The sequence below is a fragment of the Cherax quadricarinatus genome, chromosome 24 (assembly GCF_038502225.1).
Source record: "Cherax quadricarinatus isolate ZL_2023a chromosome 24, ASM3850222v1, whole genome shotgun sequence".
Taxonomy (NCBI): domain Eukaryota; kingdom Metazoa; phylum Arthropoda; class Malacostraca; order Decapoda; family Parastacidae; genus Cherax; species Cherax quadricarinatus.
In genome coordinates this window covers 43,776,396-43,848,484 of record NC_091315.1, presented here as the reverse complement: position 1 = coordinate 43,848,484, position 72,089 = coordinate 43,776,396, and the positions used below count along the sequence as shown (strand labels likewise).

Sequence of the window (72,089 nt, the reverse complement as noted above, 5' to 3'; positions counted from 1 at the left end):
TCCTGCCATAGTCATCCTGCCACAGTCATCCTGCCACAGTCATCCTGCCACAGTCATCCTGCCACAGTCATCCTGCCGCAGTCATACTGCCACAGTCATCCTGCCACAGTCATCCTGCCACAGTCATACTGCCACAGTCATCCTGCCACAGTCATCCTGCCACAGTCATACTGCCACAGTCATCCTGTCACAGTCATACTGCCACAGTCATACTGCAACAGTCATCCTGCCACAGTCATCCTGCCACAGTCATACTGCCACAGTCATCCTGCCACAGTCATCCTGCCACAGTCATACTGCCACAGTCATCCTGCCACAGTCATACTGCCACAGTCATCCTGCCACAGTCATCCTACCACAGTCATCCTACCACAGTCATCCCCCACAGTCATCCTACCACAGTCATCCTGCCACAGTCATCCTACCACAGTCATCTTGCCACAGTCATCCTGCCACAGTCACCCTACCAGAGTCATCCTGCCACAGTCATCCTGCCACAATCATCCTGCCACAGTCATCCTGCCACAGTCATCATACCACAGTCACCCTACCACAGTCACCTTACCACAGTCACCTTACCACAGTCACCTTACCACAGTCACCTTACCACAGTCACCTTACCACAGTCACCTTACCACAGTCACCTTACCACAGTCACCTTACCACAGTCACCCTACCACAGTCACCTTACCACAGTCACCTTACCACAGTCATCCTACCACGGTCATCCTTCCACGGTCATCCTACCACAGTCATCCTACCACAGTCATCCTGCCACAGTCATCCTGCCACAGTCATCCTACAACAGTCATCCCACCACAGTCATCCTACCATAGTCATCCTACCACAATCATCCTACCACAGTCATCCTGCCACAGTCATCCTACCACAGTCACCCTACAACGGTCATCCTACCACAGTCACCCTACCAGAGTTATCCTGCCACAGTCATCCTGCCACAGTCATCCTGCCACAGTCATCCTGCCACAGTCATCCTGCCACAGTCATCCTACCACAGTCACCCTACCACGGTCATCCTACCACAGTCATCCTGCCACAGTCATCCTGCCACAGTCATCCTGCCACAGTCATCCTACCAAAGTCATCCTACCACAGTCATCCTGCCACAGTCATCCTATCACAGTCATCCTTCCACGGTCATCCTTCCACGGTCATCCTACCACAGTCACCCTACCACGGTCATCCTACCACAGTCATCCTGCCACAGTCATCCTGCCACAGTCATCCTGCCACAGTCATCCTACCACAGTCATCCTGCCACAGTCATCCTATCACAGTCATCCTTCCACGGTCATCCTACCACAGTCATCCTACCACAGTCATCCTGCCACAGTCATCCTGCCACAGTCATCCTACCACAGTCATCCCACCACAGTCATCCTGCCACAGTCATCCTACCACAGTCATCCTACCACAGTCATCCTGCCACAGTCATCCTACCACAGTCACCCTACCACGGTCATCCTACCACAGTCATCCTACCACAGTCATCCTACCACGGTCATCCTTCCACGGTCATCCTACCACAGTCATCCTACCACAGTCATCCTGCCACAGTCATCCTACCACAGTCATCCCACCACAGTCATCCTACCTTAGTCATCCTACCACAGTCACCTTACCACAGTCACCTTACCACAGTCACCTTACCACAGTCACCCTACCACAGTCACCTTACCACAGTCACCCTACCACAGTCATCCTACCACGGTCATCCTTCCTTGGTCATCCTACCACAGTCATCCTACCACAGTCATCCTGCCACAGTCATCCTACCACAGTCATCCTACCACAGTCATCCCACCACAGTCATCCTACCATAGTCATCCTACCACAGTCATCCTGCCATAGTCATCCTACCACAGTCATCCTACCACAGTCATCCTGCCACAGTCATCCTGCCACAGTCATCCTACCACAGTCATCCCACCACAGTCATCCTACCACAGTCATCCTACCACAGTCATCCTGCCACAGTCATCCTACCACAGTCATCCCACCACAGTCATCCTACCATAGTCATCCTGCCACAGTCATCCTACCACGGTCATCCTTCCACGGTCATCCTACCACAGTCATCCTACCACGGTCATCCTACCACAGCCATCCTACCACAATCATCCTACCACAGTCATCCTATCACAGTCATCCTACCACAGTCATCCTACCACAGAAATCCTACCACGGTCATCCTTCCACGGTCGTCCTACCACAGTCATCCTACCACGGTCATCCTTCCACGGCCATAGTACCACAATCATTCTACCACAGTCATCCTACCACGGTCATCCTTCCACGGTCATCCTTCCACAGTCACCCTACCACTGTCATCCTGCCACAGTCGTCCTACCACAGTCATCCTACCACAGTCATCCTACCATGGTCATCCTACCACAGTCATCCTATCACGGTCATCCTACCACAGTCATCCTACCACGGTCATCCTACCACAGTCATCCTGCCACAGTCATCCTACCACAGTCGTCCTACCACAGTCATCCTACCACAGCCATCCTGCCATTCATCCTACCACAGTCATCCTGCCACATTTATCCTCCAGTTCACATAAATTAGTGGTCTAAAACTTATTATTATTATTATTATTATTATTATTATTATTATTATTATTATTATTATTATTATTATTATTATTATTATTATTATTGTTAGTATTATTATTAACATTATTATTATTATTATTATTATTATTATTATTATTATTATTATTATTATTATTATTATATTCCCGAAAAAACGCTGCACGCATGTGCGTCATGTAGTTGTCAGGTAGTGCGTCGTGCAATGCGTCATGTAGTGCGTCATGCAAGGCGTCGTACAGTGCATTATGCAGTGTGTCAAGCAGGGCGTCGTATAGAGGGTCATGCAGTGTATCGTGCAATGCGTCATGTAGTACGTCCGTCATGTAGTGTGTCGTGCGATGCGTTATGCAGTGCGTCATGCAGTACCTGGGGAATGAGAGGTAATCAGGTTTCATCTAAGGAATGGGAAGGGTAGCTCCAGTGTCTTGGATCAAGAACCCTTCACATGCATCACAGTATCCACCATGATGCTAGTTTTCTTATTGACGACCTACACTGAGAGTGTCCTTGATGGTGACCTGCACAGTGAGTGTCCTTGATGGTGACCTGCACAGCGAGTGTCCTTGATGGTGACCTGCACGGTGAGTGTCCTTGATGGTGATCTGTACTGTGAGTGTTCTTGTTGGTGACCTGCACTGTGAGTGTCCTTGTTGGAGATCTGCACTATGAGTGTCCTTGATGGTGACCTGTACTGTGAGTGTCCTTGATGGTGACCTGCACTGAGTGTCCTTGTTGGTGATCTGCACTATGAGTGTCCTTGATGGTGACCTGTACTGTGAGTGTCGTTGATGGTGATCTGTACTGTGAGTGTTCTTGTTGGTGACCTGCACTGTGAGTGTCCTTGTTGGTGATCTGCACTATGAGTGTCCTTGATGGTGACCTGTACTGTGAGTGTCCTTGATGGTGACCTGCACTGAGTGTCCTTGTTGGTGATCTGCACTGTGAGTGTCCTTGATGGTGACCTGCACTGTGAGTGTCCTTGTTGGTGATCTGCACTATGAGTGTTATTGATGGTGACCTACACTGTGAGTGTCCTTGATGATGAACTGCACTGTCAGTGTCCTTGATGATAGCCTACACTGTCAGTGTCCTTGATGGTGACCTACACTGTCAGTGTCCTTGATGATGACCTGCACTGTCAGTGTCCTTGATGGTGACCTGTACTGTGAGTGTCCTTGCTGGTGACCTGTACTGTGAGTGTCCTTGCTGGTGACCTGTACTGTGAGTGTCCTTGCTGGTGACCTGTACTGTGTGTCCTTGCTGGTGACCTGTATTGTGAGTGTCCTTGCTGGTGACCTGTACTGTGAGTGTCCATGCTGGTGACCTGTACTGTGAGTGTCCTTGCTGGTGACCTGTACTGTGAGTGTCCTTGCTGGTGACCTGTACTGTGAGTGTCCTTGCTGGTGACCTGTACTGTGAGTGTCCTTGCTGGTTTCCTGTACTGTGAGTGTCCTTGCTGGTGACCTGTACTGTGAGTGTCCTTGCTGGTGACCTGTACTGTGAGTGTCCTTGCTGGTGACCTGTACCGTGAGTGTCCTTGCTGGTGACCTGTACTGTGAGTGTCCTTGCTGGTGACCTGTACTGTGAGTGTCCTTGCTGGTGACCTGTACTGTGAGTGTCCTTGCTGGTGACCTGTACTGTGAGTGTCCTTGCTGGTGACCTGTGCTGTGAGTGTCCTTGCTGGTGACCTGTACTGTGAGTGTCCTTGCTGGTGACCTGTACTGTGAGTGTCCTTGCTGGTGACCTGTACTGTGAGTCTCCTTGCTGGTGACCTGTACTGTGAGTGTCCTTGCTGGTGACCTGTACTGTGAGTGTCCTTGCTGGTGACCTGTACTGTGAGTGTCCTTGCTGGTGACCTGTACTGTGAGTGTCCTTGCTGGTGACCTGTACTGTGAGTGTCCTTGCTGGTGACCTGTACTGTGAGTGTCCTTGCTGGTTTCCTGTACTGTGAGTGTCCTTGCTGGTGACCTGTACTGTGAGTGTCCTTGCTGGTGACCTGTACTGTGAGTGTCCTTGCTGGTGACCTGTACCGTGAGTGTCCTTGCTGGTGACCTGTACTGTGAGTGTCCTTGCTGGTGACCTGTACTGTGAGTGTCCTTGCTGGTGACCTGTACTGTGAGTGTCCTTGCTGGTGACCTGTACTGTGAGTGTCCTTGCTGGTGACCTGTGCTGTGAGTGTCCTTGCTGGTGACCTGTACTGTGAGTGTCCTTGCTGGTGACCTGTACTGTGAGTGTCCTTGCTGGTGACCTGTACTGTGAGTGTCCTTGCTGGTGACCTGTACTGTGAGTGTCCTTGCTGGTGACCTGTACTGTGAGTGTCCTTGCTGGTGACCTGTACTGTGAGTGTCCTTGCTGGTGACCTGTACTGTGAGTGTCCTTGCTGGTGACCTGTACTGTGAGTGTCCTTGCTGGTGACCTGTACTGTGAGTGTCCTTGCTGGTGACCTGTACTGTGAGTGTCCTTGCTGGTGACCTGTACTGTGAGTGTCCTTGCTGGTGACCTGTACTGTGAGTGTCCTTGCTGGTGACCTGTACTGTGAGTGTCCTTGCTGGTGACCTGTACTGTGAGTGTCCTTGCTGGTGACCTGTACTGTGAGTGTCCTTGCTGGTGACCTGTACTGTGAGTGTCCTTGCTGGTGACCTGTACTGTGAGTGTCCTTGCTGGTGACCTACACTGTGAGTGTCCTTGATGATGAACTGCACTGTCAGTGTCCTTGATGCTAGCCTACACTGTCAGTGTCCTTGATGGTGACCTACACTGTCAGTGTCCTTGATGATGACCTGCACTGTCAGTGTCCTTGATGGTGACCTGTACTGTGAGTGTCCTTGCTGGTGACCTGTACTGTGAGTGTCCTTGCTGGTGACCTGTACTGTGAGTGTCCTTGCTGGTGACCTGTACTGTGTGTCCTTGCTGGTGACCTGTACTGTGAGTGTCCTTGCTGGTGACCTGTACTGTGAGTGTCCTTGCTGGTGACCTGTACTGTGAGTGTCCTTGCTGGTGACCTGTACTGTGAGTGTCCTTGCTGGTGACCTGTACTGTGAGTGTCCTTGCTGGTGACCTGTACTGTGAGTGTCCTTGCTGGTGACCTGTACTGTGAGTGTCCTTGCTGGTGACCTGTACTGTGAGTGTCCTTGCTGGTGACCTGTACTGTGAGTGTCCTTGCTGGTGACCTGTACTGTGAGTGTCCTTGCTGGTGACCTGTACTGTGAGTGTCCTTGCTGGTGACCTGTACTGTGAGTGTCCTTGCTGGTGACCTGTACTGTGAGTGTCCTTGCTGGTGACCTGTACTGTGAGTGTCCTTGCTGGTGACCTGTACTGTGAGTGTCCTTGCTGGTGACCTGTACTGTGAGTGTCCTTGCTGGTGACCTGTACTGTGAGTGTCCTTGCTGGTGACCTGTACTGTGAGTGTCCTTGCTGGTGACCTGTACTGTGAGTGTCCTTGCTGGTGACCTGTACTGTGAGTGTCCTTGCTGGTGACCTGTACTGTGAGTGTCCTTGCTGGTGACCTGTACTGTGAGTGTCCTTGCTGGTGACCTGTACTGTGAGTGTCCTTGCTGGTGACCTGTACTGTGAGTGTCCTTGCTGGTGACCTGTACTGTGAGTGTCCTTGCTGGTGACCTGTACTGTGAGTGTCCTTGCTGGTGACCTGTACTGTGAGTGTCCTTGCTGGTGACCTGTACTGTGAGTGTCCTTGCTGGTGACCTGTACTGTGAGTGTCCTTGCTGGTGACCTGTACTGTGAGTGTCCTTGCTGGTGACCTGTACTGTGAGTGTCCTTGCTGGTGACCTGTACTGTGAGTGTCCTTGCTGGTGACCTGTACTGTGAGTGTCCTTGCTGGTGACCTGTACTGTGAGTGTCCTTGTGTGACCTGTACTGTGAGTGTCCTTGCTGGTGACCTGTACTGTGAGTGTCCTTGCTGGTGACCTGTACTGTGAGTGTCCTTGCTGGTGACCTGTACTGTGAGTGTCCTTGCTGGTGACCTGTACTGTGAGTGTCCTTGCTGGTGACCTGTACTGTGAGTGTCCTTGCTGGTAACCTGTACTGTGAGTGTCCTTGCTGGTGACCTGTACTGTGAGTGTCCTTGCTGGTGACCTGTACTGTGAGTGTCCTTGCTGGTGACCTGTACTGTGAGTGTCCTTGCTGGTGACCTGTACTGTGAGTGTCCTTGCTGGTGACCTGTACTGTGAGTGTCCTTGCTGGTGACCTGTACTGTGAGTGTCCTTGCTGGTGACCTGTACTGTGAGTGTCCTTGCTGGTGACCTGTACTGTGAGTGTCCTTGCTGGTGACCTGTACTGTGAGTGTCCTTGCTTGGAACATAGTCTAGCAAGTGGCTAATGTTTCGATCAGGATAAGTAGACATGTTTACTTCATGTAAGGTGTAGAACCATTCCTCTCATCCCTGGTCCATTCACTCCCTCTCTCCCTGTTACCTGTTTTATGTCTCCCAATTTCCTATCCCGTTTTCCCTACTATCCCATCTGCAATCCAGTTCTTGTTTTCTTTGTCTATATTATTTCTACTTCCATGTTCCCTAATTTTTTTTTTTTTTTTGGTGTGTGTGTGTGTGTGTGTACTCACCTAATTGTACTCACCTAATTGTGGTTGCAGGGGTCGAGACTCAGCTCCTGGCCCCGCCTCTTCACTGATCGCTACTGGATCCTCTCTCTCTCTGCTTCCTGAGCTTTGTCATACCTCTTCTTAAAACTATGTATGGTTCCTGCCTCCACTACTTCACTTGCTAGGCTATTCCACTTGCTGACAACTCTATGACTGAAGAAATACTTCCTAACGTCCCTGTGACTCGTCTGAGTCTTCAGCTTCCAGTTGTGACCCCTTGTCCCTGTGTCCCCTCTCTGGAACATCCTATCTCTGTGTGTGTGTGTGTGTATGTGTGTGTGTGTGTGTTTAGAGCGAGCATCCTCAGTCTTATACAACAATGAACGTAATAACCTTGACAGTGAAACTTAAGGTTGTGGCTGGAACTCGGTTTCTTACATTTCTCCTTCTTTGTACCTTCTTTCCCTGCCCTGCAAGTCTTTCTTTTGGTGCAAAAAAAAAAATTATATACAATATTAAGAGTTTTGGTGCTGGTTGACTGTTTATCTGCAGGCTGTAAGCAAGTGAGTTTCTGCTGAGAATGTGCAGCCAGACTGCCAAGGCACGCTGGTAAACAAGGTTATGGTCACAACGTGACACTCTACATGCTCTCAGTTTTTCCTCTTTCTTTCTATTCGTTCTCTTATTTTTCCTGATGAATTTTCATAATAAATATAACAAAATCGCAACAGTAATTCTCCTTCGTAACAATCGGTTCCTGAAACTGTATGAACGAATGATACGCTATCGAAATTCTGGCGAGAATTACGCATCCCAGGAGGGTAAATGTAAGAGGAATGGAGCAGCTCAGAGGAGGTATTAAACCTCTGGCGAGGAGGCTGGCGGTGCACTGGCTATAACCAGAGGCGTGTCTAGAGCTCCTCTTGGCGCAACTAATTGTTCCTGAGAGCGTCATCAAGTGTCTGCACGCACGGGTCCTGAGACGTCTCCAGGGACCATTTCCAGCCACCACCCGGCAATTCCAGGTGCCACCCTCTCGTTCCAGACACCTACGAGCCATGCCGGTAAATGGCCAGTCGTTCCAGCGACCACTCTTTCGTTTGAGACACTTTCGAATGGTTCAAAGTTATTTTTTTCATCTGGACAATTGATGATCAGTTGTTCCAGCTATCACTTCCTCTTGTTTTACACCTTTCAGTCAACTCTAGCAACTGTTCTAATTCCAGATACCTCTCTGACAATCCAGCTACCTTTCTCTCTCTCATTCCAGACACTTTCCAGTCAGCCACTCCGGATAACATCCATTAATCTCGGGAAAATCCCATTCAGTACACAGCGATAATACTCTTGAAACCAGCACACAATTCTTATAGTACTTGCTAATTCACCATCAACAGGAAATAATCTACCCATAAAACTTTCCTGCTATTGCAGCTTCTGTACTTCCCTGTCATTCAAATCATTATACTCCTCCAGCTACCTATCCATTTAGCAACTACCCTACCATTCTATCATCTACCCAACTATTTCAACCGGAAACATACTCATGTTTTCAAACATTGCCTAATTGTTTCTTTCTCGACTTTTTATCCCAAAGAACACGTTACACTCAAAACTCTTATTCTTTTTTTACTTTTTTTGCCATTTAATCCACTCTCATGCCATCTAGAAACCTTTCGTATCTCCAGTTACACAGGCTTACCATTCAAAAAAAAAAATAATCATTCCAGATGCACGCATCTTGTTATTCCTGAGACCTTTTATTATGTCAGTTATTTATGCTTACCATTCCAGAGACCCCTCCTGTCATTATCTCCTAATTGTTTAAGGATTTTTTTTTTGTCATTCAAGGAGTTCCTTAAATATTATAAAAGTTCACATTGTATTCAACAAATTTTCTTCAATGACTCTTACAATATCGAAGTCTTAATATCTTAACCTCTACCTCATCATTCTAGACATTCGACCACCAGTGTCTGCCCCATTCTAACATTCCAAAAATCTTCGCCATTCCTGAGGCGCCCACGCCATTCCAGAGACATTTCCTCACCCTCCAGCCTTTCCTCTAGTCATGGTTGAGTCATTCCAAGCGACAACACTGACTATAATGACGGCTGGAATGACAATTTAAGAGCAGCTCCTGGAAGCGCTGGAGGCTGGATGTTGTCTGGTCCAACCCGCTGTGATGGGGAGATCACCAGTCAGGTGTTTGTCCTGGAGTGTGTTTGCTGCTGCAGGTAGCTGTCACTGCAAATACGTATATGTTTCTGCAGGTGTTGACGGAAGCAGGTATTAGATGTTGCAAGCGTTTGCTGTTGAGGGGGGCCCCTCAAGGGAGATTCCTTGACGCTGGTGAGGGGCTCTTGATCTAGGGATTTGGATCTGTGCTCTGGTTCCCTGAATTGATTATTATTATTATAATTAAGGGGGAAGCGCTAAACCCGGAGGATTATAGTGCCTGGGGGGGATGTGGAAGCCATTCAGGCTTAATTCGGGGAACTGGAGCACAGATCCAATTCCCTAAATCAAGAGCCCCTCACCAACATCAAGGAACCTTCCTTGAGGGGTCCCTGAATTGAGCCTGAATACCTTCCATCCCTCCCCCCCACATGCGCTGTATAATCCTACGGGTTTAGCGCTCCCCATGATACTAATGTTGAGGGAGCATGACTGTTGTTGCTGGCATTTATTGTTACAGGTGTTTGTTCTTGCAGGTGTTTGTTGAGTCAGGTAATTGTTATTGCAAATATTTTTAAAGCAGGTATTTGTTGAAAGCAATTTTATGCAGGTATCTTAATGCATGTGTTTGTTGCTGCATGATTGTTATTACAGCCTTTACTACAGAAGTTTGTTGTTGCATGTAATTGTTATTGCAAATGTTTTGGATGCAGATGTGTTGCAGGTGTTTTTTTATAGATTTTATATTGCAGGTGTTTGTTATTTTAGGTGTTTATTGTTGTAGGCTTTTGTTGTTCATTATTTGTTGTTACAGACATTGATCCCCACAGTTGTTTGTTGTTACAGGTGTTGATTGCTGTATTGATTGCTGATTGCAGGTATTCATTGATGCAATTGTTGATCAATGCAAATGTTGAACATTGTAGGTGGTAATCACTGTATGTGCTGATGACTGCAGGTGTTTATCACTGCAGGAGTTAATTACTGCAGGTGCTTGTGTTGTTATTCAGTGCATTGAATGCTTCAAATTTATTAGTTCTACTGAACTGTTTCGGGAGGTCAATGCCCCAGAAGCCTGATCCCAGAATGTTTTGTATTGCCTGTTATTATTATTAATAGTAGCAGTAGTACTAGTACTAGTACATCTATTAGTAGTAAAATATTCACATAAAGCGCCAATCATGTGCGAGTTCTTCAGCTCTAATCATTAGTTTTTTATTCAAAATACAGGCTGTCTCCCACCGATGTATTATTATTTTTTTTTTCAACAAGTCAGCCGTCTCCCATCGAGGCAGGGTGACCCAAAAAGAAAGAAAATCCCCAAAAAGAAAATACTTTCATCATCATTCAACACTGTCACTTAACTCATACATACGTAATCACTGTTTTTGCAGAGGTGCCCAGAACACAACAGTTTAGAAGCATATACATATAAAGATACACAACACATCCCTCCAAACTGTCAATATCGTAAAACCCCTCCTTTAAAGTGCAGGCATTGTACAGTGGACCCCCGCATAACGATTACCTCCGAATGTGACCAATTATGTAAGTGTATTTATGTAAGTGCGTTTGTACGTGTATGTTTGGGGGTCTGAAATGGACTAATCTACTTCACAATATTTCTTATGGGAACAAATTCGGTCAGTACTGGCACCTGAACATACTTCTGGAGTGAAAAAATATCGTTAACCGGGGGTCCACTGTACTTCCCATTTCCAGTACTCAAGTCCGGTTATATAAAACTAACCAGTTTCCCTGAATTCCTTCACTAAATATTACCCTGCTCACACTCCAACAGCTCGTCAGGTTCCAAATACCATTTGTCTCCATTCACTCCTAACACGCTCACGCATGCTTGCTGGAAGTCTAAGCCCCTCGCCCACAAAACCTCCTTTATCCCCTCCTTCCAACCTTTTCGAGGACGATCCCTACCCCTCCTTCCTTCCCCTACAGATTTATACACTCTCCATGTCATTCTACTTTGATCCATTCTCTCTAAATGACCAAACCATCTCAACAACCCCTCTTAGCCCTCTAATACTTTTATTAACTCCACACCTTCTCCTAATTTCCACACTCCGAATTCTCTGCATAATACAGTGGACCCCCGGTTAACGATTTTAATCCGTGCAAGAGGGCTCATCGTTATGCGAAATAATCGTTATGCGAATGAATTTTCCCCATAAGAAATAATGGAAATAAAATTAATCCGTGCAAGACGCCCAAAAGTATGAAAAAAATTTTTTTTTACCACATGAAATGTTAATTTTAATACACACAAACTGAAAAAGGCATGCACAATTACATGACACTTACTTTTATTGAAGATCTGGTGATGATTGATGGGATGGGAGGAGGGGAGAGCATTATCTTCTTACTGTTTAGAAGGGGAATCCCCTTCCATTAGGACTTGAGGTAGCAAGTCCTTTTCTGGGGTTACTTCCCTTCTTCTTTTAATGCCACTAGGACCAGCTTGAGAGTCACTGGACCTCTGTCGCACAACAAATCTGTCCATAGAGCTCTGTACCTCCCGTTCCTTCAAGACTTTCCTAAAATGGGCCATAACATTGTCATTGAAATAGTCACCAGCACGGCTTGCAACAGCTGTGTCAGGGTGATTTTCATCTATAAAGGTTTGCAGTTCAACCCACTGTGCACACATTTCCTTAATCTTTGAAGTAGGCACAATGGATTCCACAACTGGCATAGGCTTCTCAGGGTTAGCCCCAAACCCTTCAAAATCTTTCTTAATTTCCATACTAATTCTCACCCTTTTTACCACAGGGTTGGCACTAGAAGCTTTCTTGGGGCCCATGGTCACTTATTTTCCAGAAACAGCACCGAAAACACTGTAATAATACGAAATATTCCGAGTGTATGCTTGGATGTTACCGCGGAGGCTGGCTGGTAAACAATGGGACGGCCGGCACATGTGAGGGCACATTGGACGCGTCTCGGACGAAAATCGGTAAGCGGGTTTTTAATCGGTATGCGCGGCAAAAATTTTGCGATAAAAGTAATCGTTATGCGGAAAAATCGCTATGTGATGCCATCGTTATGCGGGGGTCCACTGTATTTACACCACACATTACCCTTAGACAGGACATCTCCACCGCCTCCAACCGCCTCCTAGCTGCAGCATTTACAACCCAAGCTTTACACCCATATAAGAGTTTTGGTACTGTACCACTGTACTTTCATACATTCCCTTCTTTGCCTCCACTGATAAAGCTTTTTGTCTCCACATATACCTCAGTGCACCACTCGCCTTTTTTCCTTCATCAATTCTATGGTTAACGTCATCCTTCATAAATCCATCCGCTGACACGTCAACTCCCAAATATCTGAAAACATTCACTTCTTCCATACTACTACTCTCCAATCTGATATCTAATTTTCCTTTATTTAAATCATTTGATACCCTCATCACCTTACTCTTTTCTATGTTCACTTAAAACTTTCTACCTTTACACATTATTATTATTATTATTATTATTATTATTATTATTATTATTATTATTATTATTATTATTATCAAAAAGAAGTGCTAAACCTACAAAGGTCATACAGCACAACCCACCAATATAGAATAACTTATAAAACAAGTTAACACATTCATCACCATTCATTCTGTCTTGCCAGAAATGAAAATGACCCTCTGAACTGCAATATCTCATCTCTTGTTGATAGTGCAGGCAGTATGCCTCCCACCTAGTCAGAGGTACACCGCATACAGAGTATACCTCTACTGATATGTATGCACATACAATAGCTGTAATGTAACAAAATATACATATATCAGTATAGCCAGCTGGCCCAGTGGCTTATGGAGAAACCAAAATCTAAATTTGGTTAATAAAACTGGCACATTGGCACTTACACAATCCAAACTTTCCTGTACATACTATACAGCAGTGTTGAATAATGCTAGTCAGAAAAGGCATTCTCAACTCATTGCGCAGAGAATTTGGAGGAAGAAAGTAAAAATATATATATTCTTATTATATTAGTTCAAAGTAAGTGACATATCCTTTTATGAATTACACAAGTGATGTAAAATATCAGATATTCAAGCTAACCAGTCTTACACTTAAGTACAATTTATTTTATTATCGAAATACGCAATCCATATTTTTACTATGCAGCATAAACTTCTTCATCCTATATCCATACCTTCCACTTCACAATAGCTTTAGGATTTAATACTTAGTAATAACAATAGCTTTAAGACAACATAACTGGTATGGTGTGAACTGTGACACAATTTATACCAATACACAAAGCAAATCTCTCTCCAATAGTAGAAACTTTTAACATCACAGATTCTATCATGGTGGCCCCAATCTCCGATAGTCCATTCTCTCTAATTGTACAAGTGGTTTGAGCTGGTCAGCCAGGGCTCTCAGATCATCAGCAACTGACATGTCTGTCTTGGTGGTCAATACACTTAGTTCCACCATGTGTGACATTGTCAGTGGTTCCAGGTTGTCTTTTGACATTCCAGCACCAACCTGTAAGGAAATATTTAAGTCAATTACTGTTAATGCAAAGAATATGTTTAACATGAAGAAACCTTGGGAATTGAAAGAGATGTGTCTTAACTGCAGCATACAACAATGCTTTTACAGTAAATATATAAAACAGCCTAAATTAAAAACATCAGAATAAAAAAATACATTAATTACAAATGCCTTAAAAGAAACTAATGCAAAAATTTGACCACAAGTTGGTAGTGTCTTAGTACATTTCCAAGTGATTAATGATCCTACAGAGGTGTTAAGAACACAAGGATCACTTTAATAGATCTACTGACCTCTCCAACGAAAATACTGTTTGTGCCTAACTACTTTCACTCATGTATTTCTCGGCAATTTGTTCCACCAATCTCTGACTGTAAAGTACTTCCAAACTAAGGCATTCCTATATCCTCTTAAAACCCAAATTAATTTGATTTTAATCCATTATTGAATATTCTGTCTTGGTTAGATATTCTCAACATCTAATTCATATTTCCTTCATTAATGCATTCCATTCATTGGTGCACTTTAAATAGCCACTCTCAGGGGAATATAAGGTCAGTGCTCTTAACTTATCTTCATTGGAAAGGTTACTAATACTGACAACTGACTATTATCATTGTTTATATGTTTTCCAGGACATTTAATTTCCTTCCTGTAACAAGTCCAGAACTGCTTGACATAATCAAAGAGATCTCAACAATCATAAGCAAAATTATAAAACCTTCAGACTTCTCTTACTTATACTTCATAATATAAACCTGAGTTTTCATACGAACAGTATTTCTTTGTCTTAGGATTTCTATTAGTTATGACTAATAAACTTTTTTCACATGTAATCTGCTTACATTCTATATTATTTAGTTGTACACAGATACTGAGGTTATTTTAAGAAAGTGTCTGTTTCTGCTTATGCAAAAAAATTTTATCTCATTATTAAAAGTTTCCTTATTTCCTTGAATCTCTAAAGCTTTTGCTAATAAATGCATCCTTTTTCAACACAGGCCACTTCCAACCACATTCACTGTCACTCTCACTGTGTATTTTCAGAAGTGCATCATCTAATACAGTAATGAAGTATCTTACATAGCTTACCTTATACATCTTAAATACAGTTACTTTTATTCTTCCTTTCTTCATGATATATCCTTTTGCCATAAACTCATGATCAAGCTGGAAGGAGATAAAACATATCTGTTTTAAATAGTTTAACAATAAGTTAATATGGAATAACAATAGCCAACAGATGATGAGGGTATCAAATGAGTTAGGTAAGGAAAAATTGGATATCAGATTAGAGGGAGAGAGTATGGAAGAAGTGAATGTGTTCAGATATTTGGGAGTCGACATGTTGGCAGATGGGTTTATGAAAGATGACGTAAATCATGGAGGGCAATGTTTGGCATAAATATCATGCAGAGAATTCATAGTTTCAAAATTAGGAGGAGGTGCGGAGTTACTAAAAATATTATTCAGAGGCTGAGTAGGGGTTGTTGAGGTGGTTTGGTCATTTAGAGAGGACGGAGCAAAATAGGATGACTTGGAGGGTGTATAAATCTATAGTGGAGGGAAGGTGGTGTAGGGGTCATCCTAGGAAAGAATGGAGGGAGAGAGGGGATAAAGGAGGCTATGTCTGCAAGGGGCATGGATATATAGCAAGTATGTGTGAGCATGTTAGATAGGAGTGGAGACGAATGGTTTTTGGGGACTTTACGAGCTGTTGGAGCATGAGAATGGTAATGTGTATTTTTGTGAAGGAATTCAGGGAAACCGATTAGCTGGACCGGAGTCCTGGAGGTGGGAAGTAGTGCCTGCACTTTAAAGGAGGAGTTTGGGATATTTGCTGGTTAGAGTGACATCTAAACTGTGGTATCTGCATAATTCTGGCAAGTCAGTGATAATGTGAATGATGGTGAAAGTATTCTTTTTCGGGTTACCCTACCTCAGTGGGGAAGGGCCATCATGTTAAAAAAAAACAAGGGGAATATTTTCCCTTGAAAATACTAAGGCTTAGGTTGTGAGAGCTCTGTTTACATTTTATATTCTTAATGTACAGAGAATAAACATGAAATTATTTGGAAAACAAGAAATATGTGCAAAAATAATACTGAAACTAAAAAATAACTAACATTCTGAGTGGAATAAAATTTTATATTTAAGCAAAATCATTAGCAATGTATTAAGTAGAAAAATGCCAATGTGGCCACAGTTATGAATATTTAAGTTCATAGTTTTATTTGGTAAACAATGTGGAGTAAGAAACAAGACATACATCTTAAAAGTATACCTACTGTTTTTATAGTTTATTTTTGGATAAGAGCACCCTACTGAAATGAAATTTATTAACTACAGTAATTGTAGGCCTAGAAATTTACTTTATATTTGGCTTACTTTATACTTTATATTTGGTTATTAATTTATCCAACAGTCTACCTGGAATGGATTTATTCTAGATGCAGTAGTAAAAAATACAATAGGTCTTTACAAGAGGATTCAGGGAAACCAGTTATCCAGACTTGAATCCTGGAGGGTAGAAGTTTAATGCCTACACTCTGAAGGAGAACTGGGGATGTTGCAGTTTGAAGGATTGTTTGAATTGTGATGTCTGTGCACTTCTGGCAAGACAGTTCTTGAATGAATGATGATGAAGGTATTTTCTTTCTTATGGATTACCCAGTGTTAAATAAAAAATAGAGTTTGTCATCATTTAATTCTTAACTTTATTAAGTTCACACTGTTTTCTGTCATGAATAGCACAAGAGTCAGTGTTCGAAAAGAGAAAGTTTGTGTCACCAAGAAAGGTTTCAATATGTCACAATATTTCTCAACACCATAAACAAATAAGTTACCTTTTAAAGTTCTAAGTAGAGCATTAATTTCAACTCATCACAATTTTTACCAATAACTAGAAAAGATTAGGTTTTAAAGTTCTAAGAATCATACTCTTACCTTTGCTCCAAGTTCTTGAAGAAATTCACACACATTACTACTGACAGGAACATCCAGGCAATTACGTAGCAGTGCTGGATAATTACCTTTAAACAAAGTCAATAAGAAATAAGAAATCAATATGTAACTTTGTGGTATTAGGACGAAAAACATTTACCTTAAAGACAACTATCCTATCTATAAATAGACATCAAAATTAATGAATCTGAAACAGAGAAAAAGGATGAAGGTAGTTCTTAGGTCTGATTGTACATTTATTTATATTATTATCACACTGGTCGATTCCCACCAAGGCAGGGTGGCCCGAAAAAGAAAAACTTTCACCATCATTCACTCCATCACTGTCTTGCCAGAAGGGTGCTTTACACTACAGTTTTTAACTGCAACATTAACACCCCTCCTTCAGAGTGCAGGCACTGTACTTCCCATCTCCAGGACTCAAGTCCGGCCTGCCGGTTTCCCTGAATCCCTTCATAAATGTTACTTTGCTCACACTCCAACAGCACGTCAAGTATTAAAAACTATTTGTCTCCATTCACTCCTATCAAACACGCTCACGCATGCCTGCTGGAAGTCCAAGTCCCTCGCACACAAAACCTCCTTTACCCCCTCCCTCCAACCTTTCCTAAGCCGACCCCTACCCCGCCTTCCTTCCACTACAGACTGATACACTCTTGAAGTCATTCTGTTTCGCTCCATTCTCTCTACATGTCCGAACCACCTCAACAACCCTTCCTCAGCCCTCTGGACAACAGTTTTGGTAATCCCGCACCTCCTCCTAACTTCCAAACTACGAATTCTCTGCACACCACACATTGCCCTCAGACATGACATCTCCACTGCCTCCAGCCTTCTCCTCGCTGCAACATTCATCACCCACGCTTCACACCCATATAAGAGCGTTGGTAAAACTATACTCTCATACATTCCCCTCTTTGCCTCCAAGGACAAAGTTCTGTCTCCACAGACTCCTAAGTGCACCACTCACTCTTTTTCCCTCATCAATTCTATGATTCACCTCATCTTTCATAGACCCATCCGCTGACACGTCCACTCTCAAATATCTGAATACGTTCACCTCCTCCATACTCTCTCCCTCCAATCTGATATCCAATCTTTCATCACCTAATCTTTTTGTTATCCTCATAACCTTACTCTTTCCTGTATTCACCTTTAATTTTCTTCTTTTGCACACCCTACCAAATTCATCCACCAATCTCTGCAACTTCTCTTCAGAATCTCCCAAGAGCACAGTGTCATCAGCAAAGAGCAGCTGTGACAACTCTCACTTTGTGTGTGATTCTTTATCTTTTAACTCCACGCCTCTTGCCAAGACCCTCGCATTTACTTCTCTTACAACCCCATCTATAAATATATTAAACAACCACGGTGACATCACACATCCTTGTCTAAGGCCTACTTTTACTGGGAAAAAATTTCCCTCTTTCCTACATACTCTAACTTGAGCCTCACTATCCTCGTAAAAATTCTTCACTGCTTTCAGTAACCTACCTCCTACACCATACACTTGCAACATCTGCCACATTGCCCCCCTATCCACCCTGTCATACGCCTTTTCCAAATCCATAAATGCCACAAAGACCTCTTTAGCCTTATCTAAATACTGTTCACTTATATGTTTCACTGTAAACACCTGGTCCACACACCCCCTACCTTTCCTAAAGCCTCCTTGTTCATCTGCTATCCTATTCTCCGTCTTACTCTTAATTCTTTCAATTATAACTCTACCATACACTTTACCAGGTATACTCAACAGACTTATCCCCCTATAATTTTTGCACTCTCTTTTATCCCCTTTGCCTTTATACAAAGGAACTATGCATGCTCTCTGCCAATCCCTAGGTACCTTACCCTCTTCTATACATTTATTAAATAATTGCACCAACCACTCCAAAACTATATCCCCACCTGCTTTTAACATTTCTATCTTTATCCCATCAATCCCGGCTGCCTTACCCCCTTTCATTTTACCTACTGCCTCATGAACTTCTCCCACACTCACAACTGGCTCTTCCTCACTCCTACAAGATGTTATTCCTCCTTGCCCTATACACAAAATCACAGCTTCCCTATCTTCATCAACATTTAACAATTCCTCAAAATATTCCCTCCATCTTCCCAATACCTCTAACTCTCCATTTAATAACTCTCCTCTCCTATTTTTAACTGACAAATCCATTTGTTCTCTAGGCTTTCTTAACTTGTTAATCTCACTCCAAAACTTTTTCTTATTTTCAACAAAATTTGTTGATAACATCTCACCCACTCTCTCATTTGCTCTCTTTTTACATTGCTTCACCACTCTCTTAACCTCTCTCTTTTTCTCCATATACTCTTCCCTCCTTGCATCACTTCTACTTTGTAAAAACTTCTCATATGCTAACTTTTTCTCCCTTATTATGATTGTACATAATACTGTAAATTAAAATTTAATGTTCATCTCCTGCTCACTTTAATAAAATTTAAAACACTGTAGGTATATGTGTACTCTTCAAAATTTGCTATGTTCCTCCATCTATACTACTAACACACTACTACTCTCTCATTTACCCATACCTTACCTATGAAGAAGAATAAAAGTCACAATACCATGGCTGGAACAATTCACCACAAATCTGCACTTAGAAGCTTCTCTTTTAACTATGAGGGTTTCGGTGAACCTTACTCACAGAATTTGTGCTTGAGGTTCTACCTCAGCTATCCACCACAAACCAATTATCACATAACAAAAGGAACCTATCAAAATTATCACCAACAAGTGTTACACAACACACTATGCTCTTATTCAAATCTCGAATCCTATGAAACATAAATGCCATACATACTAAGCACTGTTCACTCCACATCTTTAAAACACTACAGTGATGCTGATGCTGACCAAAGACATTTCCTGGAAAACTGCAACAAAACACACAGGCATCACACTTGTAACAAATACTGGACCTCTCTGATATTCCTCGGGTTTGCCTGAGAATAACTTACCAGATGAATTACAAAATAAATTAATGAATTCAAACATAACTAAAAAAAAATTAGGCTTAATGTCTTTTCCTGAAATGCAATTAAAATTTTTACATCCAAGTTATAAATCATGCCACATTCCTTTAACCCTTTGAGGGTTTCAGCCGTACTAGTACGGCTTACGACCCAAGGTTTTTGACGTACTTGTATGCCTAAATTCTAGTGCCCTCAAATCTAGTAGGAGAAAGCTGGTAGGCCTACATATGAAAGAATGGGTCTATGTGGTCAGTGTGCACAGTATAAAAAAAATCCTGCAGCACACAGTGCATAATGAGAAAAAAAAACTCTAACCGTTTTTTTGGAATAAAACAGCGACTTTGCACTGTATTTTCGTATGGTATTTATTGTTGTATTCTAGTTTTCTTGGTCTCATTTTATAGAATGGAAGACATATTACAGAAAATGAGATGATTTTGACTGGTTTTACAATGAAAAGTACCTTGAAATTGAGCTCAAAGTAGCAGAAATGTTCGATTTTTACCAAAGTTCAAAGGTAAACAAATCATGCCAGGCGTCCAATACACGTCAACTGGCGAGTCTAATATTCTTTTGCAAGTGCGCCAATATTATTTATACCATTTTTTACACTAATGCAGTAGTCTGCATAACAGTAAATCTTCTATTTTTTGTGAGAATAAAAATTCAAAGTGGAAAGCAAAAGAATGTAAGAGGGGCCTTGAGACGTGACTAATGAACAGAGGAAATGTCATTTTAGTGCCAGGAATGTCTTTCTTGTTTATTCTGGACCCTATTCGGAAATTGGCATCATTTGAAATTTGTGTGAAATTGGCAAAATTGCTAAATTCTGACCACTGTACTAGATAGTTGAAATTGGTAAATGGGTGGTTTCTTGCACTCATTCGATAGAAAAAATGGAGTTCTAGCGAAATATTCATGTTTTTTGTCGACTAGTACAGTGGAATTGGCCGAAAATGGGGCTCAAAGTGGGCAAAATTGCCGATGCGTAAACATCGCCAAGACCACTAACTACGCGAGAGCATAATTCCATAAGTTTTCCATCAAATTTCATAATTTTGGTGTCATTATGATTGGGAAAAGATTCTCTATCTTTTCCTAAGAAATTTATTTATTTTTTTTTTTAAATTTAGCCGATCCTGAGAATGAGTCTCGGAGAGGGCCTGTCGACCCTCAAAGGGTTAATTTTAAATGTAATTGTATCTTCAACTATATATACATCATTACTTCCTTATTTCCTTTTAAATCCTCTTGTAATAAAGTTTCAATTTTACTTTAAATTTTAATTTATCTTTCAGTAATTGCTAAATTTTCACTAAAATCTGTATCAAATACTATGTAATTTTATATTTTAATGTGTACTATTACATTTATATACAGTGCCCAATAGATTTATTTTTATATTGTTAATATCAGTACTAGCTTAAGACAGCATGAATTGCTATGTATATTTTTCTTGTTAGAAATACATATACACTGATAAACCCAACAATGAAAGAAAGAAAAGAAAGATATACACTGTTAACTTACTAATGTATCTTCTTCAGATATGAACTTATTTTATTCTCACTTTCACAGGGGCTTTACAAAATCAATATTTGGCAAATGCAACATGGAAGTACGGTGGTACCTCGAGTCTCGAACAGCTCCCAACTTGAACAATTATGTAAGTGTATTTTTGTAAGTGCTTTTGTAAGTGTATTTTTGGGGGGTCTGAAATGGACTAATCTAATTTACATTATTCCTTATGGGAACAAATTCGTTTGGTATCGGCACTCGAACAGCCTCCTGGAACGAATTAAGTTAATAACTCAAGGTACCACTGTATATACAAAAATGAAGGTAGGAATGGTCCTTATTGCCAAAGAGCTTGAAATGGAACTTTCCAGCTCAAGATTAAAGGTTCCTGTGAAACTCTCAAATCTCGAATATGGAGATAGGACAGGCCAACTTTCTCTCTTTCCTAGATGTTAATAATAATAACAATCAAATGAATAGCTAAACTTAAAAGGTTCATACATCCTAGATGTTAAAATCTTTAAAATCAAACACACCCCAAACTTTGAAGACTACAGAAAACCTATGAATATGGAAGATCTTATACATTTCTTTTCCTACCATGACACATTAAATGGAGCTGTCACTGGGTTTTCTCCTTCATACCCATACAATCTGTATTTTCAAATTTCTTGACCTGGAATGCAATACAATCACAATACCTTCATGGCACTAATATTCCCTAATTATTTCATCTTTGACTGTCAATGTAGAGCACAGTTTTTCTCCAAACCAAATTTCCAATACCCTCCCTTAAGAGAGACAAACATTACAGATGTCATCTTTAAAACTATTCAGGATATTACCAGACCCCATGACCCACAGCCATATCAATATGGAAGGAAGAATCTAGAGAATTTCCTTTGGTGGGTGAGACTGCACAGAACCTTCTCACACAGGGCTTTGAATACAAATTTGACTACAGGATGCATAATAGGAACAATGCTTGCATCATTCATCTAATTAACTGAAAAAAAGGCTGAAATGATGGTGCTTAGAGGCTGCACACATGCAGAAAAATTCTCCTAGACATTGTGCAGGTGACTCAGCAACCTAACATCACCACCAGTCTCTCTGCCATCTGTTACCGTACTCTACCTACCCTTTTGTGTACTGTTGTTCACTGTCATGTTTTATTTGCCATATACTGACTTGATGAAGAACTAAGTGGGCAAAACGTTACTTTTAAAATAAAAGTTTATTTACAAATACATTAGAACCTTGGTTTTCAAATTTACTTCATTCTGGATGTTGATTCGATAACCAAAATTGACGACAACCAAAGCATTTTTTTCCCATAAAGAATAATGTAAACAGAATTAATCAGTTCCAGACTCCAAATGACAATATAATAATATATTAATAATGTACTATCTACTGTACTACATAAAACAATATATAAAATCATATAGCACAGGGAAACTGTAAAAATGAATACTAAATGAAAATTTCACAGAAATACTGTGCAGTAAATGAAAATTTAACTGCCTCTTACGTGTCAGAGGAGAGCTAATGTTGTTTCTCTTCTTTGTCTCTTTTCACTATTAACACCTGTTCTGGCTCACTGGTTCTTTGTCTCACTAAAAACATGTCCAGTGAGTTTGTTTCAAGCTCATGATGGCTTATCTAACAATAAAAAAAAATTGCACCAAAACTGCAAAATAACAAAAAAAAAGTTCACAAGATGCACAATAAAAGCTCAAGAGATGTTTACAGCATAAAAGCTAGTGGCTATACTGACTCATGTCCATACAAGCTAGTGGCTATACTGACTCATGTCCATACAAGCTAGTGGCTATACTGACTCATGTCCATACAAGCTAGTGGCTATACTGACTCATATCCATGCAAGCTAGTGGCTATACTGACTCATGCCCATACAAGCTAGTGGCTATACTGACTCATATCCATACAAGCTAGTGGCTATACTGACTCATATCCATGCAAGCTAGTGGTTATACTGACTCATATCCATACAAGCTAGTGGCTATACTGACTCATATCCATACAAGCTAGTGGCTATACTGACTCATATCCATACAAGCTAGTGGCTATACTGACTTATATCCATACAAGCTAGTGGCTATACTGACTCATATCCATACAAGCTAGTGGCTATACTGACTCATATCCATACAAGCTAGTGGCTATACTGACTCATATCCATACAAGCTAGTGGCTATACTGACTCATATCCATACAAGCTAGTGGCTATACTGACTCATATCCATACAAGCTAGTGGCTATACTGACTCATATCCATACAAGCTAGTGGCTATACTGACTCATTCATACAAGCTAGTGGCTATACTGACTCATATCCATACAAGCTAGTGGCTATACTGACTCATATCCATACAAGCTAGTGGCTATACTGACTCATATCCATACAAGCTAGTGGCTATACTGACTCATATCCATACAAGCTAGTGGCTATACTGACTCATATCCATACAAGCTAGTGGCTATACTGACTCATATCCATACAAGCTAGTGGCTATACTGACTCATATCCATACAAGCTAGTGGCTATACTGACTCATATTCATACAAGCTAGTGGCTATACTGACTCATATCCATACAAGCTAGTGGCTATACTGACTCATATCCATACAAGCTAGTGGCTATACTGACTCATATCCATACAAGCTAGTGGCTATACTGACTCATATCCATACAAGCTAGTGGCTATACTGACTCATATCCATACAAGCTAGTGGCTATACTGACTCATATCCATACAAGCTAGTGGCTATACTGACTCCATACAAGCTAGTGGCTATACTGACTCATATCCATACAAGCTAGTGGCTATACTGACTCATATCCATACAAGCTAGTGGCTATACTGACTCATATCCATACAAGCTAGTGGCTATACTGACTCATATCCATACAAGCTAGTGGCTATACTGACTCATATCCATACAAGCTAGTGGCTATACTGACTCATATCCATACAAGCTAGTGGCTATACTGACTCATATCCATACAAGCTAGTGGCTATACTGACTCATATCCATACAAGCTAGTGGCTATACTGACTCATATCCATACAAGCTAGTGGCTATACTGACTCATATCCATACAAGCTAGTGGCTATACTGACTCATATCCATACAAGCTAGTGGCTATACTGACTCATATCCATACAAGCTAGTGGCTATACTGACTCATATCCATACAAGCTAGTGGCTATACTGACTCATATCCATACAAGCTAGTGGCTATACTGACTCATATCCATACAAGCTAGTGGCTATACTGACTCATATCCATACAAGCTAGTGGCTATACTGACTCATGACTCCATACAAGCTAGTGGCTATACTGACTCATATCCATACAAGCTAGTGGCTATACTGACTCATAGTGGCTATCCATACAAGCTAGTGGCTATACTGACTCATATCCATACAAGCTAGTGGCTATACTGACTCATATCCATACAAGCTAGTGGCTATACTGACTCATATCCATACAAGCTAGTGGCTATACTGACTCATATCCATACAAGCTAGTGGCTATACTGACTCATATCCATACAAGCTAGTGGCTATACTGACTCATATCCATACAAGCTAGTGGCTATACTGCTATACATACAAGCTAGTGGCTATACTGACTCATATCCATACAAGCTAGTGGCTATACTGACTCATATCCATACAAGCTAGTGGCTATACTGACTCATATCCATACAAGCTAGTGGCTATACTGACTCATATCCATACAAGCTAGTGGCTATACTGACTCATATCCATACAAGCTAGTGGCTATACTGACTCATATCCATACAAGCTAGTGGCTATACTGACTCATATCCATACAAGCTAGTGGCTATACTGACTCATATCCATACAAGCTAGTGGCTATACTGACTCATATCCATACAAGCTAGTGGCTATACTGACTCATATCCATACAAGCTAGTGGCTATACTGACTACATATCCATACAAGCTAGTGGCTATACTGACTCATATCCATACAAGCTAGTGGCTATACTGACTCATATCCATACAAGCTAGTGGCTATACTGACTCATATCCATACAAGCTAGTGGCTATACTGACTCATATCCATACAAGCTAGTGGCTATACTGACTCATATCCATACAAGCTAGTGGCTATACTGACTCATATCCATACAAGCTAGTGGCTATACTGACTCATATTCATACAAGCTAGTGGCTATACTGACTCATATCCATACAAGCTAGTGGCTATACTGACTCATATCCATACAAGCTAGTGGCTATACTGACTCATATCCATACAAGCTAGTGGCTATACTGACTCATATCCATACAAGCTAGTGGCTATACTGACTCATATCCATACAAGCTAGTGGCTATACTGACTCATATCCATACAAGCTAGTGGCTATACTGACTCATATCCATACAAGCTAGTGGCTATACTGACTCATATCCATACAAGCTAGTGGCTATACTGACTCATATCCATACAAGCTAGTGGCTATACTGACTCATATCCATACAAGCTAGTGGCTATACTGACTCATATCCATACAAGCTAGTGGCTATACTGACTCATATCCATACAAGCTAGTCATATCCATACAAGTTAGTGGCTATACTGACTCATATCCATACAAGCTAGTGGCTATATTGACTCGTATCCATACAAGCTAGTGGCTATACTGACTCATATCCATACAAGCTAGTGGCTATACTGACTCATATCCATACAAGCTAGTGGCTATACTGACTCATATCCATACAAGCTAGTGGCTATACTGACTCATATCCATACAACTAGTGGCTATACTGACTCATATCCATACAAGCTAGTGGCTATACTGACTCATATCCATACAAGCTAGTGGCTATACTGACTCATATCCATACAAGCTAGTGGCTATACTGACTCATATCCATACAAGCTAGTGGCTATACTGACTCATATCCATACAAGCTAGTGGCTATACTGACTCATATCCATACAAGCTAGTGGCTATACTGACTCATATCCATACAAGCTAGTGGCTATACTGACTCATATCCATACAAGCTAGTGGCTATACTGACTCATATCCATACAAGCTAGTGGCTATACTGACTCATATCCATACAAGCTAGTGGCTATACTGACTCATATCCATACAAGCTAGTGGCTATACTGACTCATATCCATACAAGCTAGTGGCTATACTGACTCATATCCATACAAGCTAGTGGCTATACTGACTCATATCCATACAAGCTAGTGGCTATACTGACTCATATCCATACAAGCTAGTGGCTATACTGACTCATATCCATACAAGCTAGTGGCTATACTGACTCATATCCATACAAGCTAGTGGCTATACTGACTCATATCCATACAAGCTAGTGGCTATACTGACTCATATCCATACAAGCTAGTGGCTATACTGACTCATATCCATACAAGCTAGTGGCTATACTGACTCATATCCATACAAGCTAGTGGCTATACTGACTCATATCCATACAAGCTAGTGGCTATACTGACTCATATCCATACAAGCTAGTGGCTATACTGACTCATATCCATACAAGCTAGTGGCTATACTGACTCATATCCATACAAGCTAGTGGCTATACTGACTCATATCCATACAAGCTAGTGGCTATACTGACTCATATCCATACAAGCTAGTGGCTATACTGACTCATATCCATACAAGCTAGTGGCTATACTGACTCATATCCATACAAGCTAGTGGCTATACTGACTCATATCCATACAAGCTAGTGGCTATACTGACTCATATCCATACAAGCTAGTGGCTATACTGACTCATATCCATACAAGCTAGTGGCTATACTGACTCATATCCATACAAGCTAGTGGCTATACTGACTCATATCCATACAAGCTAGTGGCTATACTGACTCATATCCATACAAGCTAGTGGCTATACTGACTCATATCCATACAAGCTAGTGGCTATACTGACTCATATCCATACAAGCTAGTGGCTATACTGACTCATGATCCATACAAGCTAGTGGCTATACTGACTCATATCCATACAAGCTAGTGGCTATATACTGTCCATACAAGCTAGTCATACTCTCATATACAAGCTAGTGGCTATACTGACTCATATCCATACAAGCTAGTGGCTATACTGACTCATATCCATACAAGCTAGTGGCTATACTGACTCATATCCATACAAGCTAGTGGCTATACTGACTCATATCCATACAAGCTAGTGGCTATACTGACTCATATCCATACAAGCTAGTGGCTATACTGACTCATATCCATCCATACAAGCTAGTGGCTATACTGACTCATATCCATACAAGCTAGTGGCTATACTGACTCATATCCATACAAGCTAGTGGCTATACTGACTCATATCCAAACAAGCTAGTGGCTATACTGACTCATATCCATACAAGCTAGTGGCTATACTGACTCATATCCATACAAGCTAGTGGCTATACTGACTCATATCCATACAAGCTAGTGGCTATACTGACTCATATCCATACAAGCTAGTGGCTATACTGACTCATATCCATACAAGCTAGTGGCTATACTGACTCATATACAAGCTAGTGGCTATACTGACTCATATCCATACAAGCTAGTGGCTATACTGACTCATATCCATACAAGCTAGTGGCTATACTGACTCATATTCATACAAGCTAGTGGCTATACTGACTCATATCCATACAAGCTAGTGGCTATACTGACTCATATCCATACAAGCTAGTGGCTATACTGACTCATATCCATACAAGCTAGTGGCTATACTGACTCATATCCATACAAGCTAGTGGCTATACTGACTCATATTCATACAAGCTAGTGGCCATACAAGCTAGTGGCTATACTGACTCATATTCATACAAGCTAGTGGCCATACAAGCTAGTGGCTATACTGACTCATATCCATACAAGCTAGTGGCTATACTGACTCCATACAAGCTAGTGACTCATATCCATACAAGTTAGTGGCTATACTGTGCTATATTGACTCATTCTAGTGTGCATGAGCACTTGACCTGAGCCGCTTTGTCCTGCTCCATACACATGAAAACTTGTCCGTCGACAACCAAGAGAACGTATGAAAACCAGGACATTTTTTTCTCGAACACCTCATTCGAAAACCGATTTAGTCGACAAGTAATGCATTCGACAACTGAATGGCAATTTTGCCATTCCATAACTAATTGGAATATAAAATTAGAGCATGTAAGAATCTAGAAAAGAAAAAAATAACTTAAAAGATTTGGCCAATGACAAGTGCTGTACCTAGTTCAGGATATCCAACATATCGAAGTTGATAGGGAAGCTCAGGGTGGTCAACTGCACGTCTTACCCGTAACATGACACCTTGTGCTGCAGGTCCAGGGGTCACTGGCGCTGTAAATGATGAATATTAATATTTATTGCTGCAATGCACATCATGTAAAAATTTTAATACGTACTTATTAAAAACTACCATAATAGGAAAAGAATAAGCATAGAACTTTAACTCACACAAATAACCTTCACATAGAGAAGAAGAGCTTGCAATGACATTTCGGTCTAACCTGAACCATTTACAAAGTCACACTAACAGAAAAGAATGAGGAAGCCAGTATATATAGGCAGGAGAGAAAAGGGATGGGAATATGAGAGGGAGAAGAGGAAGTAGTGGTAGTGGCAGTGGTAGTAGTAGTAGTAGTAGAAGTGGGGTCAGTCTGAAGACAAGAAAAAGGAGCACTGCAGGAAAGCTAAGGGCCTGCAAGGAGAAAGACTAAATGCAGGGAGGAAGGGGAACTGACTAACAGAACACAATAGGATGAAGGAAGAAAAACAAAGAAAGAAAAAGGAAAAAATAGGAAAGAAACTTCAGAGCACTCATGAATTAACCTGATCCTTTCTTCTCTTCCTTTCTTATTTTTTCCTCTCTTCAGCCTAATGTGTTCTGTTAGTCATTTCCCCCCATCCCCTGCATTTGGTCCTACCCCTTGCAGGCCCTTAGTTCTCCTGCAGTGCTCATTTTTCTTGTCCTTAGACTGACCCTCCCCCCCAGTGCCAGATTTACCTTTAGGCTTGGCAGGCTGAAGCCTAGGGCCTCAAAATCTAGGCCTCCAGCCAAAGTGTATAATATTTTTGACAGTGTCATAGGACTTTCTTATGCATGCTGTCATAACATACTGTAGTCTCTGAGCAACCCTTCATTAATGTTCCTTGCACTCCATTTGTTTTTACACTGTCTGAACTCCATGTGTGTCTCGTTCTCTCTCATTTACTATTTCGTTAACTAGTTGATTCTCGCTGACAATGGTGTCTAAGCTTAGTTGTGATAAAAAGAAGTCATAAGCTTCTTACTTTAAGTGCCAAATCAGAAATGATTAAACTTAGTGAACTGACTTTTTTGGGTTATTCTAGGTTCTCTACACATATGCTGCTAGGTATGATAATGTATGTAACTGTATTTGTGTATACCTGAATAAACTTACTTACTAACAAGGTATGTTGATGGCTGAGATAGCCCATACGCTTGGTTTGGCTCGTAAAACAGTCAGTACAGTTGTGAACAATAAGGAGAAGTGCTGAAGGAAATTAAAAGTGCTACACCAGTGACCACTAGTAAGTAAGTAGAGTAAGTTTATTCAGGTATACACAAATACAGTTACAGCAGCATATGCCTAGAGAACCTAGGATAACTCAAAAAAGTCAGACAAAGTGATTTACTGCTGACATGGAAAAACTTTTACACTGCCACTCACCTCTCACACATTCATATTACTATTTTAACGTAAGTAACAAGTGCACTGTGGTGCATTTTACTTTTGTGTTTTTTAATGCCTAGTTCTATTGCTAACTTATTATATGTTAGTGTAAACCTGTTATCTAGCATTTATATGCATATATAAGTGGAAAAAAGAGGGTGTTCCACTTTATGGTGATTTCCGCTTTACGGTGGTAGCCTGGAACCTAACCTACTGTACTGTCTTAAGCCAATAACTCTGCAATAGCACTGATTTCTGTATTGATTTTTGTCCTTCCAGTAAAGCAGTGAGATAGATCAGTTGACTGAGGCCTCAGTCATTTGTACTCAGATGTTAATAAGAAGGCTGATACCAAGCTTCAAGCTAACAATCTTTTGCAGCAAATGGAAAAACTGGAATTTGTGTTTATGCTGCATTTTTGGAACTGTGTGCTAGGTCATTTTCACAAGATCAGCAAAGCCATTCAGAAATCAGAACTGTTGAGTACTTGTGCATGATTGTACACTTCACTTCAGGATATTTTAAGCAAAATTAGAGAAGATTTTGATGAGCTTGAGCAACAAGCAAAAGCCACCTTGCCAAATGTTAACTACAGAACTGTTACATGGAGACAGAGTAAGAAAACAGCAAGGAAGTGACGGAAGTGCACCTAGTCCTGATGCCTTAAATGAACTCTCTTCAAGAGATAAGTTTAGTATAAAATCCTTTATTCCTATACCAGATGCACTTGAAGCCAATTTAAGAAGAACTACTGTGTACAGTGATGTTGCACAAATGTTTTCCTTTCTTGCCAATCTGACAGCATCTAACAAAGAAATTCAGCAAGGTGTTGAAGCGTTGATGGCAACATACCCAGAAGAAGTTGACCTGAAACTTACTGATGAACTTCTGCACTTTCACTTCTACGTGAGACAAAGCCATAGTCCTACAGAAAAGCAGTCACTGTCTCATACAGACTTTCATCAAATTATATACAAGAAAAAAAATTCAGATGGCCTTTCCTAATGTAGATGCAATCTTGCAGCTATTTCTTGCAGCTTAATGGTCACTAACTGCCAAAAGAATTAAAAATAAATTAAGGGCCACAGTGTCTCGAGAGGTTGTCTGCACTGAGCATTCTGTGACAAACATAGACAAACAAATTTTGCTAAGAGGAAGGCTAGATAAAAGCTTTTTTAAGTCTCTGAAAAAAAATGTATTTTAAAGAATATATAAGTAAACTTACAATTTCATTTTCCTAAAAATTCCTGTTTATTCCACAATATGTTCACAAAGTTCGGCTATTGCAAGTGTTTTTCAGTGTTAATTTTAACATTTATACTTTTTTCAATTACTACAGTATTTAACAAAAGCATTTTATGTCCTTTAGAGAAGGAATTGTGAACTGCAGAATTTTAAACACCCGTTATCATCCTTGGCTTCACTGAATTTTGTTTAAAACACTATTCCATCTCCTAGATGTGAGGGCAGGGGATTGGGAGGGGCCTCACAAGTATAATAGCCTAGGGCCTCTCCATCTAAATCAAGCACTGCTGACCCCACTTCTACTTCTACTTAGTCTTCTCCCCCCCCCCCCCATTCCTCTATTGCTACTACTTTTACTTTTCCCTCCCTTCATCCTTTATTCCCTCTTTTTTCTCTTTTGCCACTAAACTGCTCTCCCTACTTTCTACTACCATTTTTTCTTCTACTACTAACTATCCAGTAGTCATAAGCTAATGTAAAGGCAGCCTGAGATCCTCTAAAAAGTATGCTAACAATGTCAACTAAATCTGTATCAAATGTATCATGTACTCTGTAGAAAGAATAATATTATTATTATTATCATAATCATCATGACAAGCACATTACATGTATAAGTCTTGAATGACAATTGTGACCGACAATTAGCTATGACAACTGCATCACACTTATGAAATTTATTGATAAAGACATATTAAAGTTAATTTCATTCTGTACTTTTATATGGCATCCCCAGCTGCAAACCTGTTAAGAATTCAAAAAGACCAAACACACACACACACACACACACACACACACACACACACACACACACACACACACACACACACACTGTAGATTAATATACTGGGATAGGATAAGAGCATTTATAAAAACCAAGCCTACCTTATTAAAAATCACATAGGAAAAATATATAGATTATTTAGAATAAATATTAATGAATTGTTGGAAATAATACTATATGTGAAATATTAAACGTACACTTGACAAGCATCTTTGAAGAAGAATGGGATTTAAATGAGACAAAATTTACATAACTGAAAACAAATACGTATATACAAAGGTGCAGAAAAAATAATAATTATTACAGTCCTGAACATTTTTCCACAAAGACTAATATTTTGTGAAGGGACTCGGGGAAACTGATTAGCTGGACATGAGTCCTGGAGGTGGGAAGTACAGTGCCTGCAACTGGCTGTTTGGAGTGACATCTAAACTGTCATATCTGGGCACCTCTGCAAAGACAGTGATTGTGTGAACGATGGTGTGTTTGTTTTTTGGGTCACCCTGCCTTGGTGGGAGATGGCCAACGTGTTGAGAAAAAAATTGGATTAAAATAGGCTCCAAAATAAAGTATAGGAAGTCCTTGAATGACACTGTTTTGTTCAACATCATTTCCTCATAGTACTGATAGGAAAAAAAAATTTTCCCTGCCAGGGCTAATAAGTGGAGACAGTAAAATAAAAATTCGTAAAGTATGCAATAATCATGTAAATGCATGACAATAAACGATGCAGTACAAAAAAACCACTCAGCAAGCTCCTCATATTTGTTATTGTTTTTGAACTGTGTGGTGTTAGGAGGTGCTCCTTATGATTTTCGCTTTGCAAACATTTATTCCTTGATTTAACTCTGTTGCAATGAGTGCAATGTGCACCCCTGATGTCTGTGGCCACAAAAAAAAAAAAAAAAAAAAAAAGAGGAGAGAGAGAGAGAAAGTATGACATTAGAAACTAAACTAGAAGTTTTAAAGAGGTTTGACAATGGACGGTGAGGTATGGTTTCATTATATGGATTTTCACTTACAGTAGCAGTTTCCTAGAGTTGCTGTGAATCCTGAATCTGCGAGTAATAAAAATTTTTGCATATACGAGTTACTTAAAAAAAAAATGACCATATTTCTTTAAAATATTGCTTTAATCTGCTAATACTGATACTGATAAGAAAATGCAAGCACATTTTGAATGAGATCCTATGGTTGTAATTTTCAATTTAAGAGACATGTGTACAGCAAAAAAAAAAAAAATGAACACCAAGAAAAAGTGTGGGTAACTGAATCTATTTGTTGAATAGCCTTCAGTAAAATGATGCATAATGGAATCACAGGAATTAAAAAGCATGCAAATTCCAGGGTTCAATCATAATGCAGTCTGCAATCACTGGATTATTATTTGTATTGTATTCAGAAGGAAACATTCAACTTGAGTGGGTTATACAGAACCAAATGCAGTCACTGGAAATATCAAATTTATGTATGATAATATTTATTAAGAAAGATGCCTCAAACTTAGCTTTGCTCCTGTACTGGTAACTATGAATACACACATATGATAGGAGTGTCAAGGTAGGTTCTACTGCATTTACAATGTGTACTTGTAATGAATGTTAACATGTACATAGTATGAAACATTAAAGAGACTAAGAGATATCATCCAGTAAAGGAAAGGATAATAAGGGACCAGAATATTTGCCTTTCATGATAATGCTTACCCGAACAAGGCTTTGACCACATTCAAACTGTTTGAAAAGTTTCCAAAGGAGATGTATTTTCTTTTAACACACCAGCCATCTCCCACTGAGGCAGGGTGGCCAAAAAGTGGAAACACATTCATTGTCATTTACGCAATCACTGTCTTCCCAGAATTGTGCTGGCATCACAGTTCAGATGATCCTCCGAACTGCAACATTTGCGTCCATTCTTCAGAGTACAGGCACTGTGCTTCTCACTTCCAGGATTGAAGTCTTGCAAAGCAGTTTTCCTGAATCCCTTCATATGTAACTTTAACTGCACAAATTGCATGTCAAGCCATAAAAACCATTTGTCTCCACTCACTCTAATCCAACATTCTCACACAAGCCTGTTGTCATTCATCCACCATAAAACCTGCCCCTAGTTCCTCAGGTACAGGTGCACTTTACTTCTAATGAATTATTATTATTATTATAATCAAAAAGAGGCACTAAACTCACTAGGACTTCAAATGAAGCTAAAAAAAAAAATGCCATCAGAACATGACTCATTACACAGTAATAGTCACACCCACCCTGGCAAAAGTTTATTTAACACAGTTAAGTTTTGCTGTAAAGGCCATACAGCACCCTCATTATACAAATAAATTTGCTGACTTGATTAGCCCACTCTGAATATCAAATTACTAAAAGAAGTAATTCAATTATCAAGAATATGTGCTTAAATTACTGAGTTATTAATAACCATGTTTTATATTCCTAACTTATGTTTTGATTTCCATTTCATTTTGCCTCTTTCTAAAAACATGTCAGGCAACACTTTCTTTTCACACACTTATTTTTTTAACTATGTAAAGTATTGTGACTCTTATACCAGTACAGCATCTGATAGCAAAATCAAATTTAATGACAATAACAACTTCTTTCATACACACACACTTCATATACACACACAACTTCTTTCATGAGAGTTGTGTCAGTGGGAAAAGGCTGTACATGTTACTCAAACCTAATTACATACCATTAAAATCCTTCAAGAGATAAACCACTTCATGATCATGGAATGTTTCAGGAGGTATGTCTGCATTGTCACACAGGCCACGAAGTCGGTCGATAACAACACCAAGTGATGTGTCCAACACTGAGCCTACAAAAGCAAAAAAAACTATTAATGTTTTAAACCTACCAGAAATTACCTGCTAACAAAACAGAAAAAGATCTGAATTTTCTTAACTAATATTTACCAAAATATACATAAGAACACTACACGTGCAATGACTGACCAGATAAAAAATTAATTACGTACGTATATACAAAAATAAATAGAAAAGCTAATGAACATCCAATTCTACATTTCATGACCAGTTTTTATCAAAACAATACAAGAACGCCATAAATTTTCAAACAACCTTATTAAAAAGATAATGCAATTTATAAATTATTTAACAGCAGAAAAGTACATAGTGAAACACACACACACTTCTCCCTGGCTTTCAGGGGTTTTCCTTGTTTCAAGGCTCCAGTGGTTCTGGCAGAAAACTTGCTGGGTTTTATAAGTTCATGGAGTTCTTTAGTCTTGATTTAGAGAGCATCAACAAAACTACCCGAAATTATGCTGCATAAGTTGCATGTATATACTATACAGGGTTTATGAGGAAATATTTTGAAAATGAAAAACTTCAACAAAAATCTGTGAAGCATCAAAACTAATACTGTACAGCCTCTCCTCACTTAATGACAGAGTTCCGTTCCTAAGACCACGTTGGTAAACAAATTCATTGCTAAGTAAGGAGCATACTATAATGGTAGTGGGTTTGTGTCAAACCATATTGTTTTAATGTCACCTTTGCACCATTTATAACATTTCTGGTATATTTTTAAATGTTTACACAGCAGTGTACTGTATATTCTGATAAAAAGAACTGAGGAAATGAGCTCTAATATACATTATTTAGGTATGCATACTGGTCAGAAAGCCCATCGTAAGTCCAAGTCATCAGTAAACGAGTGCGTCGCTAAGTGAGAAGAGGCTGTACTCAGAGTGTATAATACAGTAGGACCCCCCGTATCCGCAGGGCATACGTTGCAAGGAAGTGCTGCAGATACCAAAACTGCAAATAGTAGTAAACCCTATAGGTAAGTCCTATACATAAATACTACAAAGTTTAATTGATAAATTATGCACAATATGTGGAGAATTATCACTTTTTCACAGATGGGAAGCACTTCACATCTTTTCTTAGGCTTTGAAGAACTGCCAGCTTCTTTACTTTTGTCCTTTGGAGCCATTATTAATGCAAAATTATAAGGTATTTTTGGGCCACAGTAAATAGCAACTTCATACAATTATCCAAAAATTACCCTATGTATGAATTCTAGTACATGCTTATGAAAAATATATGATTTAAAAATCAGATAAATAACTATAACTTACCCTGTAGTAGAAATTCTTGATCAGGAACTATTTGGTTCTTGATAGCTGATTCTATCGTCTCGCCAACATGCGGAACGCTCATAGGCAATGCCATAGTTAATTCATATATAATAACCTGAAAATATAGTTTATGAATATGGTAACATGTGGAGGGTAAAGTTTTAAGACAATTTTTAAATGATTTTACAAATATGTTTACATTTTTTCAATAATTTTAAGGGCACAAAAATGTTAGGACATAGATGACGGGCAGAAGTGTATAAGGCACAGAAGACAGGGGCAGACATGTATATAGGACACAGATGACAAGGGCATTAGGTACATTTCTTTCCATTACATTGTGCATGTTTCAGTTAACTAGCTTGAACTAGAGAGTAACTAATAACTTATTAATATTAATATCTTTATTTTTACAAGTACATGTACAAGGTATACAGTCCTAGCTGACATCAGTGACATACTACTAGTATATAGAAAGCCACTTGTTATGCTGAGCATTTTTTGCAAATTGTTAGTTTTATCCCAGGATGCGACCCACACCAGTCGACTAACACCCAGGCACACATTTTATTGATGGGTGAACATAGACAACTGGTGTAAAGAAACACGCCCAGTGTTTCTACCCTCACTGAGAACTGGACCCGGACACTCGCTGTGTGAAGCGAGAGCTTCAGCCACCAGGCCACAGGGCCTGGTGGCTGATGACGAATGTAACCCCCAACACAGCGTGGTTAGTTAAACACAAAATACCTTAGTAAGTAATGGTATGATTATTATAATTATTATAATCATGGGGAGCGCTAAACCCGTAGGATTATACAGCGCATGTGGGGGGATATGGAAGATATTCAGGCTCAACTCGGGGAACCGGAGCACAGATCCAATTCTTTAGCTCAAGAGCCCCTCACCAGCATCAAGGAACTTCCCCTGAGGGGAGTAATGGTATGAGATACCAAAATTATGGCAAAGACACAGTCAGTTACATCTCTATATGGGAACTCAATGGAGACGTTTCGCCCACACTGTAGGTTTTGTCATGGTGTGGAAGTGTGAATTGCTCATTACTCTAAAATTTGTTCATGATTGCAGCCATGTATAAACGTAAGTAACCATTCTTACAGTATTCATTACCTTTGTAACTTGCGAGTTCATTACCTTGTACCTAGTTCAGCCATCAAAACTTTGGAGCCCGGTCCCTGGACCCATTGTGTACCTCTGTAATCTGTAAATACCTTTGTAACTTGTCATGATTGTGACTAGACCTACCTGGAGTTCATTACCTTTGTAAATTGTGAGTTCATTACCTTTGTAAATTGTGAATTCATTACCTCTGTAACTTGCTCAGCTATCAAAACTTTGAGGCCCAGTCCCTGGACCAATTATGTACCTCTGTAATCTTTTGACTACCGCCCACAGGATGGGTATGGGGTGCATAATAAACATATTAAACTAAGTCATAAACTTGCTAGAGTCCCTTGCGTTTGTGGAAATAAGTCACCGTGTCCGACTTTTTTATTATCCTAGGTAATTTACACTATGTATGATAATTGTACTTATTTGTACCTGTCCCTCAATAAATTTACTAACTTTTACTGGTTCTGGTTGTTGGGGTTTATAGGGCCACTGACAGCACACGCCGTATTCTTTCGTTCTTACTTTCTTTGTTGGGTTTATCAGGGCCACTGACAGTATGAGCCGTATCGACCCCGACTTCTCGATGGCGTGAGGAAAGTGTTGCCCAAGGCTGAGCGATGAAAAAAAGAATAAAAGTTTTTGTAAATAGAAACAGGAAATAAAAGTTACCAATTAGATCAGGAGAACCACCTTGCCAAGCCCCATTATTATTATTATTATAATCAAAAAGAAGCGCTAAGCCACAAGGGCTATACAGCGCTGCAGGGTAGGGAAGGAAGCAAGGGAATTGGATGGCAGGAGGGAGGGGGGATGATCAGCAGGTTACAGAAAACAGCGGGGCAGGGGATAGTACGGGGGTAGAGGGTAGCAAGAGATACAAGTAGAAAGGGCTGAAAGTATCAGAATTTGTGAAGTAAGTCAGTCGTTGTCAAAAAGTCAATAAGAGAGTCCGGATGAAAGGTGGGTCCATCAGCGAGAAGGGAAGGTAAAGAGAGAGCAGCGGGGCGAAGAGGACGACAGAGGTAAATTCTGCGTGCTCGTTGATAAAGTGGGCAGTCCAACAGAATGTGGCTGACTGATAATGGAGCTTGGCAATTCTCACAGAGAGGAGCAAGACGCCTCTCCATGAGATATCCATGAGTAAGACGAGTATGGCCAATGCAAAGACAGGAGAGAGTAGTCTCCCAACCTCGACACTGGTGATAAGAAGACGGCCAGTAACCTATACTCGGTTTAATAGACTGAAGTTTGTTGCCGAGCATAGTAGACCAACGTTGTTGCCAACGGGTGTGAAGGTGGGAAGATATTACAGCAAAATAGTCCGTACATGGAATACCTCTATAAGAAACTGGTAGGTCATGTACTGCTGACCGCGCAGCAGTGTCTGCCTGTTCATTGCCCTGTACGTCAACATGACCAGGGACCCAACAAAAAACAATATCTTTATGCTTAGTAAAGATGCGGCGTAGCCAAAGTTGGATACGGAGGACTAAGGGGTGAGGTGTATCAAATTTTTGTATAGCCTGTAAAGCACTAAGGGAGTCTGAGACAACCACAAATGATGACACAGGCATAGATGCAATACGGATAAGTGCTGTAAGGATGGCATATAATTCAGCAGTAAAAATACTAGCTGAAGATAGTAAATGCCCTTGTACGACGCTGTCCGGAAGCACTGCTGCGAATCCTACGCCGTCAGAAGACTTAGAGCCATCTGTGTACACAGCAATGGCATGAGAATGAGAGTGAAAGTGGTCAAGAAAAAGAGAGCGGGAAGCGACCGTAGACAGTTGGGCTTTCGAGCAAGGGAGGGAGAAAGAACAGACTCGAACAGCTGGAACTTCCCAGGGGGGTAGGGAAAAGTGAGATGCTACATGTACATAGAAAGGTGGTAGTTGAAGAGAAGACAAGAGCGAATGAAGGCGAAGAGAGAAGGGACGGAGTAAGCAGGGGCGGCGAACAAATAAAGAATGTCTACTAATATCAGTGACCATTCTATAAATGGAAGGATTGCGGAGATCATGAGAGCGTACATAGTAGCGCAGGCAATGGGCATCACGGCGATCGGATAAGGATGGAACGTTCGCTTCTGCATAGAGGCTTTCGACAGGGGAAGAGCGAAAAGCACCAAGGCATAAACGTAATCCTTGGTGATGAATGGGGTTAAGGCTAGAGAGAGTAGCAGGAGATGCCGCTGAATAGATCTGGTCACCATAATCAAGTTTCGATAAAATAAGGGTGGAATGTAGGTGAAGGAGGGTTCGACGATCAGCTCCCCACGAAAGATGAGCAAGGGTTTTAAGAAGGTTCAGCCGGCTGTGACAAGTTGCCTTCAGAGAGGTAATGTGAGGTTTCCAGGATAACCTACGATCAAAGAGGAGGCCCAGAAACTTGACTGTATCACGTTCAGGGATACGTGAGCCATAGAGGTACAAAGGATGATCAGAGATGACAGAGCGTCTAGTGAAAGTAATTTGGTGGGTTTTAGTGCTGGAAAATTTAAACCCATGTGTGGTGGCCCAATTGGAAACACGGTCGACTGCATGCTGGAGAGAAACTGTAAGGAGGTGACAGTCAGCGCCTGCACAGGCAATAGCGAAGTCATCAACATAGAGTGATGACCAAATATTTGATGGAAGACTAGAGGCCAAATCATTAATAGCAAGGAGAAAAAGTGTTGTGCTCAGAACACATCCCTGGGGGACACCTTCAGCTTGGACAAAGTCCGGGGAGAGCACATTATTAACCCGAACACGGAAATGCCTGTCAGTTAAAAAGTTCTTAAGGAAGGATGGTAGATTGCCTCGAAGGCCTAAGGAGTGGGCTTGGGCTAAAATATTATACCTCCAAGTTGTGTCATATGCCTTCTCAAGGTCAAAAAATATGGCAATAACTGAGTGGTTATTCGCAAAGGCATTACGAACATACGTATCCAAGCGCAGTAAGGGGTCTATGGTAGAACGTCCCTTACGAAAGCCATATTGACGAGTGGAGAGACTGTTGTGTGTCTCTAAATACCACACTAAACGTCTATTTACTAGACGTTCCATTACTTTGCAAACTGCACTGGTAAGAGCAATGGGACGATAGTGGGAGGTTTCATGTCCCGTAGTGCCTGGTTTGCGGAAAGGGAGAACAATGGCGGATTTCCACAGCTGTGGAAGAACTCCTTGTGACCAAATAAGATTGTAAAGGCGTAATAGGACTGCAAGGGCTGACTGATGTAAATGTTGTAGCATACGAATATGAATGTCGTCGGGCCCAGCTGCCGATGATCGACAAGCTGAGAGTGTTGCCTCCAGTTCTTGAAGTGTAAAAGGCACATTATACTGTTCTTCTCTGAGAGAAGAAAAGTCCAAGGGTGCTAACTCTCTGGCAGACTTTGAGGAAAGAAATGAGGGGCATAGATGGAGTCCCTGAGAAATACGGACCAGATGATTGCCAATTTCATTGGCAACATCTAGTGGGTTTGCTATATCAACACCGGCAACCCGCAGAACAGGAGCCGGGTCAGGAGAATATTTACCACTCAGTTTTCGTACTTTTTTCCAGACTGCACTCATAGAGGAAGCAGAGGTGATGGTGGAGACATAATCTCGCCAGCAAGTGCGTTTAGCGTCACGGATGACACGGCGAGCGATCGCACGCTTCTGTTTAAAATCAAGGAGTCGCTCTGTGGTTCTATTGTACCGGTACCTGCCCCATGCAGCGCGTTTCAAACGTACTGCACGAGCACAAGCAGGAGACCACCAAGGCACGCATTTCTGAGAATGCCTGCCTGAAGTTTGGGGTATAGAATGAGAAGCTGCGGTGAAAACGGAGGACGAGAAGAGGTGTAAAAGCTCATCGATGGAGGACGAAGAAGGAACCTCTTTAAAAACAGTCAGGTGTGAGTAAAGGTTCCAATTTGCCCGATTAAATTGCCAGCGTGGGGTGCGAAGAGGTGGCGAATATGAAGGGGAAGTAAGAATGATTGGGAAATGATCACTGTCATGTAAGTCCGGGAGAACAGACCAAGTAAAGTCTAATGCGGCGGAGGAAGAGCAAACTGAGAGATCGATGCAAGAGAGAGTATGAGTCCGAGGATCAAAATGGGTGTGAGTACCTGTATTTAAAACATGGAGGGGGTGGGTGGCAAGAAAAGCCTCTAACTGAATTCCACGGGAATCACAGTGAGACCCTCCCCAGAGGAAATGATGGGCATTAAAATCACCAAGTAACAGAATCGGTGGCGGTAATGACGAAACAAGGAAGGCAAAATCCGGAATAGATAATGCCCGAGAAGGAGAGAGATATAAAGAACAGAGCGTATACCACCTATGTAAGTGGATACGGGCTGCTGTGTAATGCAGCGAAGTATGAATAAATAGCTGATGGTACGGAATATCAGTGCGGAGAAGAAGGGCACTTTCATTAAAGGTCCCATCAGGAAAAGGATCTGAAGAATACAATAAATTATAGCCTGAGATGTGAGAAATAACAGCAGAGTGTAATTTTGGTTCCTGTAAGCAAACACCAACAGGGGCAAACTGGGAGAGTAACATCTGAAGCTCACCCCGATTACCCCTGAGGCCGCGTATATTCCACTGTAAAAAGGCCATGATTGGCAATGATAAAGATACTTGAAATCCGCAGGTAAGGGTTCCTACGGACTAGAAGGGTTAGAAAAGTCCACATGCGGAGGCAGTGGAAAATGTTCAAGCAGCGAAGGAACGGTGCGCTGTGAAGAAAGGAGTTGCGCAGATGGAGCAGAGGAGAGAGAAAGAGCGGAAGGTGGATCAGTGTCCATTGATGGTTTGGTCTCTGCAATATATTCAGAGATTGCTTCAAGTGTTTCGGAATTCAGAGATGTCGTATGGGAGACAATATTGGGAATGGTAGGGGGAGGATGAGTAAAGATTGGAACTGTATTGGACTGTACCAAGGTAGGGGGGGGCGAAAGGGTGGAGGGAACTGGAGAAGCGTGGCAGGGGACAGAAGAGACAGGAACCTGGGAGGTGGCAGAAGAGGAAGAAACTTGGGAGGGAACAGGGGAGGAAGGTACATTACGAGGAGGAGGGTGAACCTCTGCACTTGTAACTGAGCCAGTGAGAGGGGAAGAACTAGGGACAGAGACAGGGAGGGTAAAATGAGGAGGTGGAAGATGGGTAGGAGGTGTTACCGGACCTTTTTTTGACTTTTGAGAAGTAGAGGGACGATTGGGAAGAGGTGTCGTACGAGGTCTCGTCGATACTGAGGCTTGTAAGAGAGAACTCGAAGAAGCGAGATTAGACTGAGGCGTTGAAGTAGGGACGTCTGAGCCGAGGACAGCAAAAGGATTAGATACAGGAGTGATTATGGGAGAGGTAACCACAGAGGTGGGTGTAGAAGATGGGATACCAGAAGTGGGGGGACGTTTTGAAACACGGGAATAAGAAACACGTGGGAGTCTCCCTTGGAGGCGGAGATGAGAAACTGCCATGGCATAAGGGAGACCTTCTGTCTCTTTGAGGTAACGGATTTCCCGCTCGTTTAAATAGACTTGACAACGGCGAGAGTACGAAGGGTGAGCCTCATGACAGTTAAGGCAAGAGGGAGATCGATTGCAAGACGTATTAGAATGGTCATCGGCACCACAGACTGGGCATTCGGCGATAGATCTGCAATATTTCGCTGGATGGCCAAATCGCCAGCAATTTCTACACTGTTGTGGTGTAGGGATCACCTTTCGAACTTGTAACCGATGTCCTGCTATATAAACGGAGGATGGGAGTTCTCGGCTGTCAAAAGTTAAACGAGCCACATTGCTAGGGTATCGTCTCCGCCCACGGGCAGGAAGAACGTAAGTGTCTACCTTGAGGATTGGGAGATCTTGGAGTTCCAGCTGTTCTAGAATGTCGGTGCCACATGTCTGGAAATTTTGTTGAACTATGGTATGGGGCAGAATAACGGTACCACTACAAGAATTGAGGGAATGATGTTTTTCAAGGGTGACAGGAACAGTATCTATATGGGAAAGACGAGAGAGCTCACGAGCCTGGGTAGCATTCTGTACGGTAATGATGCGCGTACCGCTCTTAAGAGCATGAAAAGAAATATCTTTACCAACATGGCGTAGGAGTGCCTTGCCAATACTATGGTCAGAAAGATAGGCAGTAGAGGAAGTTGGTCGTAAAGTGAAGAATTTAGTCCACTGTTCAGTCTGAAACTGAGCGTGGAAAGGTAGTGAAGGACGTGTCGATCGTTTCTGAGAAGAACGAGAAGGTGAAGGTGGAGAAGTATCATCAGCAGGTAATTGTCGTTGACGTTTAGGCGTGGGACCAGAGTTGGTCCGACGTGGAACGGGTCGGCGATTTGAAAATTGCCGCACCGTAGAGGGAGAGGCCGGAAGCATAGTCAGAGGAGAGCGAAGGTCTGATAAATCGAAGGAGTCGGTCGAGGCCTCAGTACCTGAAGCGGGTGAGGAAACAGCACCGGCAATAGGTACAGAGGCATGAGGAATGTCTGAAGAGTGGTCCAAAGACGAGGCGGGGTCAGAACGGGGTGCGGTATCAAGAAGGGGCCCGGGGGTACCAGGTTCATGGACTAGGGCTGCCATGGTTAGGTTACTTCTTTCTTTTTGTTTTTAAGAAAAAAAAAGAAAAGAAAATAAAAATAAAAAAAAGAAAAAAAAAGGGGGGACCGGGGAGGGATAGCTCCTAGGAGGAATGAAAGGGCCAGAAATCTCCCTCCGCGCCCAAGAGGACTCGACCCCGCTAGTAGCGCAGATGCAGCATGGAACCCGTGCCATACCCTACCCTTCATGCCAGTAAACCAGCAATCTGGGATAGCAACCTCACATCTGCCGAGCTACCTCGGTGGACAAAAGAGAGGGCGGCCGGATATCCGCCACAAAGCATACCTCCTTCAGCCACCACCCCCGGAATCCGAAAGGTGGCTTCCAGAGCTACACCCGTCGCCCAAAAGACACCCAAAGCTACTCCGGGATACCGGAGAGGGATCGGGACATCCCTAGGCAATCCAGATTCCACGGCAAACTACGCCACCGCCAAGAAACCTCAACGGAATGGGATGGACCCCGGTGTCCTTTCCCCTACCTAGGAACTAGTGCGCCTGTGGGAGAAATCACGAAGGCTAAAAAGAGGAAGGGCAAAAGGGAGGGGTGAGGAGGAAGAGGAGGAATGGAAGAAGGGGAGGATGGGGAGGATGGGATAGGGGAGGGGAGAATGGGGGGTAATTAGGTTCGGTCTGAGGAAGAAGACCGACAGGGCTAATTCCTCAGACCAAGAGCCTCTTCACCACGCCAAGGAGCCCCCCTTGAAGAGGGCCAAGCCCCAGCAGAGCGAGATGCCTTCACCGCAATGGAAATAAACCAAGGACCCCAATAGAAATAAGTCACCGACTTTTTGGGGTTAGTTGTTAGTTAGTTTAATATGTTTATTATGCACCCCATACCCATCCTGTGGGCGATCAAAAGATTACAGAGGTACATAATTGGTCCAGAGACTGGACTCCAAAGTTTTGATAGCTGAGCAAGTTAGAGGTAACGAACTCACAATTTACAAAGGTAATGTAATCTACACATGCTGCTATTTATGATCAGTGGTCACAAGTGATCATACGGTCCAGAGCTGCTTTGAGGATTAGTGTGGAGGATTATAAAGCCATGGCTTGCTTCTGCAGCGTTCTGAGGTTAGCATTTTGAATGAGAAGGTCCTACTTTTCCAGGAGGAAATTAGGAGGCTGAAGGTTTACCTCGATGGGTTTGGGAATAAGTGTGAGGTGGCTGGAGTGGGTGAGGGGGAACAAGGCTACCTGCAGTGAAGAGCGGTCTGTCACTCTCTGCGAGGTAGCTGAAGGTGGCGAGGATGAAAAGGCTCCCAGCAGTTAGGAACACACTGCCCCAGGGCCAGACTCGTGGAACTCCGTGTTCATCAAGAACTGCAAGAAGCCCCTATCACGAGCCTTTACCATCCTATGGAGAGGGAGCATGGACACAGGGGTCGTCCCACAGTTACTAAAAACAACAGACATAGCCCCACTCCACAAAGGGGGCAGTAAAGCAACAGCAAAGAACTACAGACCGATAGCACTAACATCCCATATCATAAAAATCTTTGAAAGTCCTAAGAAGCAAGATCACCACCCATCTAGAAACCCATCAGTTACACAACCCAGGGCAACATGGGTTTAGAACAGGTCGCTCCTGTCTGTCTCAACTATTGGATCACTACGACAAGGTCCTAGATGCACTAGAAGACAAAGAAGAATGCAGATGTAATATATACAGACTTTGCAAAAGCCTTCGACAAGTGTGACCATGGCGTAATAGCGCACAAAATGCGTGCTAAAGGAATAACAGGAAAAGTCTGTCGATGGATCTGTAATTTCCTCACTAACAGAACAGAGTAAAGTCCGAGGCAGCTACGGTGAAAAGCTCTGTTCCACAAGGCACAGTACTCGCTCCCATCTTGTTCCTCATCCTCATATCCGACAGACAAGGATGTCAGCCACAGCACCATGTCTTCCTTTGCAGATGACACCCGAATCTGCATGACTGTCTTCCATTGCAGACACTGCAAGGCTCCAGGCGGACATCAACCAAATCTTTCAGTGGGCTGCAGAAAACAATATGAAGTTCAACGATGAGAAATTTCAATTACTCAGATATGGTAAACACGAGGAAATTAAATCTTCAGAGTGCAAAACAAATTCTGGCCACAAAATAGAGCGAAACACCGACGTCAAAGACCTGGGAGTGATCATGTCGGAGGATCTCACCTTCAAGGACCATAACATTGTATCGATCGCATCTGCTAGAAAAATGACAGGATGGATAATGAGAACCTTCAAAACGAGGGATGCCAAGCCCATGATGACACTCTTCAGGTCACTTGTTCTATCTAGGCTGGAATATTGCTGCACACTAACAGCACCTTTCAAGGCAGGTGAAATTGCCGACCTAGAAAATGTACAGAGAACCTTCACGGCGCGCATAACTGAGATAAAACTCCTCAATTACTGGGAGCGCTCGAGGTTCCTGAACCTGTATTCCCTGGAACGCAGGCGGGACACATTATTATATACACGAAAATCACTCACTACGAAAGCAAAAGACTTGGCAGACGATGCAACATCCCCCCAATGAAAAGCAGGGGTGTCACTAGCACGTTAATAGACCATACAATAAGTGTCAGGGGCCCGAGACTGTTCAACTGCCTCCCAGCATACATAAGGGGGATTACCAACAGACCCCTGGCAGTCTTCAAGCTGGCACTGGACAAGCACCTAAAGTTGGTTCCTGATCAGCCGGGCTGTGGCTCGTACGTTGGTTTGCGTGCAGCCAGCAGTAACAGCCTGGTTGATCAGGCTCTGATCCACCAGGAGGCCTGGTCACAGACCGGGCCGCGGGGGCGTTGACCCCCGGAACTCTCTCCAGGTAAATAATGGGTCCAGGGACTGGGTCCCAAAGTTTTGATAGCTGAACAAGGTATAAAAAAAATCCGCTTATGTAGAGCATTTCGGGCATATTAGGTCAGTTTTGTCCCAGGATGCGACCCACACCAGCCGACTAACTCCCAGGTATCCATTTTACTGATGGGTGAACATAGACAACCGGTGTAAAGAAATACACCCAATGTTTCTACCCTAGCTGGGAATCGAACCTAGACTTCGCCGTGTGAAGCGAGAGCTTTAGCCACCAGGCACCGTCTAATAGCAGGAGTGCAAGAAATAAGATAGATGAGCTAAGATTAATTGTAAGTGCAGGAAGCAGAGATATTATTGCTATAACAGACCTGGCTCAATCTGAAAGATTTAGAAATGCCTTTGAATGCCACATGCAAGGCTATAAATTATTCCTTACGGGTTTAGCACTTATTCCTTTCAAGGAAGGTTTTTTGATGCTGGCGAGGGGTTTATCTAGAGAATTGGATCTGTGCTCCAATTTCCTGAATTAAGCCTGTATACCTTCCTTTTGGTTTAGCGCTCCCCCATATTAACATGGGAGCGTTAAAACGGTAGGGATTATACAGCGCTTGAAGAGGGGGTGGAAGGCATTCAGACTTAATTCAGGGAATTGGAGCACATACAATTCCCTAGATCAAGAGCCCTTCATCAGCATCAAGGAACCTCCCTTGAGGAGAGCGCTTGGTTATTATAATTATAATTCTCTATTTCTATTTCTAAAATTAATTTCCGGATTTTTTAACCCTGAGGGGTTAACTACCCAAGATAACAGTGGGACTTAGCACCTGGGAGGTATGAAGTTACAAGCCAAGATAGATGGTAACTTCTACTGTAACTTTACTGCTAGACTAAGATGATATTACAAGGACCTCAGTGGAAATCTGATTTTTTTTTTTTTTTTTTTTTTTTTGGGGGGGGGGCTATCCTAGGTAATTTACACGTCACTGTTTACTTATGTGGATCTGTACTTAAACTTATATTCCCACCTGAGGAACCTTCACATAACATACGTAATGAGATTATGACAACTTTCCCTGTCTTGTGTAACTTCTGACGCTGTTTTCATGGATTACTCCATTGTTTGCATTCATTTAAATTTATACGTGTATATTTATATTAATTTATATTTTTAATCAGGCTTGCAATCTTATGTAGAAGCTGTAAATGTGTAGGGCTCACTCAGCGCTTGGGAAATGGCAAACTTGATCCAAGTAAAGGAAAGAATGTCCAATTCCTTGGTTAAAAATCCCTTCACTAACACCATAATCAAAATGCTGTTTACCCCACCCGTAAAAACTGAATTGACAAATTTACAAGTCTAGCCTAAGTCATCTTAAGAGTAATAGCTAAGAATGTTGAGGCTGCCTGGTATATTGTACCTCAGATTTCATCTCGTTAACTTTGGCTACTACACAAGATAAGACGATTTATATTTTATAATAAAGAGGGACAAGAGAGACTAGTCCGATCAAATTAATTTATTGAAAAAAATAGTTCAGCACAAATGAAGATGCAATACAACAGAACAGCCAATTAAAAACAATATGATGCAGTGGAATTTGAATCTACTGTAGTGCATGTCTTTAGCCTCGCAGATTTTTATATAGATCTGAAGCCTTTTGTTGTAGTCTTAAAGTACAAAGTTATAACATTCTTGAACTGTAGGAAGAGCTGCACACCCTTAGTGTAGGATACCGTCAGTGAAGTCCTCAGAGTCGCTGTCCCAGGCACTGGAATCCTTGCTTAAAGCATTACGTAAAAGGATTGAAGATAATGTCGATCTCGCAATCAAATGATGCACAAGCTGTAAATAGAAAAGTTTCCAGTAGTATACATCACGAACAACTATGATTCTACTACACTCGGGTTCATCAGAATGAATAATTTAGTCCTGCAGAGTTACTAGACTTGGTATACAAGGAAAGTAAATAAAATATGAACTTTTTACATCTTCGAAAAAATGTTAGAGGGTACTAGTAAGAGTTTATTCAATATTACTAAGTAGTATGATTATTGCCAAACAAATACAGAAGTCAGTTAGGTAATGTTAGTCAGGACGAGAGTCTTAGTCATTGATGACTCAGCTGTAGCTTTTGGTCGTCTGACCGAGGCCTTCCGCTGGCTTACTGGTCCACCCTTCTAAAATGTGGTTATAAATAACCATTTTTAGTTAGAAATCTGTTATGCTTGCTTAAAAAAAATAAATTATAAATTTAGGGTTACCTTGAAAGTGTACGATCAACCTCCGCTGTATTAATATATTAGTAGTTGCTGGGTTTTAAAATAAATTAAAATCTGCATATCTTTAATCCAGTTTAAGGTACTTCAGTTTAAAAGAAATTTGAAAATAAAATTTAGTTAAATTAGTTCGAAAAAATTTACTTATAAAATTAGGCTTGACTGATTTATTAGTTTTGAAAATTGTTACTGACCTGTAGTGGATGTTGGTGGCTCAGTGGTTGAGGGAGGAAGGTCAACACATTCACCTGCCTCAGGATCACACACTGTTGATACCAGAACAGCAGTCATTATGTACAGTATCAACTACCTTTAACTATTATTGCAACTTTCATGGTCACAGCCGAGTGCAACGTCTCGTTTTAGGGTTCCTTTGGCATGGTTTGGTCTTAAAGGGAAATTTTGCTAGTTTACGGCAGTTGATAAAGTGACCGCGGGTATAAAAAAAAAATCGTTAAGCGAATTAACAACGATTACGTGAAAGTTTTGTCTTTGATCTTTATTTTAGAGTAAAGGATCCACGGTTTATGTTTGTTAAACGTTATTGTTCGAGTTGAAGCCCTGAAGGACCAACGTCTAGCACTCAATTTACCGATAAATATTGACCAAAAATCATTGGACTATAAATTTTCGTCAGTAATGTTAAAATATTCTGCAGAAGAATGTGGAGACGGGAATATTATTCAAAGGAATATTGACGAAAAGTAGTACACTTTGTGCGGATGTTAAAATAACTGGTCAGCAGCAGGAGTCTTGTCTTGCTACTAAAATATTGCCACAAATATAAATGTGTATTCTCTCCTAGAATGTCTAGTTTTCGTTACAGTTTAAAGAATGAAAACTTGTATTTGAATAAAATAAATTTATTAGAAGAGTTCTTAGACTTTAAATCTAGTTGCATGTTAAACCTAAACAGTGAAGGAAAGTACGAAGATGCTATTTAGCCAAGCAAAAGTTCACAGTACAATAGTAAAGGATTGAGTTGGCTGAGAAATAGTGATACAAGAAGAAATCTTAGCACCAGCAGGGAGAATAATGCTCCAAAGTGAGAAACTGCATTATTTTTAACACACTGGCAGTCTCCCACCATGGTAGGGTGACCCGAAAAAGAAAATAAAACACTTTCACCATTATTCACGCCATCACTCTTGCCAGAGGCGTGCTGATACTACAGTTCAGATGCTCCAAGCTGTAGTATCAAAATCCTCCTTCAGAGTGCAGGCACCATACTTTCCATCTCCAAGACAAGTCCAGCTAACCGGTTCCCTGAAATTCCTTCATAAATGTTACCTTGGTCACACAAACAGCACGTAATGTCATAAAGCCCATCTGCCTCCGCTCACTCTTAACACGCCTGCTGAATGTTAAAGCCCCTCACATAAAACTTAACACCCCCCCCCCCAGGGTTTTTTTTTTTTTTTTTTTTTTTTTTTTTTTTTAAAGGAAGACCCCTACCCCGCCTTCCCTCCATTTCAGATTTACACCCTTCAAGTCATACTACTTTCTCATCTCTAAATGTCCAAACCTCCACAACAGCCCCTCAGTCCTCTGGATAATTATTTTACTAACTTCGAGCCTCCTAATCTCGAAAATACAAATTCGATGCATAATATTCACACTACACATTGCCCACGGACACTACATTTCCATTGACTCCAGCCTCCTCCTCGCTACAACATCCATCACCAATGCTTCGCACTAAGAGTGAAGCATGGGTGGTGAATTCTCTTTTGCCTTCATGGATAATATTCTGTCTCCACTGATGCCTCAACGCACCACAACTTCCCCCCCCCCCCCACTCATCAATTCTGATTCACCTAGTGTTTCAGACCCGTCCGCCGAAAAGTCTACTCCCAAATATCTGAACACATTCACTTCCTACAAATATAGCTAAAAATACTAAAACTACGGTTCCTAATCAGTATTAGGATCAACCAGATGGGATTTCTAGGCAGTTCTACCTGTAACTAGAAAACTTAAGCCAGATCCACTATAAGAGGGCGATTACCTACATGCAAGTAATTTAACTGCTTGTATAACTTCACAAAGCAGTAAACATTCACACGAATACTTCGTTTCAATATAACTATTCGTCGTGACTATTTTTACTGGTTTTATTGAGAAAGCAGCATCTCACCTGCAACCATAGTCTGTATGAACACACGCTCCTTGGTCATCTTCTGCACCTCACCAAGCCAGGTTTTAATCTCTTCCTTTGGGTTCTGTGAACCTTTGGTGATCATGCACAAGTCAAACGCACAAGCTTCTGCAAACAAAAGAAATATACATTTTCTATAGCTATATTTATATATATTTATGTATAAATATTTTTATTTACTACACGTACATGTACAAGGTATACAGTCCTAGCTGACAACAATGACATACTACTATATAGAAACTCCCTTGTTATGCTCTGCATTTCGGGCAAATTAGGTCAGTGTCCCAGGATGCGACCCACACCAGTCGACTAACACCCAGGTACCCATTTTACTGATGGGGAACAGACAACAGGTGGAAAGAAACCCGTCCAATGTTTCTACTCTGGCTGGGAATCGAACCCAGGCCCTCGCCGCGTGAAGAGAGCGTTAGCCACCAGGCCACCAGAGCCCTTCCATATATTGCTATGGTACCGAGGCAGTACTAGTGGGGAAGGACAGGGGGCCCCTGACCTAGGAGTATAGTTTTGAAATTTGAAAACTATCAGTGCTCCTTGCAATAAAAGAAAAAAATAACTGAAGGCAAATTAGGGAACTACTAGAAATGTTATCGCACGGCCAGCAATAACAGCCTGGTTGATCAGACCCTGATCCACCATGAGGCCTAGTCTCTTTACCTGGCCGCGGGGGCGTTGGCCCCCCGAAACTACAGGTAAACCAAAATAACCCTCAATCCAAGTCCCATTCAGCTGTTAATGAAAGTCTTGCAAGATCAAACAGGTACACCGGCAGTTATGGAAACTGACTAAATCGCAGAGGCCCAAGTGGTGGTTAAGTAAAATCAGAGTTAAAAACTGATTTTTTTTTAATCAATCAAAGCACTTTCTCCAGGTTACTAAAATTAGAAGAGTTTCCTTAAGAACAAAGTCAATACCGTGACTGGGGGGGGGGGGGGAGAAAAAAAAAAAAAAAAAAAAAAAAAAAAAAAAAAAAAAAAAAAAAAAAAAAAAAAACACATAACCCGTACATAGGAGAAAAAAAAAAAAAGGTTACCACGACTTTTCAGTCCGACTTGGACCATTAACTAATCACAGAATCTCGAAGTGAAGGGATCAGAATATATACGTTCTACCTCTCGCGCCCCCCCCTACCCCCCTCCCCTCTTAAATATTTTGGCTCCCTTTCCTTCGCACTTTGTGTGACTAGTTAATGGAGAAAGTTGAACCGAAACTTAATCATAAGTTTCGGTCTCCCATGTGCGGGTTATCTTTTTACGCCTTTTCTTACCTACGAGAGAACCATTAAGTTCCTTGCCAGCTTTCTGGCCATTGACCTCGATGCTGTTCACCGCCTCATCGCACTGCACCGATAAATTCCTCCAGGAACGTCGATCTTTCTGACAGGTGCGCAGTCTCTTCTCTGCCTCCTATAATACCAGAACTAAAGCGTTAATTAGCACAATAAGCTACAAACTAGAGAAAATGTTCCCGGTATATGAGCCTCACACTGACCTCTGAAGTATACAAGTGGAACTTATATAAAAGGTCACATACTCAGGGTAAACCGATCAATTTTACGTATTGGGAATAGGCGATTGTTATAACTGCCTAGGGAAATATTGATGGGAAAATAATGGTAAAGTTAAATTTTATATAAAAAACATTGCAAGATTCAATTTTTCTTAGTCAATGTTACGATCAATGAGACTCTGGAGCTAGTGAACAAACTTTGCATAAAAAAAACCTTTGTATGACTAAACGAATTAAACATTTCAACAAAAATCTGTTAGGTATCCTCGAAGGGGGACCCTTTTTTATACCGTAACGAGGGCCAAATTTTTTGGGACAAGTAATATTGTTCAGGTGCCCTATGACCAGTTATTGCACCCATGCCCAGCATCCTGTAATGAACAAATTCTAAAATCTTCAGTGGCGGAGCTTTAAACAAAAAAATCTATGATGGCGGAGAGTGAAATTCAAGAATATATAAATGCAGCAGCAGAGTTGAAGATTTTTTGTAAAATTTGATTTTTTTTTTAAATCACTTTAAATAATTTTCCGTTTACCTCTTCTGAAAGACTAACTGATGTATTATAGAGCCAGGATGGTAACGTAAGTTTCTTTTGCTTTCAGCCAAATTTATTGATGCAGTTAAAAAAAAAAACCCACTTGGTATAGTTGCAATCCGTGACATAACTGGAAAAAAAATGATTCGTCTAATCTGCTTCAAACTTTTCCCACAGGTGTGGCTTCCTGAACACAAGGTTCACTCTACTGGGTGGCAGAAGTCCCAAGTTTGCCAATTTAATAACATTTTTTAGTCAACCACTAAAGAATTCTTCAGAGTGATTTCATATTATTAACGTATTCTATCAGAAGTATAACGACCCATAATTTTAGTTTAAGTAACCAAGTTTGAAATATTACTGAAATAGTTAAAAAAATTAGGAATCGTTAAAACAGACATTTACTGGAGAATATCTTTTCTGATCGGCTTTAACTTTTACCATCGGTGGGTTTTGTTAAAACGGTTTGCCACTTCCAGCTGTGTAAATATCAAGTTGGCAATTTTATTAAGTAAATTATTTCCCCATGTAATAACTTACTTTATTAAAGATTCGCCGGTATTCTCCGGCCCGGGCCTTTTCCAAGTGGTGGCCCGGCCTTGGCTCCCTCTAGGCAGTGTGAGACCCAAGTCTCCCATATTTGTCACTTGGTATTTAGTCACTTAGTATTTAGTCAACTTATTCCATAAATTGTTATAATTTAGGGTTAAGAATTAATCCAAGTTTGCCCGAAATGCCTAGGCATGCTAGGTGTTCTAGTGGCCCCCTCTGCAATTAGTATTTTACTACATGTAAACCACAACCAAAATCTGTAAGCCCTGCAATGTAATCCTTATAGAGAATAAACCGATTTGATATGATGGAAGGAGGCATAAGGACCTCCTAATCTTTGGGACCAACTGTCCTCAGGCCTAGCCACAAGCTACGCCTCTGGTCTGCCATCCCCGCCCCAAGGGGACTAATGGAATGACAGTCTGAGCTACAAGCTCTGGCTCAGGCACGTACCCTACCCTAGAAGGGCTGGGCATGGTGCATCATGTAATAACCAGTGAATGCGTCTTACCGGCTTCAAACCCTATACCTTCTAAAAAACTTTTCTAATTTTAGGCTGTGGGGGGGGGGGGGGAATTTTTCCAAATACTTGCCCGTTTCATAAGTTTGTTTTAAACAAATCAAAAGTCAACAGTTTCTTGCAGGATTGTAGAGAATTTTAAGTAGAATGTAAAATAGGAAAAACCAAACTGGAAAAATAGTAACACGCTGTTTTATGGGAATTTTAAGTTTAACGAGGGAGACTTAACTATTTGTCAGAACATTTTCAGCATTAGTTTATTACTCGAGAACTCTACTCTATCGATTTCAAATTTTCGACACTTGTGTAATGTATCTTGGGCAAGATTCACTGGATTATGTGGATGCGTGGGCGGTCCTATGTACAATATTACGTAGGTTATTCCTAAATTTTGTTTTCGTGTGATAGGTGGGGGACAGACCCCTGATCGCCTTATGAATTTCATCAGTTGTGTATCTTAAGAAAGTTGGTATATTTAATGGAGTGATGTAAAGTGTTATTTTACAATATGCCATTATTCTACCCTGACACTTTGTGAGGGGCCTCTTGATTCAAGGAACTGAAGTTCTCTCCCGTGCTTAGATCGAATTTAGACTTCCCATTCCACAGGCATTGTGTGACCCTTACAGGTTTAGCGCTTTCCTCCGATTGAAATTTAACAATCGTGAACGAGATCAGTCCTCAGTGGTCGATACATCTGATTAAACATTTCAACGGTTTAATGTTCATAATTTAATATTCATAACTTTTACTAATATAGGAAGTTTCTATTTATTTTATTTTTGACAAAAAAAATCTCTAGCAACTTTGTGTTATTATAATTAGACTACAAATTTAAGATGAAGTTTCACAGCATTTACTATGTAGATAAATGGTTGAGAGAACCAACAAGTTTATACATTAGACATGTGCAACACTTTGGGATCTGTTGCGGAAACTTCTCGCACACAGTGGCTTCATCAGTACATAACTTTTTTTTTTATTCACCGGTATTCTTCCGGCCCGGGTCTTTTCCAAGTAGTGGTGACCCGGCCTTGGCTCCCTATCTGGGGAGTGTCTCGAGACTTAAGTCTCCCATGGGAGGAGGTACAAGTAACTCATGATCTTCACCATTCTTCCTTGTACTGGACTGATGACGGCACTGTGGCGAAACGTTTCCTCAAAGATACCCAGGTGTTGCACATGTGTAATTTATCAGCATTTACCGTGGTGGAGGAGGTGCCGGGTCTGCCTCCACCTGTGCCGGGTCTGCCTCCACCCGTGCAGGCGGGGCTGGCTTGGTCAACAGTCTGAAATGATAGTGGTAAAATTTAGAGTATGGGGGGGGGGTAAATAAAGGCAGGAACGGTCAGATATTTTTATGAAAAAATATGAATAACCTGTATATGGAAGAAACTTGGGGCAACGTTTCTGTCCGACTTTCACCATTAACCAGCACGAAAGCATTAAGGGAAAAAAAAAAAAAAAAAAAAAAAAAAAAAAAAAAAAAAATATATATAAAAGAGGGGGACGGGAGTAGTCTAACGAGAAGGAATAGTACGTATTATAATGTATAAAAAGTAATGCAAAAGTGGTAATACGAAGGGTGAGGTTGGAGACAGTGAAGAGATAGTAATAGTGGAGGTAGTGTAAGAACAAGAGACAGTAAGAGCAGTGGAGAGTTAATGACCCACGAGGGTAGAACCAAACTCCAGCGGGACCAAAACGCCATAGGATGGAACCCAACTAGGTAGAAAACGGGAAATACAGTAAAAATATAGGGAAGGAGAAGAGAAAGATCAGGTCAAATCAAGAGTTCTAAAGTTTGGGTCATTTGACAAAGTGGTAAGACAGAAAACCAGGACTAAGATTCATTTAAGGAAAGTTGTGTACAAGGGATGCTTCAATAAGATGGCGTCTGAAGACTTAAGAAATTTGAGGCTTCACTACTGTAATTAAAGTGAATGTTAAAATTGTTTCTAATATAGCTCTTATTTAACATTCTCTACGGTACAACCGCCATATTTATAAATCAACCTTCAGCAGGAAAACTTACTCAGTTGGAATATCAAGTCTGATAAGCCTCACCGTTGTTTAAGAATATTTAAAGGTTCGGAATGAATGCATTTAATGATTGTAATTTCATGATGGGGGGGGGGGGGGAATTAAGTACCTTCCATGAGCTTGCGAAGTCCTCTGGTGCCATGAACTGCAATGTGTATTCTTGGTTGTTCCTTGCAGTGAAGTCGTTAGAAGCGAGGTTATCAGGACTACCACACAAGCCACACAGGTTGGTGCCCAGGTAAGGGTGAGACCACAGGTCAATGCGATGTTTGCACACTTGAATCTCGGTTGCGAGAGAGAAAATAAAACTTAAGAGCGTATTATAGCTATGATTAATTCAAATTCCTCGAGGTCAAACACCGCCTGTGAAAGACTAAGCATTCAGCCATGATTAAAAAAATGGAAGGTAGTTCTAATTCCTTGGATCAACCTTTTATTAGGAAGCATGTAGCGTTTCGTAGATCTATGAAGGTATCTAAAACAAGAAAAATAATTACCTTTATCCAAGTAAAGAATTCTTGATCCAAGAAATCCGAGCTACTTGGGAAATTACCATCTTACCCTCTTAAGAGTTTAATGTATGATTTATTCATTAAGTAAAACTAGTTGGGACCAAAAGGACAAACCGACAAGGCTGACAGTGAGAAAAAGTCTCAAGATATGTACAGAAAATTAAGAGATGCTTAAAAATCCAGTGAAAGTACTAGAAGTGTCACTAATGAAAGTGATAATTCTAAGCAAGGCTGACTTGTCAGCAGATAACGTTGGTGACAAAGGTGTCAGGGATCCCGCATGATTGTAAGTATAGTTGTATAAGTAAGGAGAGACTATACTGAAAAAGCTTGTGATAAACATACGGACCAGAGAAGTGAAGCTGTATTTGCCAAGCCTCTGTTACTGATACACAAGCAGCGTGTATTCTACTCTAGTATACCTAAAGGGGTATACCAATACTGTCATATAGAGTAATATTAAGATAACCAACATTCATTTAAAATTTAAAGGGCATTTTGAAGTAGCTTCTTAACTTACAAATAGTCCTTGAGAGCCTAGCATTCGAAGACAGTCTCCTTGGCGCCAGGCGAGAACATCCTGAGGCTTTCCTCCGTCAGTGATTCTGTAGGCGTAGGAGCCCTCTGGTACGACATAATCTTGACCGTTTACCAGAATCTACGGAATTTAACATGGTGTTACACACTGGCGTCTGATCTAGGAAAACAGCTTGTGCAGTGACTAAGCATCTCCCAGACTGTCACCCCACAGTATCTGCATATCTGTCCCAAACTTATGCCAGTGTACAGACCTAGAAGTCTACGTATGGCTACATGACGCCCAAGTATCAGCGACCTTCACCAGGATTGAGTTATCCAAGAGTCATGCACATTTATCCAAATTTGTCATGTATCATGCAGCAAATAAAGAAATAACCTTAAAAATGTTAGGAGGAGCAAGTCCTGACTGTGCTAGCTCGATCACAAGCTTCGGATTGTCCTTGAAGGTGGTGGTGTGTATGCAGGAAGGCAAGCCGTAACAACGTCTGGTGAAAAATATAAATGTACTCAGTCTCAGCCTCTTCCTGCCTCGGGTAATAATTTTCACCTTTATTCTAAATGGTATGATAAGATGCCTAGGAGACTGCATATACTCACTGGAACTGGGCGAAGACTCCGTAGTCAGGAGTCACGCTGGTACCCTTCTGGGTAAGAGCGTACTTGCAGTCTCCGTGGTAGTCAAACCTGTGGCGGTCGTAGCTGAAGAAGTGAGGATCGTTGAATACTTCACACTGCTTACCTGACCAGGTAAATGAAAGCGAGGTAAACTTGGAAAGTTTTTTGTGGAACCTTCTAACCCCCCCCCCTCCCCCCAATCCTTTGCCATCCCCTAACTTTCTAGTCTTGTTCTTATTGACAATATTACCCATCAGCTATACTATCAGAACTAGTAAAATAAATGGAAAATTTGTTTTGCTCGATCATCGCAGTGAAAAGTATTAAGAAGGTATTTATAGAGGCTCAGGAACACAGCCTTTATTTGTGAAGGTCAAAAGTACCCTCACAAGTAGAACCATCAATGGATTGTCAGATCGGTCTGAAATTGGCGCACAGAATCCACAAGGGGTTTACCTTTCCAACAGTTCACACTACTCGTTCCTCCATTCAGTACTCACATCTCTTCTCTATCTCTCCAGATGGTTTCCACCTTCCGTCTTCACAGGCCATCTTAACGCAGCCAGCCAGGAAGACTTTACCTGGGGGGTAGAGCGCCCCCCGGAACTCACAACCTGGGAAGAGTAAACCCGGTGAAATAGATTCTCCATAAAAAGTCTAAGTTTGTCAATATACAATGAAACAAACAGGTACTTAAAAGGAAATGAACTTTTAATCCATTAACTGTCGGAAGAATAGTCACTTCAAATGAACATTTTTCATTAGTAAGGCACAAAAGTAAAGTACAGAAAGATTGATCGTCTACAATCTACTTACATCCGCACGTTTTCTCTCCGTGGTAGAGTCGTGGTGTCGCAGATCCGTTTACGCAGATAATCTTCAGACATTTTTCTGGCAGGATTTCCAAGACTGTGCCAGATGGCTGTAGCTTTTCCTTATGAGGGCACGAGGACAGGGCTGTGCAGTCCTGCTGGTCTTTAAATTTTTTTTTTTTTTTTTTTAAGTTTACCAGATACAGCTAGAATAAGAGCAACAATTAAAGAAAAAGGGAGAACCACTAAAACTTGTGACCCACTGATAGTCATTCCAACTCGCCACGAAGCCTCAGATTTGTCGTCACTTCAAGTTCCTAGTCTAACATATTTAGTCAAAGATTTGAAAATTAGTACTAGGTCAGTATATTGCATGTCGAAAAGTGAAAATTGGGCATGTTAAACATACCACGATTCACCCTAGAATGGAATATTAAAGAGAAAAAACTAAAATACACTGCCTTCTAAAGGTATACAAGCACCTTGAGGTCTGGCTCTTAGACCTATCAAGGAGAGAGCAAGTATAGCGAGAGTAGAGTCAAGGAGATTTAACAGAGGTTTGTGTTAACTTCACGAATATAGGGAACTGGGTTTAGATAACTTTTTTAGGTGGATCGTGGCTAAAATTTCTGGGCTTTGTAGTCGGTATTTTGCTAGTGCCCTTTTGTACCAGTGTCGTGGATAGAAAATGCAAGGACGATGGGATACGCATGCGCTGTAGTAATCGTGCAAGTGTACGTGTTCCTGAAGGAGTACACGAGGTGTACATAATTAGCGTATGCTACGTACCGTAATGATGTACATTTCCATATGTAGTCTGGCTGGCTGTCTGGGACTTTTTTATAGTTTCAGTGAGGACTGCTATGTTCATGTTGGGGCATCGGAAAGAGTGTAGGGAAGTTTGTCCTGTGGGGAGGACCAGTCTTCTATCGCTTATCTTTGTGTAGTATACGAAGGCTCTTTGCTTGAGTGCATAATTCAAAATGGGAACGAGGGCAATTATAATGTTAAAGCACAACACCAGCGAACACTACAATAATCAAACTAGAATCTTTCATCAAGATGTTTTAAAACTCAGAAATTATTACTTTTCGACATGTTTCAAAACTAAGGTTTTGAAAATTTCTCAGCATTCAGGATTTTTACTGTAAAATATTCCTGATCAGCCGGGCTGTGGCTCGTACGTTGGTTTGCGTGCAGCAACAGCCTGGTTGATCAGGCGCTGATCCACCAGGAGGCCTGGTCACAGACCGGGCCGCGGGGGCGTTGACCCCCGAAACTCTCTCCAGGTAAACTCCAGGACACCGTTACCCACAGATTTACACATTATCCACTTTGTAAATAAAGCTTTCCTCAGCAGTACACGCGAAGAGGCTATCAACATACATAGACTGGTCTTCCTCCCCAGGGTAGAGTGCATCACCTTCGCCCCCCTTCTCCGAAAACTCATCTTGGACGTGGAAGTCCTTACCACCAAGACTACCAGAAACCCTAGACCCGGAGCTATTGTGCAACAGACTTTAGCGGTTGCGATGAATTACGAGACTGGCCGAGCCCTTCAGTAATTTAATATCTCGTGTACCCCACACCCATTCTATGGTTGGTAGTAAAAATATTAAAGGTACAAAATAGGTCCAGGGGCTGGACCGAAAAAATTTTGATAGCTGAACGAGTTACAATGATAATGAATTAAATGTTTATCTGGTCACTTATTTATGCAGATATTAATTAGGACCCCCCCCCCCACCACACAAAAGCGGTAATACTTTATTTACAGTGAGCAAAGTCAGAATGGTTTGCGATATACCAATGTGGATAAAATACTTACACAATTTGAACGTTTCTGAGCGAGTTGTCTGAATTCGTTAATTCTTTATCGTATTCCAGTACAAAATGACGCAAGTTATGACATTTGTCCATCTGGCAAAGTTTACATTTCGTTTGATCTACATCTGGTCGTGGCGATTTAATTAACCGGAGCCGGGCGGTAGTGACATCCAAGAGTCGGCTTATGTTGGATACACCAGACACGTGTGGCTGCTCCTGCATGACAATGATAGATGGACTGACTGGTGTCAGTCTCCCAGAGTCTTAAGTCAATAAAATTCATCGGAAGTTCTTTTCCTATTATTGTTCCCAAACTTAACCGACAAACCAAGATCGTAATATTTCTCTCTCTCTCTCTCTCTCTCTCTCTCTCTCTATGAAGGTATACAACTTAATCAGTTCATCAGGTATATCAAGTCTGCAAAATAACGCACGCGTAGTGAGGGGTAAAAGGGATAAAAGAGGATGGATGGAGGAAGGAAAAAAAAAAAAACCAGCAGTTGTGTCTCGAGGAAGACGGGCCCCAAGTGCAGAATTTTAGAAATAGTCCACCTTACCAACACGAGCAAGGAAGGAAGAGAAAAAAAAAAAAAAAAAAAAAAAAAAATTTATTTAAACCCTTTGCCCACACTGATTCATACAATAAAAAGGTAGTCCTGTCATTGCCTATCTACACTACCTGACCTTACCCTGTGTAAGAACCTACCTTTCAGGTTCTTCGTATGCTCTTTTGTTTATTCATAATAAAGTCCAGCCTTGGGCGATAATAAAGGATTTAACCTGCTACCACTGTATCACAGATTACACTTCTGACCTCTGCAATATTCCCTGACCTCTGAAAGTCACTTTCAATACAGATTAACTGCAAGAGAAGCTAAATTTGAATTTTACTGATATTCGAAAGTTAATTAGCTTTCGAAATTTTAAATTTCCTTGCATGCAGCTGATATTTATCAAATTTTACCAAAATCTAAGATTTCAAATATATGTATATATAATTAAATTTTCGTGCCATCTTTGAGAAACGTCACTTTATAGTTTAGTTGCCATAGAACATGTCACCACGTACCTGCAAATCTTAAAGCTGTTGCTACCATCAGGAAGTTTAGGAATATGATCGCAGAGGCAATCATCTTCATAGGAAGTTACGACGTAATTCTAGTTAGAGGCACACCTGGAAATTATACTAAAATAAAATTGCGTAGTAACATACGAGAATACCTCTAAAATCATAGGCTATATTTTTCTTTCTACGTTCTTGCCAACTTATTTCATGGTTATAGAATTAAAATTCACGTCCGTAGGTTTCACATGTTACACCAGCTTACTCTGTTAGAGGTGTATGTGCAATAAAAAATTTAATGCTCTCGGAAGAATGTGTACAAATGGAGGGTGACGACGTCTGTCCTACAGAGATGTGTTAATACAGTAATTTTCATTAAGTAAATTTTAGTTACCTTCTCCGAGAGATCACCATCCACTGTACCAGGTGTTGCATAATCCTCTAGACGTTATCTTTTATTCATGAATGCAAGTAATATTTAGAGTATTTAGCTTCATACATTTAATGCAAATTAAAATATAGGCTACACATGTTCAATGTACCTAATAATATACTTCACTGTATAGAGTTGAGAACTTCAGTATATTTTAATTTTTATATCTTAGAAGTTAAACCAGTATGATAGACGGTAGTATCTAGATTCTAGGAACTCAGACCTGCCGGAGTTCAACTCGCCAGCAGCTGGCGGAGTTAAACCTGTTTGAAATACGGTGTACCCATCGCCCCTGGCATGTGCTGCACAGCATAACTTTGCGGACATTGCACCAGTCGATGAATAATTCTGCGTGATAGCACACTAAAGTGATCCGATTCTTGTTATTTTCTGTTATGTAATATGTAAGCTATAACCAGTGAAAAAGGGACTATGCTGGAAAAGGACTGAATTAAAGAAATTTGACCTACTCTTTGATCACAATATTACATTTAGTTCCCAGGCACTGTATGACCTACAGTTCAGGTAATTAATATAGATACATCACGTTATCATGGTGTGGACGGTATTCAAAAGAAGTCATACATAATGTGTTACTCTAGGGACTGCCAGAATATTCTTAACCAAGCTATGGAAAACTTTGAATTTTCCCGAATTCAGCATGGGTAAATTTGATTACAATTGCTTGAAGAGTGATACTGATTTGACCCTTAGAGAAATTTCGAGTGAGGGGAGATGTGGAAGAGCCGCAGAACGGACGAGGACGCTGTAGCGACTGAATGTGTAAACACTGGTATGTTAATTGTGCATTGTAATCGGGCATCATCGAAGTTAATTTCGTGTGTATGGAACTTAATCTAATTCAGAAATTGCAGATACGTTCCCACTGAAGAATAGAGATAAATAGCATGAAAAAACCCTTACAATATGGCTACAAGGGTGAAAAAATAGGGCACTCTTTTTTTTCCCCAGCAACACGCCTTAGGTAAGTGATGCTTACCTATAATGTACAGTAATTTTGCTCTGGGTATCCAACTATATATTAAGGTAGCATAAGGGTGTTTCATATAAAAATTGTAATCTAATAATTAAATGGCAAGTGGCAATGAATTTCTTTAATAAGACAATTGTATATGTTTTGTACTAGCTATATTTTGTGTACTCTGAAAGTAAACCAAAATATAGTCCATACAATTTTAATTTATCACAGTAGCCAGTTTTAATATTTTTTTTTTTTATACTTTTATTTGAGGACACTATACCATCTACATTTTGTTATACATAAAACTTGTATATATATATATATATATATATACACACACAAAAAGTATAAACCAAATCATTTCTCATACAATTGTTTTGTATAGTAACATTACGTACAAAGATTCTCGAAAACTAAAACCCCCTGACAATGTTTTCGAGGAGACTAAATCGTACTCCCCACACCCCATATAACCCAAATACACATATGGAACTTTGCATACTCTAGAATAAATAAGAAAAAAAATTTCCAAGATGTGTGCCTCCTCCCATCACCCACAAGGTACCAGTATGAACAGGTTAAATATACCCTTAATCAGCGTGTATATACGTTCCTACCTCATTAACTTCCAAACAGGAAGAAATACTGAATAGGGCAATGTACAATGCCCACTCTCGTACACAGAACATCTAACATTGACAGAGTTAAATATACAGGAAATACACGAGCCTGGTGCATGCAGGCACCTCGCCCATACTACAGTTGTTAAAAAGGATAGGAATCATAACATTAGTCTCTGGGGCAACAAAAACAAACCCCACAGCTTTTACAACAAATAATTCTTAGCTCATTATTTCCTAAAAATTTCAGCTTGGTCCGTCTTTGAAAAGTATCGAAAGGACGCCTTGGCGAACCCACAGAAGCAAGAAAATCTTAGCCAAAAAAAAAAAACTCCACCTCACAGAAGCCCCATTTCAATAACAGAACACCCCACCCCACACAGATTCACACACAGACTCGCACAGACACAGACCGGCCTTACACGTTAACTCACATACACCACTGGAGCAGCCACCATCTCTCTTCCTTATTACAATCATCTCCAAGTACTAATCGCTCTCCTCCGGAAACCAACCCCTTGCTGCCTTTCCCCGGCACCAACTGTAGCAGTCGTGCCATAGTCAGTCCCCGATAACTCTCCAGAAAAAGAGCAACCCACTGACCCCCATATAAGCTCCTATTCCTACCCACCGACCTATAAAAACTCGCCACTAAGGCCTTGATCCCGACATTACCCCCCCCCCCCACCTCCCTCATTCCCCAAGAAACATACAAAAAAAATCAACCATTATGTATCTTAACACCCTTGCTACCTCATTAGACACTCCTACATCTAAAAGTAAAGCCCTAAGGACCCACACCCTTCCCCCTCCCAATAATCCAAAAACACCCCTCAACCACACCCTTACATTTTCCAAAAAAGGACAAAAGTACACCACATGGAAAGCATTTTCCACGTCACCACAATGCGCACATGAAGCATCACTCACATATCCCATCTGCCTCAACACCTGTTTTGACGCCAATGTCCCCATGAGGAATCTAGACCACTCTCACCCTTGCAGGCATTCTTAGCTTTCGAAATTCCTCCTATATTACCATCCAATTATATGTGGGGAAGATAGCCACCCCTTGCAGCGTCTCCCAACGATACTAAACTCCCACCAGCCTCCCTATTCGCAAATGACGCACATCTCGCACTCTTAACATATACCTCAACATATCCTCACACACCTCCAGGTCCCTCCCACTCCAACAACGTAAGTCCCTCATCACCTCTCCCACACGCCGCCCCCAGACCCCCCCTCACTGAGGTATCTCACCTTGACGTATATTGCCCTCACCCTGGGCCCCAATACCAACAAACCCAATTTCCCCTGACGCACCCCAGTCATTACTACGTCACGTCCCAACCACGCCCTCCCATAACCCCATATATACCTTATTGCCCTCCTTTGTATGTCTATTACATCACAATTTTTCAAGGGATATACTGCCGCCACTCCCCAAACCTTACTGTATACCAACGAATTCACAATCACAGCCAGTTGGTGCAACATAACATCTCTGGCCCGAAGGCCATGTAGCCTACCCACTGCCCTGTCCCTAACTGCCTCTGAATTAATCTTTCTACTCTCCTGCCTGTCTGTTGTGTACCAAATCCCACAAGTCTTAATCAGTTCTACGACATTCCATCCAAACCCCTGACCCAAATCTCCCACCTACCCAGGTGCCCACCTCTAACAACAGACTTGCTTTTGTTTACCCTCATTCCTGTTATGGCCCCAAACTTCTCAATGACTACCCACCCTTGAAAAATCCTCCCTTCCACTAAGCAAGATCGTCGTATCAGCAACGTAACCCACAACCCCCTCCCCACACAACTGTCTACAAGCTCATAAAATGGGTTCTGAACACAAGCAAATAATAGCTGTGAAAGTGGGCAACCCTGCCGCAGACCCCTCTCCATACGAATCCCAGAACCCAACCTACCGTTCACCTGCACACGCATGATCGCCCCCGCATACTATGCATCCACCCACCCTACCACCTTTGCACCAAAACCCAGATCACACAAACTCCTCATGCAAAAAACACCCTGTCCACACAATCATATGCATTCTCCCAATCTACCCCTAGAACCCCTCCCCAGCCCTCTAAGAAATCCCTCATGCACCCATATCAATTCTGCATACTCCTGCCTGGAATCCCAAACCGACCTCAGTGTAAAAGCAATCCGAGAACTGCCTTCATTCTATTCCCTAGAATCTTTGCGAGCACCTTATAGTCAGCACACATTAAGGAAATTGCCTGGAAAGCACTTAGTGCCCACGCCCCTTCCTTCTTTGGTACTAATACTACTATGCCTGTATGTTGTGACTCGCCCAATCTCTTTCCATCTAGCATATTTTTCAAAACCCCAACTAAACAATGCCTCATGCACCCCCAATGAGCCCTATAAAAGTCAATAGGCAAACAGTCAATGCCTGGCACCTTACCCGTGTGCATGCTGAAGACCACATCTGTCACCTCAGCCTCACTAATATCAGCCTCCAACCCCACCCTATCCTTTTCTCCTATAGCATTATGAACCCCCCCTACCGAAAGACGCCTGCCAGGTGCCCCGCCTCCCACCCTCTCTCCATTTTCTCCTGAGCCATTCACCTGCATAAATGCTCATACTCCAGTGGAGACGAGGACCACACCTTCTGGGTAATCCCCCACCCCCCACACTAGTCTAACTGCAATAACGTGGTCACTCCTTTGCTCACGAAACTTATGCAGCACATATCCAGTCTGTTTATCCCCCCCCCCACAACACATCGTCCAACCCTGAACAAAAACGTATCGCGTCAAACGTTAATTATGAATCTCTTCAATCCTACCTCGAAGCAGTGCTATATCTTCCCCCTCCCCCCCCCTCCCGTAACATGCCTGCAACTGTCCCTCCAAATAATTCTGCAAACCATATCTCCATCTCTCTTCCTCAGGGCCCTTGACCCTATAAAAATCGCAATCCCAGGTTTCACCCGCAACTCCCACCATTCTACAAGCTCCATAGCCCTATCCCTAGCTCCCCAAAACCCATTCCCCCCCCCCCTTCTCCCTGAGCAGCTGCACATTAAACTTCCAATAGCTGGGGTAAATCTGCACGGCATCTTCCCAAGACAGATCCACTGTCACTGCCCTATGGTCCAAGAAACCCACATCAAAAGTTTGCACCCTCCCGACTTCCAATCCCTTCATGACGTAAATCCTGTCTAGTCTTGCAGCATACCCCTTGTGAATGAACGTGTGCTCCACCATATAACCTCCTCCTGCTGCTGCTGCTGCTGCTGCTGCTGCTGCTGCTGCAGCAACATCTACGACACCCACGTCCCTCAGAACACGTAATACACAACCCGCGCCCTCCCCCTCGGTTCAACATCCTGACCCCGAATTACACAATTCCAATCCCCACCAATAATCGTGATGGCAGGCAATCCCTGCAGATGGTACAATAAGTCTTCCCTCACAAAATCTGCTTTTACCCGGGTATTGCTCGACGCCGGCACATACACTCCTATGAAACCTGCCCTTCTATCACCCCATACACCATCTACCCACACAACCCTCCCCCCTGCCCCCTCCCAACCCGTGACATGCAAGGGGCTGGTCTTTATTGCTATTGCCACCCCCCCCCTTTCAACTGCCAAGCACAACTAATGTACAACTTATACCCATGCAACAACAACTCACTACCAATCTTATGATTGTGTTCCTGCAAGAAACATCCACCTGGTACCTATGCAAGAACCATGCTAACCACACCGTTTTGATATCGGTCTTGAAACCGTTCACATTTAGAGCGACACCTGAAATTTATAAGAATGGCAGCTTCCCTCTATGCCTTGCCTATCATCCCTTTTCCTGTGTGTCGACCCGACGCCTCACCAGACTTTCCCCTGGCTTCCTCCCCACCTTTTACCCTTTCACTACATAAAACAGGATCCACTAGATCCTTTTGGTCCAGCAACTCCCCATCCTTCGCCCAAGCTTTTTTGCCTGGCCTCTGCCCCGGCACGAGTACCTCCTTGGCCTCAACCGTGCCAGCCGGCCTTTTCCTAGAACCGCTACCTACACACGTCTTCATCCGACAAATGCTCCTGATGGACCTCCACCACTTGCTCTAAGCGATTTCCACACAATGTTTGTACCACAGACTGCTGTTCCTCCCTCACATCAGCCTCGGCAGCACTTAAGGCGGAGGTCCCCGACCAGTAAAAAAAAAAAAAAAAAAAAAAAAAAAAAAAACATGTCCTCCAGTAAATTTTCCCGAGGAACATCGTTCCTTCCTGATGGAGCCCCCGATGGTCCTGTCTGCTCCCGAGCCTACCGGGAGTAACACAGGTACTGACCGTCGGTACTTCCCGATCAACCTCTTCACTCCAACGATCACTCGTCCCTGCTTCCTCTCCCAACTCCGGCATCAACTCACAAGGCCGCTGCTCCACTGCCAACATACCAGAAGCCCTGGTAGGCTGCCTCCTAGGACACTGCTACCATGATCATAGGAGCTACATAATCGACAGGTCCTTCTCTGGCCGGCATAGTGCACAAAGACCTGGCCCGGTGGCTAAAACTCCCGCTTCACACACGGAGGGCCCGGGTTCGATTCCCGGCGGGTGGATTATTATTATAATCAAGGGGGAAGCGCTAAACCTGGAGGATTATACAGCGCCTGGGGGGGGGGATGTGGAAGGCATTCAGGCTTAATTCGGGGAACTGGAGCACAGATCCAATTTCCTAAATCAAGAGCCCCTCACCAACATCAAGGAACCTTCCTTGAGGGGCCGGCGGGTGGAAATTCTGACGTTTCCTTACACCTATTGTCCTGTTCACCTAGCAGCAAATAGGTACCTGGGTGTTAGTCGACTGGTGTGGGTCGCATCCTGGGGGACAAGATTAAGGACCCCAATGGAAATAAGTTAGACAGTCCTCGATGACGCACTGACTTTCTTGGGTTATCCTGGGTGGCTAACCCTCCGGGGTTAAAAATCCGAACGAAATCTTATCTTGTCCTGTAACCCACTAGCATGACGTAGGACGGTATAGGCCTAGCCAACATCATTTTGAGGGTATAAGAACCCTCAGGTCGTCCCTCGTATGGCCCATCTTTCCATACTCGCATCGTAGCTGAATGAACTTTACCATAACTGTTGAAGACCTCCTGTATACTATACGCAGTCGCCTCGAAAGGGAAGTTTCTCACCTTCACCCACGTATAGTACCTAGATACGTCGTGCAAGAAGACGTCCACTGCCGAGTTCAGTCACCTTCCTCTCCTGGTACTCGTCAACAAGTCTGTCGTAGACGCCGGTACGATTCAGTTTCAGGAATACTCTGGTCATCCTATTTAAGGCTACACCATATACTTCATTGTTGGGGACACCATAGTCGTCTCTGATGATGGCAGGTAGCAATGTATTCATCGTTTCTCCAGCGAGTGTGCCACGTACCAGCTGTATACAAACAGTGTTGATCCGCTGACCCACTATGCGCCATTTTGCCTTCCAGTTGCTAAAGGTCACCAGAGGGCAGGTGTAGCTACTAGGCGTGCGTCCTCTCTCCCCGGAGGTCGAGAGACTAATGTCATTTAATTATTAATTTAATGTCAGGTCTAGCTTTTTGCGAGTGGTATTGGAGTGGGCATCGAGGGAGTGATAGTTCTATAAGCTACTGTGACTATAAGTGCCACAAAACCTCATGCAGGTAATTTCTCACGTAATTCATACAAAGTCAGTATTTTATTTAAGGAAAGCGCTAAAACCGTATGGGTATGCAGTGCCTGGAAAAGGAGAGGCAATGAGGTTCGATGAAAGCAACGGGAGTATAAGTGTAATTACTTGGGTCAAGAGACCTTCACCAAGGAATCTCCTCGAGGTGCCAATTATAGTATTAAATAAACTGTTAGTTACATGAATTTAATGCAAGACAGGAGAGTGAACTGCATACAGAGACATTAGTCTGGATTGATCCAAGAGAAGTACCCATGCCGGCAAGAGACTTTTTACAAGGAAATTCACCTACTCTTTCTTTGAAAGAAATTACCTACCATATTTTTCACGATGATCTAAATGTTTACTTCCCTATGTCCTGAACCGAGGCATGATTGACAGCTGGGCAATAATTTGCACGAATATTGATAATCAGAATGGGGAAGCGTTAAGTGGTTTTGTACGGCAGTTTGGACTCCCTGGTTCACAATCCACAAATGTCATTGAGGGATTCAACAAACAATTATGCAGACAGTAAGAAATTCAGATAACCAAGGTGCTTACTACAGGATGATTTGCACAGGTTAGAGTGAAGTGTCAGATGCAGCTGAATTTCGGAAAAGTTCAATCCTGGGAGATTTTTATCATGACCCTTTAAAGGAATTATCAGTCTTTAAAGAATGCGAAGGAGACCTAGGGGTGCGAATTAGCAGAAATATATAACTAAACAGCAGCGCACAAGCGTTTACAACAAAGCTAATTTAAAATGTTTCTTTATAATATGAAGTTATACTTAAACCTTTAATCTCTGGTATGGCATTTACACTATGGAGGTCAGTTCTAGGGTCTATTACAGAATGGATACATGTGCACTGTGAAACCTATAGAAGGATTATAAAGCTACCTTCTTTTATTAGAACCTAGACTTATGAAGGTCAGTTGAGGTACTTCAATTCCCTCTGCCTGGCTAGGTCAATAGGACAGAATGAAGTATTATAGGAAAATTAATAATGAAGATCAATCAAGCGCTGAAAATACTTCACAGACTACTCACAACAGATTAAAGTTCAGCAAGTCTGAAAATTTAAGAAAGCACAGGCTTGACAATGAAGTTGTAGAAGAGTGGAGTAAACTACCACAGTGTCATACAAGAGTGGCTGGGTTCGAGTATGACATGCCTAGTGTAGACTATACATCCGGCAGTGCTCCGATGTTTAATAAATCGGATACTACAGCAACATAATGCGGCCGTATTAATATTTTAGCAAATTGGTCTTAAATTTTGCTTTTAAAATTTATATACAATGTCACACTTACTTTACACGGGGTAATTAAGAACAGTCTCCCGCAGAGGGTGACAACAAGCTGGTCGACTGTTACAGGAACTCTGCAGACTGCTTAGTGCTGACCCACGTCTCATGGCCCCTGCTTATATACCTCTCTCATCACCCACCAACACGTACTAATGGAGGCTCGTCCTTGTTTTTTTTTTTTTCTTTTTTCCATAATGAGTGCTAACATGAAAAAAAGTTTTAATGTTTGCCCACGTGAAAATGCGACTGTGCAATTGTTATTGTTTTGAGAGTGACAAGATATATGCAGAATTTTTTTTTTTTTATATATTTTATTTAAAACAGTGCGATACAAAAGACAGAAATATATTAAAAAGATACACGACAAAAGATTACTGCACTAGAATCGCACTTAACCCGAGACCTAATAACGACACCATACAGTACAGTGGTAATACACACTCACACACACCACACCGTATGTTACATTGGTATATTACACTCACACACAACACACCGTATATTACAGTGGTAATACACTCTCACACACAACACACCGTATGTTACATTGGTATTACACTCACACACAACACACCGTATGTTACATTGGTATTACACTCACACACAACACACCGTATGTTACATTGGTATTACACTCACACACAACACACCGTATGTTACATTGGTATTACACTCACACACAACACACCGTATGTTACATTGGTATTACACTCACACACAACACACCGTATGTTACATTGGTAATACACTCTCACACACAACACACCGTATGTTACATTGGTATTACACTCACACACAACACACCGTATATTACAGTGGTAATACACTCTCACACACAACACACCGTATGTTACATTGGTATTACACTCACACACAACACACCGTATATTACAGTGGTAATACACTCACACACAACACACCGTATGTTACATTGGTATTACACTCACACACAACACACCGTATGTTACATTGGTAATACACTCACACACAACACACCGTATGTTACATTGGTATTACACTCACACACAACACACCGTATATTACAGTGGTAATACACTCACACACAACACACCGTATGTTACATTGGTATTACACTCACACACAACACACCGTATATTACAGTGGTAATACACACTCACACACAACACACCGTATGTTACATTGGTAATACACTCACACACAACACACCGTATATTACAGTGGTAATACACTCACACAACGCTATACATTACAGTG

The 72,089-nt window shown here is 41.7% G+C and overlaps 2 protein-coding genes across 5 annotated transcripts; both read right to left on the bottom strand.

Annotated features, from left to right (window-relative positions):
* Positions 1 to 13,351: 13,351 nt before the first annotated feature.
* On the bottom strand, positions 13,352 to 37,992 carry MED18 (mediator complex subunit 18). Of its 3 annotated transcripts, none has more exons than XM_070088476.1 (7): positions 37,869 to 37,992; positions 36,282 to 36,396; positions 34,869 to 34,994; positions 28,668 to 28,778; positions 16,827 to 16,912; positions 14,973 to 15,050; positions 13,352 to 13,871 (listed from the first exon to the last, which is right to left on the bottom strand). In XM_070088476.1, exons 2-7 carry the CDS (start codon positions 36,373 to 36,375, stop codon positions 13,689 to 13,691), a joined length of 678 nt encoding a protein of 225 aa, XP_069944577.1. In that variant the 5' UTR covers positions 36,376 to 36,396; positions 37,869 to 37,992; the 3' UTR covers positions 13,352 to 13,688. The 3 variants fall into 3 exon arrangements, with proteins under 3 accessions (XP_069944577.1, XP_069944578.1, XP_069944576.1); XM_070088477.1 differs by lacking the exon at positions 37,869 to 37,992 and adding an exon at positions 37,845 to 37,864; XM_070088475.1 differs by lacking the exon at positions 37,869 to 37,992 and adding an exon at positions 37,586 to 37,762.
* A 10,333-nt stretch (positions 37,993 to 48,325) lies between these two features.
* LOC128690782 (mucin-2) lies at positions 48,326 to 70,993 on the bottom strand. 2 transcript variants are annotated; one of them, XM_070088473.1, is made up of 13 exons: positions 70,858 to 70,930; positions 61,815 to 61,919; positions 58,923 to 59,081; positions 58,607 to 58,720; positions 58,089 to 58,230; positions 57,868 to 57,976; positions 57,472 to 57,609; positions 56,549 to 56,722; positions 55,602 to 55,685; positions 52,547 to 52,685; positions 51,238 to 51,366; positions 49,295 to 49,366; positions 48,326 to 48,666 (listed from the first exon to the last, which is right to left on the bottom strand). In XM_070088473.1, the coding sequence occupies exons 2-13, from the start codon at positions 61,882 to 61,884 to the stop codon at positions 48,614 to 48,616; spliced, it is 1,383 nt and encodes a 460-aa protein (XP_069944574.1). In that variant the 5' UTR covers positions 61,885 to 61,919; positions 70,858 to 70,930; the 3' UTR covers positions 48,326 to 48,613. The 2 variants fall into 2 exon arrangements, with proteins under 2 accessions (XP_069944574.1, XP_069944575.1); XM_070088474.1 differs by lacking the exon at positions 56,549 to 56,722 and having other exon boundaries at positions 48,497 to 48,666; positions 70,858 to 70,993.
* Between the last annotated feature and the right edge of the window lie 1,096 nt (positions 70,994 to 72,089).

Bases quoted from the DNA above. Each gene is read 5' to 3' on its own strand.
- LOC128690782 (XM_070088473.1), bottom strand. From the start codon at position 61,884: ATGAAGATGATTGCCTCTGCGATCATATTCCTAAACTTCCTGATGGTA. The intron at 58,231-58,606 runs GTGAGTACTGAA...TTACCTGGTCAG, and splicing joins TGGAGAGATAGAGAAGAGAT to GTAAGCAGTGTGAAGTATTC. The intron at 56,723-57,471 runs GTAAGTTAAGAA...CTCGCAACCGAG, and splicing joins TAGGCTCTCAAGGACTATTT to ATTCAAGTGTGCAAACATCG.
- MED18 (XM_070088475.1), bottom strand. From the start codon at position 37,606: ATGAATTCACAATTTACAAAG. The intron at 16,913-28,667 runs GTACAGCACTTG...CTTTGTTTAAAG, and splicing joins TGTTGGATATCCTGAACTAG to GTAATTATCCAGCACTGCTA. The intron at 13,872-14,972 runs GTAAGCTATGTA...ATTTCCTTACAG, and splicing joins CTGTATTTAAGATGTATAAG to GTTGGTGCTGGAATGTCAAA.